General features: G+C 33.9%; 2 protein-coding genes and 2 long non-coding RNA genes across 5 annotated transcripts in view; 3 read left to right on the plus strand and 1 right to left on the minus strand.

The window, feature by feature from the left end:
* The first annotated feature begins 13,140 nt into the window (after window positions 1-13,140).
* LOC128291473 (uncharacterized) lies at window positions 13,141-33,486 on the plus strand. Its single transcript, XR_008281264.1, has 3 exons — window positions 13,141-13,300; window positions 14,217-14,258; window positions 33,196-33,486. It is a non-coding gene; the product is annotated as an uncharacterized LOC128291473 (long non-coding RNA).
* Window positions 24,214-26,492, plus strand: LOC128291472 (uncharacterized). Its single transcript, XR_008281263.1, has 3 exons — window positions 24,214-24,373; window positions 25,290-25,331; window positions 26,202-26,492. It is a non-coding gene; the product is annotated as an uncharacterized LOC128291472 (long non-coding RNA).
* Window positions 33,487-37,089: 3,603 nt separating the features above from the next.
* Window positions 37,090-39,545, minus strand: LOC108459688 (uncharacterized). Its single transcript, XM_017759089.2, has 6 exons — window positions 38,826-39,545; window positions 38,547-38,749; window positions 38,251-38,461; window positions 38,085-38,170; window positions 37,898-37,989; window positions 37,090-37,819 (listed from the first exon to the last, which is right to left on the minus strand). The coding sequence occupies exons 1-6, from the start codon at window positions 38,913-38,915 to the stop codon at window positions 37,578-37,580; spliced, it is 924 nt and encodes a 307-aa protein (XP_017614578.1). The 5' UTR covers window positions 38,916-39,545; the 3' UTR covers window positions 37,090-37,577.
* Window positions 39,546-70,554: 31,009 nt separating this feature from the next.
* LOC108460983 (probable protein phosphatase 2C 52) overlaps window positions 70,555-72,089 on the plus strand; it is a 3,345-nt gene continuing 1,810 nt past the window's right edge. The window contains exons 1-2 of one of the 2 annotated variants that reach the window (XM_017760715.2): window positions 70,555-70,712; window positions 71,624-72,089. The exon at window positions 71,624-72,089 is cut by the window's right edge and continues 29 nt beyond it. In XM_017760715.2, the coding sequence (XP_017616204.1) occupies window positions 71,858-72,089 (232 nt within the window). In that variant the 5' untranslated portion in view covers window positions 70,555-70,712; window positions 71,624-71,857. Of the gene's footprint in view, window positions 70,910-71,623 lie in introns of both variants that reach the window. The other variant, XM_017760716.2, reaches the window with a different exon arrangement.

The raw sequence follows: 72,089 nt of genomic DNA on the forward strand, positions 1-72,089 counted from the left end.
TAATAAGAATACAATGAATACACATACGAAGATAATTAAGAGTATATACGTAAAATATTTATATAAATAGTAGTAGTGTTAGAAATATACTATACGTATAATGTTTGAAGTACGTATAAGATAGTAAAAAAGTACATAACTAGCAACAATAAAATAAAATATATACATATATGTGTAAAAATACTATTACAAAAAGGGTATGTATACATATATATAAAAAAATAAATGTATTAACAATGAATATAATAGGGTAAGAAAACAAGTATATACACAATATATATGTAACGTGGTACTAAGGATATATATATATACATAAGAGTAAGAAATATGTACATGGAATAATATATATATATATATAAAATATGACTAATAATATTGAAAATATATATACATACATAATATATAACGATGAACATATATGATACATATTTAAAATGCTAATAACATAAATAATATTAATAAGACTACGCAAACATACGCATGGGACAATATCAAATACATACACGGAGATACATAAGAAATATATAACTGATAATATCAAAATATACACATAGTAATATATAAAAGTATATGTATATAATATAATATGAAAATATATAATATTAAAACATAATAATACGACATTAAAAATATATGATACACATAAAGTATAGTATATTAAGAACACATATATACGACATATGAAGAATATTCATAATACTAAAACATTTAGGTAATATATACATATAAAAAGGTAATAATACTTAGGCATATACAACTATATTAAGTATATATATACGTATTATAAATATATAATTGTATAATAAAACATAAACTAATACATAATAATAATAATAATAATAATAATAATAATAATAATAATAATAATAATAATAAGAAGAAGAAGAAGAAGAAGAACAATAGTAATAGTAATAGTACTAATATTATATAAATAATAAGAATATTTAGAAAATAAGAATAAACAACAAAAAAACACAAAAAAAGGACTAAAATTAAATAAAAACAGAGTTGTGGGCGAATTTTAAGCAAAAAGATAAATAAAAGGATCAATTTGAAAGCGCGTGTAACTGCAGAGGGTTAAATAAGCAATTTACCCGAACATTTGAAACGGCGTCGTTGAAAGGAAGACTAGATCGCAAAGCGTAATAGATTTCAGGGCTAATTTATAAACAAAATAACTTGATTGCAAAATATGAAAATGCGGAAGGGCTGATTGCAAATAGCCCTTTCGCTTTAAAAACACGCGATCTGTCGGATGGGTCGGGTCGACCGACCCATACTCAAACAGCATCGTCAGATAGGGGGACCAAAGCGGTGCGTTTTGGTCCCCTATAAAAGATAAAAAATTTAAAAAATTTCATTTGGGAAAGGGAGAAAGAAAAAAAAATGAGAGAAGAAGAGAGGGGAGAAAGGAGAGGTGGGAGCACCTGGCCACTTGACCGATCCTTGGGACGGCTACAGAGGCTCATGGGGTGCAGCCACGGCCACCGTGAGGAGGTAAAATTTTAGATTTTTTTTTTACTTAATAATATATTTATATTTATAATGTTTTTAAATATTTATGTGTAAAAAAAAACAAAACAGTAAAGAAAATGAAAATTTTACCTTAGGCCTTATCATTTTTTATTTTCTCAATCTCTGATTTGATGTTAGAGTCACTGATTGTATGTGTATTTTTGAATATTTCTTGTATTCAATCTACTAATATTGATGCAAAAATAAACTCCTTTTTATTCATCGCAAAATCCCCCCTACAATGTTGTGTTTTTGGCTCTTTATAGCCATTCGTGCACTGTCTTATTTCTCTACAACTTGATGTTTGCGTGTCCCCTTTGTTTTGCAGGTATGGCGGTGTTGGTGGTGGGAGTGTCGACGGTATGGGCAAAGTGCTGTGTCTCGGCAGAGGAGGAAGTGGTCCGGCACTCGCACAAAATGAGTGATCGCGCACATGGGGCAACGGCGAGTGGTTCAACTGATTAGGGTCTTGGGGTTTTGGGTTTTGGGTTTGTAAGAGGTTTGGGCTTTTGTGTATTGGGTTTTGTGGGTCAGTGGTTTAAATATTTGGGTTTATTGGGCTGTCGGTATTTTGTAGAAGGGCCCAAAATTGGCCTACAACAGCTGCCCCTCTTTACTCATGGTCGTGTAACGAGAATAGAGCAAAGACACAAAGAAAGGCCAATTTTGCCCAATACTGCCAAGTATTGACTTCTTTGGTGCTCTTCTTGTTCAGGTAGTCTCCTTTCAGTCTGCCGCATCTTGTAGCTTTGGTTCACTCCACTGCATCTTTTGATATACGCCTTGTAGCTTTAATCTACTCCAATGTGACTTCAAAGATATGTGATTTGTGGCTTTGATCTGCTCCCATGTAGCTTCATAAAGATAAGATCTATAGCTTCGATCTGCTCTTTTATCACCTCAGTGAGATGAGATTCGTGATCTTCTCTTCTGTAACTCTAGCGAGACAAGATTTGATATCCTCGATCAGTTCCACAGCGACCTCAGGGAGACAAGACTTGCAACTTTTGACCGGCTCCACTGCAGTTTCAGGGAGACCAAGTCTGGTGTCTTTTATCAGCTTCAATCTTTATTCTTACTCGGCATGTGATCCTGAGTTCAACTCATTTCTCGCAATAGAATTGACTCTTTAAAAACAGACATTAAAAACAGAAATTGAAAATAACTCAGCACGAGAGCCAAAGCTCAACTCATCTCTCACAACATGAGCTAATCTTTTGAAACTTAATTTGAAAAGCAGATTTTGAAAATACCTCGACATATGACCTAAGGCTCAACTCACTTCTCGCAATATGGGTTGATTTTTGAAAAACAAAAATTAAAAGGTACAACTCACCTCTCGCAATATGAGTTGCTTTTTGAAAAACAGAAATTAAAAGGCTCAACTCACCTCTCGCAATATGAGTTGATTTTTTGAAAAATATAAATTGAAAGGCTCAACTTACCTCTCGTAATATGAGTTGATTTTTGAAAAACAGGAATTGGAAAGTAGAAATTGAAAATACCTCAGCGTGCCCCGAGGCTCAACTCACCTCTCGCAATATGAGTTGATTTTTGAAACATTAATTGAAATTACCTCAACGTGTCTTGAGGCTCAACTTACCTCTCGCAATATGAGTTGATTTTGGAAAAGTAAAAATTAAAGACAGGATTTGAACAAGAGAATTTGAAAATACCTCGACGTGCCCCGAGACTCAACTCACTTCTCGCAATATGAGTTGATTTTTGAAAAACAGGAATTGGAAAGTAGAAATTGAAAAACCTCAGCGTGCCCCGAGGCTCAACTCACCTCTCGCAATATGAGTTGATTTTTGAAACATAAATTGAAATTACCTCAACGTGTCTTGAAGCTCAACTCACCTCTCACAATATGAGTTGATTTTGGAAAAGTAAAAATTAAAGACAGGATTTGAACAAGAGAATTTGAAAATACCTTGGCGTGCCCCGAGGCTCAACTCACTTCTCGCAATATGAGTTGATTTTTTTGAAGCATAAATTGAAATTACCTCAACGTGTCTTGAGGCTCAACTCACCTCTCGCAATATGAGTTGATTTTCTGAAAACATGAATTAAAAAAGCAAAAAATGAAAATACCTCGGCATGCGAGCCAAGGCTCAACTCACCTCTCGCAATATGAGTTGATTTCTGAAAGCAGAAGTAAAAACATCAAAATACCAAAACCTGTCATTTGGTAGAACTCAGGTGTCTTTTCCTTTGATTCAGTACAGCTATCATCACATCCTCTTGCTTTACTGGATTACCTGTATATGCCATGCATGATGTCATCATGATATGCACATGTTTGTCTTAAATGCCTTTATGCCTACATGATTATGCAGTGCTCCTTAAGCATATTGGTCGTATGTCCTTTTCACCATGATTGTTAAGGATCTGCGTTCATTGCTTTGATTCTCGACTTTCTCTTCAGGCCTCGTACCCGTCTTCGAGTAATCGACGTTTCTCAGATATCACTTTTCTGCCCCCGATTGAACTTTGTTCTTACTTTGAGACTCTTGTGCTTATCAAATTTTCATCCAGGTAATGCTTAACATTTCTTTTGTTTAGAGTATGTCATTTCACCATTTATCATGTAAATAAACACATAATGAGATGCATGAAAAAGGTCAGATAAGGAAAAAAAAATGATATTTCATATTCATCTATTTCAAATATGGCAAACAAAGCAAGTTAACCAATGAGAGTAAAAAAATGTCAAAAAGAAAGAAATGATCGTATTCAACGGATACAAATGCTCTAGATATTCAACACATGAACTCTTCCTCGTTCCTCAATCAAAAATCTTTTCGAGTGCGGCTTCTTGCGTAGAAGATTTCGAGCTTTCAGAAATGCTTCAAATACTGTAGCCTTACTGCTTGACCTATCGTTCGATCGCCAGGTTTGTTTCATTAGGACGCCCTCTCGGGTTTTCATCCTAATCCTTTTGTACTAATCAAGACGCCCTTTTCGGGTTTTCGCCTTGATCCCCTCTTTTTTTTTTTTTTAAGATGCCCTTTTCGGGTTTTCATTTTAAGCATAATATTTCTTCACAGCATCTGAGTTCACTGGATTCGACAACTCTTTCCCATCCATCTCGGTAAGGATCAAAGCTCCTCCTGAGAATGCCTTCTTTACGACATATGGTCCTTCCCAATTTGGTGCCCATTTTCCTCGCAAGTCTTTTTGTATTGGAAGAATTTTCCTCAGGACGAGTTCTCCTTCATGGAATTCTCTTGGCCGTACCTTCTTGTCATGGGTTGTGATCATTCTCTTCTGGTACATTTGTCCATAACAAATTACCCTGAGACGCTTTTCTTTAATGAGGTTCAGTTGATCATATCGAGCTTGTACCCATTCTGCTTCTTCTAACTTTGATTCCATTAAGACTCGCAAAGGGGATCTCAACCTCAATAGGTAGCACAGCTTCCATTCCATAAACCAGAGAGAAAGGAGTTGCTCCTGTAGATGTTCGCACAGATGTGCGATATGCATACAAAGCAAATGGTAGTTTCTCGTGCCAATCTTTATATATCTCAGTAATTTTCCCAATGATCTTCTTAATATTTTTGTTGGCTGCTTTCACAGCCCCGTTCATCTTTGGGCGATAGGGCGAGGAGTTATGATGCTTTATTTGGAATTGCTTGCACACTTCTTCCATCATCCTATTGTTCAGATTCATGGCATTATCTGAAATGATTTTTTCAGGCAAACCATATCGGCAAATGATTTCCTTTTTCAAAAACTTGCACACTGCAGTCTTCGTCACATTGGCAAACGAAGCGGCTTCAATCCATTTTGTGAAGTAATTGATAACCACAAAAATGAATCGATGTCCATTTGAAGCTTTTAGAGAAATTGACCCTATGACATCCATGCCCCACATAGAAAAAGGCCACGGAGAAGTCATGACATGAAGGGGTGAAGGGGCTACATGAATTTTATCGCCATAGATTTGACATTTGTGGCATCTTTTGGCAAAATTGATGCAGTCACTTTCCATTGTCAGCCAATAATAACCGAGTCTCATGATCTTTCTAGCCATATTGAAACCATTGGCATGCGTTCCGCAAATTCCCTCATGGACCTTTTCAAGTATTTTTCTGGCTTCAACATCATCCACACATCTCAAAAGCATCTGATCCTTTCCTCTTTTATACAGGATATCCCCATCAAGAACAAATCCCGCTGCCATTCTTCTAATTGTTCTTTTATCGTTCTCATTCGCTTGTTCGGGATACCTTTGATTCTTGATATATTCTAAGATATCATGGAACCAAGACCGTCCGTCTACTTCTTTCTCAATGCTACAACAGTGTGCAAGGACCTCGTATATGCTCATTTTGAGGGGCATTATTTCTGCTTCTCTACTTGCTTTGAACATTGAAGCCAAAGTGGCCAAGGCATCAGCCAGTTGGTTCTCTTCTCGTGGGAAGTAATGAAAAGTTATTTCTTTGAATTCCTTGATCAATCCAGCCACTAAATCGCTGTACTTAATCAATTTTGAGTCCCTCACTTCCCACTCTCCACGGATTTGGTAAATCACTAGGGCTGAGTCCCCGTACACCTCCAAGATCTCGATGTTTCGTTCGATAGCTGCACGAAACCCCATGATACAGGCCTCATATTCTGTGATATTATTGGTACAGAAAAACTTTAGTCTTGCAGTGAACGGATAATGATTCCCGTCTGGTGATACCAGGTTTGCTCCAATTCCATGCCCTAAAGCATTTGACGCACCATCAAAGCACATCTTCCATGAGTTCTCTTTTGATGACTCGGATTCTATTTTTGTGATGCACATTAAGTCTTCGTCTGGAAAATCGAATCTTAAAGGCTCATATTCCTCTGTCGTTCGAGTTGCAAAGAAATCAGCTATTGCGCTCCCTTTTATCGACTTCTGACTTACATAGGCAATGTCATATTCCGAAAGGAGGATCTGCCATCGTGCCATTCTTCCTGATAGTGCCGGCGATTCCATCATGTATTTTATTGGGTCCAGCTTTGAAATTAGCCATGTCGTGTGATACAACATATATTGTCTGAGTCTCCGAGCTACCCAAACCAGAGCGCAACAATATTTCTCAATGGACGAATATTTTGCCTCATATTCAGTAAACTTTTTACTGAGGTAGTAGATCGCTTTTTCTTTCTTTCCTGACTCGTCGTGTTGCCCCAGTACGCAACCCATTGAACTTTCGAACACAGTCAAATACAATATCAATGGCCTTCCAAGAGTTGGCGGTACTAGCACTGGAGGACTGGACAAATATTGTTTTATCTTATCAAAGGCCACCTGGCATTCCTCGTTCCATTCTCCCGGGTTATGTTTTCGAAGAAGCCGAAAGATTGGGTCGCATTGGTTGGTAAGTTGAGCGATAAACCGGGCGATGTAGTTTAATCTCCCTAAAAATCCTCTAACTTCCTTTTGCGTGCGCGGAGGTGGTAATTCTTGGTTGGCTTTTATTTTATCTGGATCAACTTCAATACCTCTTTCACTGACAATGAAGCCTAGCAACTTTCCCGAGGTAGCCCTAAATGTACATTTGGCTGGATTAAGCTTTAGCTGAAACTTTCTCGACTTTCGAACAACTTCTTGAGGTTCACTACATGCTCTTCTTCCCCTCGGGATTTAGCAATCATGTCGTCGACGTAGACCTCTATTTCTTTATGCATCATGTCATGGAATACGTTACCATAGCCCTCTGATATGTTGCCCCAGTATTCTTTAACCCGAATGGCATCACCTTGTAGCAGAATGTTTCACACATTGTTACGAAGGTAGTTTTCTCCATATCCTCAGGGGCCATCTTAATCTGATTATACCCCGAGAATCCATCCATGAAAGAAAACAATGAATGTTTTGCTGTGTTATCCACCAACGTATCAATGTGTGGTAAGGGAAAATTATCTTTAAGACTTGCTCGATTTAGGTCACGATAATCCATGCACATTCGTCCTTTACCGTCTTTCTTTGGTACCGGGACTATGTTAGCCACCCATTCTGGATATTTGGAGGCTTGTACGAAACCAGCATCAAATTGCTTCTTGACTTCCTCTTTTATCTTCAACAACATCTCAGGCCTCATCCGTCTTAGCTTTTGTTGAATGGGCTTGCATTCTGGCTTTAATGGAAGCTTATGGACCGCTACATCTTCATCCAATCTCGCATGTCCTCGATATGACCATGCGAATACATCTTTGTACTCATGAGCAAAGCAATCAAATTATGCCCGGTGCCCCGAAATAGAAGTCCCAATCTTCACTTCTTACTTCCTTTATTCGGGCCTCAGATTTATTGTTTCAACAGATTCTTGATGAGGCAAAATCTGCTTATCCTCTTGTTCCATCATTCTTAGCAAGTCGAGACGAGACATAGTCTTCAAGATTTTCTTGACGAATTCTCCTAAACAAACAGCCTTCTCAAAATCGATTTCAGGACTCGTAACGGGTTTGTTCATGCCATTGATATCTGAGCACCTGAAAGTTGAATGGAAAAGGAAACTATAGAGGGGCATCCAAGTATTGGAACCAACAAACGAAATGTTTTGGCATGGTATGAGGCAAATGTAGAGATAAGCTATGAAATGAGGAGATGATTATGAAATTAGTGATAATGCGAAAGATCGTGATAAAATGTATCTTCATTGATATTCATTTAAATGATAAAGAGTGAATGCAAGCTCTTACAAAAGAGTTTTATTATATCTAAGGACACAATAGAGGGTTAATGTTTGAGCATTACTCTGAAGACTTATAAACTACAAGAAGGTCCTCGGCGGTCAATTGTTCAACATGAAACCAGGAGGACAAGGCGTATCCTCGAGACGTCTTTACTCACATCAGCCCCTTTGTCAATAACATTTATACTGACATTTTGAAAACCCTTTTCAATTAACCATAGCATGTTTCGTGGACCATCTTGTCCAGGGTACATCATTCCCGCAGATGTAAATATTTTTGACAAAGGAGGGTACTCTATTGGTTCCCATTCTGGTTCTCGGCCCAAAGTTCTTGCAATCCTTCTTTCCTGATCCTTCTTCCACTGTCTTCTTCTTTGACGCATGTCAGGCTGAAACCCCAAACCGTATCAGGCCTTGTGGTGCGCTGGCTTTAAAGCCCTGACTATTCCTTGTAGATATCTACGTAAACCTCTTCTTGCTCGAGCTCCCCTTCCTACGGTCAATTTGACCCCCATTCTAGTATTTCTCGACAGTTTTGGCACCGGAATTTTGTTTCCCTCAACAACAAAAGTGGCATTGACAAATTTAAGGGATCGAAAGGAATATTCCAGTGCGTCTTTGTTCACTTCCAAGTACGGTGCATCGGCAGAGACAGATGCGACAATATCTTCTTCGCCCTCGACTGTGACCAAACAGCCGTCCATGATAAATTTCACCTTTTGATGGAGGGATGATGAGACTGCTCCAGCAGAATGGATCCAGGGTCTTCCCAAAAGGAAATTATAAGAGGGCGTAATGTCCATGACTTGGAACTCAACATCATAAATATAATGGCCCACCTCCAGAGGGATCTTAATCTTTCCCATAACTTCTCGCCTTGTCCCGTCAAATGCCCTTACTGTGGAATGATAGGGTCTTAAGTAGGACAAATCCATCGGTATTCTGGAAAGCGTAGCCAATGGCATAACATTTAACGCTGACCCATTATCGATGAGCACGTTTGGTATTATGTAGCCCTTGCAGCGAGTCGTGATATGCAGCGCTTTCACCGAGCCTCTACTATTTGGCGGTATCTCATCATCACTAAAAGAGATGAAATTGTCCGCATTCAGATTGTTAACCCACCTATCAAGCTTCTCAACGGATATGTTGTTAGCTACGTAAGCTTGATTTAACACCTTCAAGAAAGCGTTAGGTGTTGCTCTGAATTTAAGAGTAGAGATAAAACCGAGATTCGTCTGGCCGCTTGCTTAATTGTTCCACCACACTATACTCACTGTGCTTGATAAATTTCAAGAATTCTGAGCTTCTTCCTCGCTCACGTGCTTTTAGTTTCTTGCACGGGTGGAATTTCTTGCTCGACTTCGACTTCGTGCATCCCGCTTTCCTTTTGCTTCGAGTCACTACTTTTCTTTACCGGTTCAATTTCTTTAGAATAGCACCGTCCACTTCGTAAAATGACCTACCTCTCCCACATCTTCGATTATGGCTTTGGAATTTCCAACTTCCCAGTATGACAATATTAACATCGTATCTCCACAGTGATTGTTTTATTGTTCTTATAAGGAAAAGAGATGGTACTTCAATTATCATTTTGGCTTCACCGGCTCTTTCTTCGCGTCATAATAAATTATTAACGATTCGATTCGGCTTATATGGGAAACCCGATGATTGATTGTCGAAGCGCATATTTCTCCTCTATCGGCCTCCTCGCTTTTATAAAAGATCCCAATCTCCTTGTTATCCATCATACTTTGCAGTAATCCTCTGAACTCATCGCAGGACTGTATGTCGTGCCCTTCAACGCCATGGAACTCACAAAAACTGTGGCCTTTTGCATCTTTTTCTTCGAATACTCCGTCAAGACGATAGAACAACTCTTTTGCGTATACGGGGTAGGACGGATGTGGTGCTTGGTAGTAAGGTGTTTGAGGGGGATAATAGAAATTCGGGGGTGGATAATTTCGAGGTGGGGGTTGGTTAGGATACGAATTGGGAATGTAACGACTCCCGGTTCCCACCATGTGGGCTTCTGGCTCTTTCTTCCTTACGGGTGCTGCTTTTCTTGAGCCTTCTGATCCTTCCATTCTGCCGCTCTTGACGGCATTCTCTATGAGTTCACCGGATATTACAATATCTGCGAAATCCTTTGTGGCACTTCCCACTAATTTGTCATAAAACGGTGCCTTTAAAGTATTGATAAAGAGAACGGTTATCTCCGTTTTTTGTTAGTGGGGTTCCACTTGAGTGAGACGTCTCTCCATCTCTCACAAGATATCTTGTCTAAAAGTCTCGATGGCTTTTTCTCCATCATTTGCAAGGTCATACGGTCTGGCACCATATCCGATACATGCTTGTACTGCTCGCAAAATGCTGACGCCAAGTCCTTCCAAGATCGAATCTTTTCTCTACTGAGTTGGTTGTACCACCGAAGAGCTAACCCTGTTAGACTATCTTGAAAGCAATGTATAAGTAGCTTATCCTCGTTCACATAACCGGTCATTTTTTGACAGAACATGATGAGATGTGCTTTTGGGCACCTTGTCCCATCATATTTTTCAAAATCAGGTGCCTTGAATTTCGGAGGCAAGATTAGATCAGGTACCAAACTGAGTTCTTTGGCACCTAGTGCGAAGAAGACTTCAGTGCCTTCTATTGCTTTGAGTCTTTCCTCTAGACTTCTATATTTTGCATCATGATTATCCAATTTCAACTTGGCTACCTCTCTTTGGGTCGCCCGGATCTGGAACTAGTGGATCGCCAGGGCTTGCCCCTCGGTCCCACACTGAATATTACTTACCCCAGTTAGTGGGTGGAGCAGGTGGCATAGGTCGTTGTTCCAAGACTGTGGGTTCCCCTTGAGTATACCCTCTTTGTGTTGTATATGCGGGTGGTGGAGTGAATCCCGGGGGATAGAGTGGATCTTGATCGTGGTGAATTCTTGACTGAGGTTCCATAACATCGGGGTTCTGCAGGTCCTTTTCCTTTGACCAAAGTTGTCATCATCTCCATCATTTTGGCCATCCGATCTCTGCTTTCGAGTGATTCCTCTCGAGATCTCACCATTAGGTCTCTCGTTTCTTGTTGCGATATGGCCAGTTGCTCTTGTAATTCCTTTTGAGCCCTTTCCATCCTTTCAATTCTCTCATTGAATTCAGCCTCCATTACTCTAGCTTGTCGGCGCATTTTATACGGATGACGTGGTTCCAGTCTTGTGGTATTACAACTGCAAATTATATATTTTATCTTCAAACGACGAGTATGGGATATGCAATGTATGAATGAATGCATGAATGTCAAATGAATGTCGATCATGAATGAATATGCAAAAATTTGGTGTTAATTTCAAGATAGCCCCTATTTAGGCATTTCTTTAATCAAAGGAGTATTACACAATGTTTCGGTCACTCGTATAATTGACTCCTCCATTAGAAACCCGTTTTTGGCAACCAATCTCTAATCAACACCTTCCTAACAAGATGCCTTCGATGCATGATGAAAAATAAAAATACAGACAAACGACCTTGGTTAGCGCAACACATATAAACAGAGAAAAACTGTGGAAAATCTATCAAATTAAGCTACTTGGTCCAGTGGACTCGATTCCCTTGCTTAGAAAGCACCAATGTAAAAGAAATAGAAGGTAAGATGTGCTTTTCCCGTGTACTTATTTCGGTGACTACTAAACGAGCGGAGGTTCGGCATGGCTCTAGTTGGGTGGCTCGTATGGTTCACTATATGCGGTTTTGGTTCTAGACAGGTACTCGAATTACTCGTACTATCATCTGCTAAGATTAGCACGAAGCCTCGGTCATAACCCATCACAAAGCTCACGAGTTCAATTCGAGGATTACATTTACTTATGCCTATGCGGAGGACAAGTTAACTCACGAAAGCATAAGTCATATGTCACCCAAAGTATTCACTAGCTTGTCATGGAGGGACGAGTTAACTCACGAAGGCATAGCGTTTACTTTCACTTAAGCGGACGAGCCGGGTATAGAGCTCATGTTATGCAACAAAATGCACGTGCACGTGTGCGGGGAGAAACTTGCAAACCTTTACGTTTTATTTAAAAAAACTAAACCAAAACTAAAATCACAAAAATTTAAAGCTGAAAAACAACCGGATAAAACAAGTTAGAATATATACAACACGATGCAAATGCATGATTTTTTGAAAACAAAAAATTTGAAGATCACGACTAAATGTTAACTTGAACAAGGAACTTTGAAAATTTTGACAACGCGAGTTTAATGTGGTAGCCGATGCTCTAAGTCGTAGAGCTGTATCTGATCTGAGAGCAATGCTTGCTCGTCTGAGTCTGTATGATGATGGAAGTCTGTTGGTGAGTTGCAAGTGAGGCCAACTGGTGGATCGATTAAGGAAAAGCAGTTGAAAGATGAGTCTTTGGTCGCTCGTTTTCAACAAGTTAAGGAAGGGGAAACTTCTGAGTTTGGGAGCCAGAAGAGACGATGCAACAGCAATACCCTCATCTGTTTAGATTAAATTTCGAGGACGAAATTTCTTTAAGGAGGGTAGAGTTGTAACGCCCCAATTTTCGGGAATTCTGTGAATGTTGACAAAATTTCATGCTTTGATTTTGTCATTTGTGAGTGAAATTATGAAATAGGACTTATGTGAAAATGTTTGAAAATGCTATAGGCTAAATTGAAGTGGCCAAATAAATAGGAGTGCAAAATAGGAGGATTTGCATGACAAACCTCCCATTTTACATGAAGTGGCTAGCCATCATGTTGTTGTAGACAATATGAGTACTTGATATCCATAATTTATGGTACAAATTGATACAAATTGATAATGGGTTAGGTAAATGTTCCATGATAATGGATTAGGTAAATATTCCATGATAATGAGTTAGGTAAATGTTTCATGATAATGGGTTAGGTAAATGTTTCATGATAAGAATTTCATTTCTTTTGTATTAAAGAATTAAATGGATGAAATATGAAGTTTTATTAAAAGAAAAATGGGGTGAAAAGAACAAAGTTTTGTCCATCTTTGTTCATCATAGCTAAAAGTTAGAGAAGAGAAAGGAGAGGAGAAAGCTCTTGAGTATTTGGTCATTAGGAGGAGGAAAATTGAAGGTAAGTTCTTGCTACCTTGCTTCTATTTTGAGGTTCATGAGTTCTTCTTGATTCTACCTTAACTCTTGAAGTATATTTTGATTTTTAGTTGTGTTGTGAGCATTTAGTCATGAATTAAAATGAAGGAAATGGTTGTTGTTTCATGTTCTTTTGATGAAAAATGGATGATAGGTAAAGTTGAGCCAAACAAATGAGCATGCATGTGCCTTAGATGTTAAAGGGAAAAATCAGCTAACATGTTGTGCTTTAAAATGATGAAATGGAGATTATACTTAAGTAAAATCACAGATATGTGATGATTGATTGGTGATATACATGTTTAAATAACATGCATGCAAGGTATGTGTGAAAGAGTGATTTGGTAATAAATCTGCTTGGGACAGCAGCAGTAATGTAACTTTGGAAAATCACCATAAATTGTGGGAGATTAATTAGAAGCTGAATAAATTATGTAATTAAAGCTTAATGAGTCTAGTTTCAAATGAAATAAACTAGAACATATTTTGAATTTTGTACAATGAGAAATTTGATTCGTAATGAAGAGTGGTCAGATTAGTCAAACAGTGAAACATGGGAAACTTTGAGAAAAATCTGGTATTGATTGGCTAAACCAAAAATTCTGAAAATTTTATGGATAGAAGATATATGAGTCTATTTTCAAGAAAAATTAACGGCACTTGATTTGGAGTTTCGTAGCTCCAGTTATAAATGATTTAGTGACTATTGCTCAGAAAGACAGCTTGCAATGAAATTATGATTATGTAGTAAACATTGACAAAAAATTGTTAATGAGTTGCTTATTGATTTCTTATAAGCTTACTATGATCTGTAGGTGTGGTTGACCGAATATTGTAAGGGATTAATACGTAGTTCGTATTTGAATAGTTATATTAACGTGTTAGTAATCTAATTGTAGGCGGTTCGTGTGTGGATCTCGTCAACATATCGTCGCAAACAGGTGTGTAACTAACACCCTCTTTCTTAGTCTGGATCGGCAAAAGTCGAAAAGCCGAAATGCCGAAAACCGGTATTTTGTAGATTTACGAGTGTGCGAATGCTCGTGAGGTAAATCGATTAATGTTTTTGGTAAGCTGCAAAATTTGGACTGCAAAGTGTATGATTTCTGTGCCCTCGATATTTTTGGGCTTAATGGGCCAAAATTGGAATGATGGGCCAACGGACCCAATTCGGTAAGAACCCTCGGTACGTGATTCTGTAGTACGTGAAAGGTAGGAATATGCATGAAAAACCTTAAAATAGATAAATTACTGAAATACCTTTAAAAGTGGAAAATTTACAGTTTTACCCCTGGGAGATAAATTACCGAAATACCCCTAGGGTTAAATTAACCTAAATGCATATTTGACTGTTGTTATTTACTGCATGCCATGTTGTTATTATCTGATGTATGGGATTGGGATATTGACGGAGGAAGTACTGAAAGTGGCTTGTCCACGCATTGGAGGCTTTGCTTCAATTTCTTGTTAAGCTCAAGCAAAGAAGGTCAGAATCTGTGGAGTGTTAAATTTGGGTGGGTTGAGCTATTCCCACATGGAGTGTATGGCTGGTACGGGTGGAGTGTAGTGGTTGGTGGGTTGAGTAGTCTCCCAAATGGGCTTGCATATGTTTCTTGATGTTGCATGTATTTTGAAATGGGCCTATGGGCCATCTTGTTATCTGAATAAGGGCTAAGGCCCGGTTTATTATGTCTGAAAAGGGCTTTGGCCCAAGATCACTATTACCCAAATGGGCTTGCATATGTTATTGATGTTGCATGTATTTTGAAATGGGCCTATGGGCCATAATCATTATCTGAATAAGGGCTAAGGCCCGTTTATTATAATCTGAAAAGGGCTCGCCCAAGACCATTATTACTGAATGGGCTTAGGCCCAATAGGCTTGAGTGACTTGGACTTTGAATGGGTTTTCCTTACACACTGAGTTTCCCCAAACTCACCCTTTTATTTTCATCCACGCAGAAATCCCCAACCATAGTGGGCTTGGAGCCGTGAGGGAATTAGGAGTGGCCACCGCTCGAAAGTTTGATTTTCTTTCGTGAACTAGACATCTTTTAATTACGTTTGAGGTTTTGGGCTTTTAAATGTAATAAAGCCGCTTATTTATTTTTGATGGTTTTATTATGTATTACTAAGATAGGTAATACTTATTTTAACTGTTGAAATTAGATAGTTTTAGGGCGCGTTTTCAAAAACAACAGTTGATTTCAAAATAACACGACAATAAGCAAAGCTTCTGCAATGAAAGTATTTTCCAAAATTAATCATTTTTCTTAAAAATGACTTAATCGAATCGGTTTCCTAGAAATATCCATGACGTTAAGGTGTGGCAATGACGGTATGCATGTCTAGGATTGGATCCGAAGGGAGGTTGGTACTTAAGCTGTCCGATGGACTCACCACCTCTTTTCCGGTTTCCTACCTGGTGCACAGCTTCCATTCACTTTAACCCTTAATGAATTAATCTTTTGAACATCAAGTACGATTTTCTAGACTTAGAATGGAATTTTTTTTTACGTTTTTGATGTGGCATGCTGGATCCGGCCATAACTTCTGGGCCGGGTTTGGGGTGCTACATTTAGTGGTATTAGAGCCTAAATTACAACAACTCGGCTGTGGAATGGGTTTACAAAAACAAAGATTTTTGAAAGCAAAAATTTTATAGAGAATGCGAAAAACTTGATTTTCAAAATTTAGATCTTTAGAAGGTGGCATTCCGAATCTCCGGCTTAAGTCTGTAAGTATTCTGAATTTTTCTGAATATTTTCCTGAATTATCTGTTTGTACTAAAACCCTACTAGGACACTCTAGATAGGATGATACTGAAACCATAGGAAAATCTGATAAGAGATTGAAACTGTAGCTAGACTTCGATTCTGCGAAAACAAACTCTGAACTACTGTCTGATTCATAAAACATCTGTAATAAACACTGGAATATTAATTGATGCATAAAAATTTGTAATCAAGATAAATCGATATGAGTACGAGAGCTACTCGGGGAAGAGGCCGTGGTCGAGGCCGAGGTAGTACTTAAGCTGGAACTTCGTCTTCTAAACACATACCCACTGAAGTAGCACGACCACCACCGATGGATGAGAATGGGCCGTATGATAAGGCCGCCGAGGATGATGCCCTGTCACAGGCAATGCTTCGTGTTCTGGAAAGGGTTGCTAGAGTAAGTTCGGGCAACGAAATTCAGGGATCTATTTCTGAATGACTTCGGGACTAACGGAACGGAGATCTTTAAGGGCGTGTCTGGTATAGCCCCGAATGTGGCGGAATATTGGTTGGAGGCCACAGAACGGATTATGGACGACTTAGACTGCTCTGAGGAGATTGTAAGTGGGGTATCTGTACTAAGTCCCTTGGGTCACTCGGTTAGGGTAGACAAACTGTATAGGAATGTACCCTTAGAAACTCAAGGCAAGGTTTTTCCTGGAGATTTGATGGAGTTACCGTTCGGAGAGTTTGACCTCATTTTGGGAATAGATTGGCTTGTTAAGCATAAGGCGACTCTGAATTGTGCTGCTAAACGAATGGTGTTAAGAACTACAAAGGATGAGGAGGTTATGGTGATAGGTGAGAGAAGGGATTATTTTTCCAATGTGGTGTCGGCATTAAGAGCCGAAAAGTGGATTCGGAAATGTTGTGAGGCCTAATTAGTATTTGTAAGTCAGTCGGAAGAGGAGGGACTGACAGTGGATAAGGTTAGGACCGTAAAGGAGTTCCAAGATGTTTTTCCGGAGGAGCTTCCAAGATTGCCTCCGAATCGAGAAGTTGAGTTTGGAATAGACTTGTTGCCTGGAATGGCGCCTGTGTCTATCACACCATATAGGATGGCACCGAAGGATTTAGTAGAGTTAAATGCTCAAATTCAAGAGTTGTTGGATAGGGGCTTTATTAGGCCAAGCGTGTCTCCATGGGGAGCACCAGTGCTATTCGTGAAAAAGAAGGATGGTACGATGCGGATGTGCATTGATTATCGCCAGTTGAACAAACTAACGATTAAGAATAAGTATCCACTGCCAAGGATTGACGATCTATTCGACCAGCTTAGAGGAGCTTCTGTATTTTCCAAGATCGACCTTCGATCCGGATATCATCAATTAAGGGTCAAGGAGGCGATATCTAAAAGACGACATTCGTGACTCGGTATGGTCATTACGAGTTTCGGTTATGCCATTTGGACTAACGAACGCTCCTGTAGCGTTTATGGATCTGATGAATCGTGTGTTCCAACCATTTTTGGATCAGTTCATAGTCGTCTTTATTGACGATATCCTGGTATATTCTGAAACTGAAACGAAACATGATGAGTATCTCCGTATAGTGCTGTAAGTATTAAGGGAGAAGGAACTCTTTGCGAAGTTCAGCAAGTGTGAATTTTGGTTGAGGGAGGTAACCTTCTTAGGACATGTGGTCTCTGCTGAGGGGATTAAGGTGGACTCTCGGAAAATTGAAGCGATTTTGGAGTGGAAGCCGCCTAGGTCGAGTGTCGAAATACGGAGTTTCCTAGGGTGACAGGATACTCTGAAGGTTTGTGGAAGGTTTTTCGTGATAGCAGCACCTCTGACAAAACAGATAAGGAAAGGAGTACCGTTTGTATGGACTAAGAAACAGCAGGAAGCTTTTGAGAAGTTGAAGAAAGTTCGATGAAGCACTTGTGTTAATTTAGTGAGTCCGGGAATGATTTTTCTGTGTAAATGACGCATCACACGTGGGTTTGGGCTGCGTGTTAATGCAAGAGGGTAAGGTGGTTGCATATGCATCACGATAGCTTAAGCCTCATGAGGGAAACTATTTGACTCATGATTTAGAGTTGGCGCAGTGATATTTGCACTTAAGATTTGGAGACATTACTTGTACGGAGAAAGGTGTATTATATACACCGACCATAAGAGTCTTAAGTATTTGTTGACTCGAAGGAGTTGAACCTTAGGCAAAGGAGATGGATTAAGTTGCTTAAGGATTATTACTGCTCGATCGAGTATCACCCAAGCAAGGCTAATGTGGTAGCCGATGCTCTAAGTCGTAGAGTCAGATTCGATCCGAGAGCAATGTTTGCTCGTCTGAGTCAGTATGATGATGGAAGTCTGCTGGTGAGTTGCAAGTGAGGCCAACTGGTGGATCAGATTAAGGAAAACAGTTGAAAGATGAGTCTTTGGTCACTCGTTTTCAACAAGTTAAGGAAGGGGAAACTTCTGAGTTTGGGAGCCAGAAGAGACGATGCAACAGCAATACCCTCATCTGTTTGGATTAAATTTCGAGGACGAAATTTCTTTAAGGAGGGTAGAGTTGTAACGCCCCAATTTTCGGGAATTCTGTGAATGTTGACAAAATTTCATGCTTTGATTTTGTCATTTCTGAGTGAAATTATGAAATAGGACTTATGTGAAAATGTTTGAAAATGCTATAGGCTAAATTGAAGTGGCCAAATAAATAGGAGTGCAAAATAGGAGGATTTGCATGACAAACCTCCCATTTTACATGAAGTGGCTAGCCATCATGTTGTTGTAGACAATATGAGTACTTGATATCCATAATTTATGGTACAAATTGATACAAATTGATAATGGGTTAGGTAAATGTTCCATGATAATGGATTAGGTAAATATTCCATGATAATGGGTTAGGTAAATGTTTCATGATAATGGGTTAGGTAAATGTTTCATGATAAGAATTTCATGTCTTTTGTATTAAAGAATTAAATGGATGAAATATGAAGTTTTATTAAAAGAAAAATGGGGTGAAAAGAACAAAGTTTTGTCCATCTTTGTTCATCATAGCTAAAAGTTAGAGAAGAGAAAGGAGAGGAGAAAGCTATTGAGTATTTGGTCATTAGGAGGAGGAAAATTGAAGGTAAGTTCTTGCTACCTTGCTTCTATTTTGAGGTTCATGAGTTCTTCTTGATTCTACCTTAACTCTTGAAGCATATTTTGGTTTTTAGTTGTGTTGTGAGCATTTAGTCATGAATTAAAATGAAGGAAATGGTTGTTGTTTCATGTTCTTTTGATGAAAAATGGAAGATAGGTAAAGTTGAGCCAAACAAATGAGCATGCATGTGCCTTAGATGTTAAAGGGAAAAATCAGCTAACATGTTGTGCTTTAAAATGATGAAATGGAGATTATACTTAAGTAAAATCACAGATATGTGATGATTGATTGGTGATATACATGTTTAAATAACATGCATGCAAGGTATGGTGAAAGAGTGATTTGGTAATAAATCTGCTTGGGACAGCAGCAGTAACGTGACTTTGGAAAATCACCATAAATTGTGGGAGATGAATTAGAAGCTGAATAAATTATGTAATTAAAGCTTAATGAGTCTAGTTTCAAATGAAATAAACTAGAACATATTTTGAATTCTGTACAATGAGAAATTTGATTCGTAATGAAGAGTGGTCAGATTAGTCAAACAGTGAAACATGGGAAACTTTGAGAAAAATCTGGTATTGATTGGCTAAACCAAAAATTCTGAAAATTTTATGGATATAAGATATATGAGTCTATTTTCAAGTAAAATTAACGGCACTTGATTTGGAGTTTCGTAGCTCCAGTTATAAATGATTTAGTGACTGTTGCTCAGAAAGACAGCTTGCAATGAAATTATGATTATGTAGTAAACATTGACAAAAATTTGTTAATGAGTTGCTTATTGATTTCTTATAAGCTTACTATGATCTGTAGGTGTGGTTGACCGAATATTGTAAGGGATTAATACGTAGTTCGATTTGAATAGTTAGATTAACGTGTTAGTAATCCAATTGTAGGCGGTTCGTGTGTGGATCTCGTCACAGATATCGTCGCAAAATGTGTGTAACTAACACCCTCTTTCTAGTCCGGATCGGCAAAAGTCGAAAAGCGAAATGCCGAAAACCGATATTTTGTAGATTTACGAGTGTGCGAATGCTCGTGAGGTAAATCGATTAATGTTTTTGGTAAGCTGCAAAATTTGACCGCAAAGTGTATGATTTCGTGCCCTCGATATTTTTGGGCTTAATGGGCCAAAATTGGAATGATGGGCCAACGGACCCAATTCGGTAAGAACCCTCGATGCGTGATTCGTAGTACGTGAAAGGTAGGAATATGCATGAAAACCCTAAAATAGATAAATTACTGAAATACCTTTAAAAGTGAAAAATTTACGCTTTTACCCGGGAGATAAATTACCAAATACCCTAGGGTTAAATTGACCTAAATGCATGTTTGATCGTTGTTATTTATCGCATGCCATGTTGTTATTATCTGATGCATGGGATTGGGATATTGATGGAGGAAGTACGAAAGTGGCTTGTCCACGATGGAGGCTTTGCCTCAATTTATTGATAAGCGAGCGAAAGGTCAGAATGTGGAGTGTTGGGTTGGGTGGGTTGAGCTATTCCCACATGGAGTGTATGGCTGGTACGGGTGGAGTGTAGTGGTTGGTGGGTTGAGTAGTCTCCCAAATGGGCTTGCATATGTTTCTTGATGTTGCATGTATTTTGAAATGGGCCTATGGGCCATATCGTTATCTGAATAAGGGCTAAGGCCCGTTTATTATAATCAAAAGGGCTTTGGCCCAAGATCACCTATACCCAAATGGGCTTGCATATGTTATTGATGTTGCATGTATTTTGAAATGGGCCTATGGGCCATATCATTATCTGAATAAGAGGCTAAGGCCCGTTTATTGTAATCTGAAAAGGGCTCGCCCAAGACCATCATTACTGAATGGGCTTAGGCCCAATAGGCTTGAGTGACTTGGACTTTGAATGGGTTTTCCTTACACACCGAAGTTTCCCCAAACTCACCCCTTTTATTTTCATCCACGCAGAAATCCCCAACCATAGTGGGCTTGGAGCTGTGAGGGAATTCGGAGTGGCCACCCGTTCTGAAAGTTTGATTTTCTTCTCGTGAACTAGACATCTTTTTAATTACGTTTGAGGTTTTGGGCATTTAAATGTAATAAAGCCGCTTATTTATTTTTGATGGTTTTTATTATGTATTACTAAGATAGGTAATACTTATTTTAACTGTTGAAATTAGATAGCTTTAGGGCGCGTTTTCAAAAACAACAGTTGATTTCAAAATAACACGACAACAAGCAAAGCTTCCGCAATGAAAGTATTTTCCAAAATTAATCACTTTTCCTAAAAATGACTTAATCGAATCGGTTTCCTAGAAATATCCATGACGTTAAGGTGTGGCAATGGCGGTATGCATGTCTAGGATTGGATCCGAAGGAGGTTGGTACTTAGCAATCCGATGGACTCACCACCTCTTTTCAGGTTTCCTACCAGTGCATGACTTCCATTCACTTTAACCCTTAATGAATTAATCTTTTGAACATCAAGTAAGATTTTCTAGACTTAGAATGGAATTTTTTTTACGTTTTTGATGTGGCATCTTTGGATCCTACCATAACTTCGGGCCGGGTTTAAGGTGCTACAATATATGTACATGAAAACATTAAAACTAAGTACATAATAAAATATATACAATATGTACCTATGATAATAGTATTTATATAAAACTATACACATGCTACATAAACACGTATATATATATAAAAATAACAACAGTATTAAGAATATGTACATAAGGTAGTATAAAGAAATATATAACTAATGATATCAAAATGTATACACAATAACATGAACAATATAATATTTCTTTTCTTAGAAAAATGTATATAACTTATATAATATATATATATATACCTACATAATATAATATTTACATAATCTATATATATTGGAAATAATGATGTTAAAGAAAACTATTACAATATTGCATGAATATATATACCTATATATATATTAGAGATATATAATAAGACATATACTAAGGTTAATGATAATAACAAGGATAATATAAAATATATACACATATGACAAAAACATTCGCTATATTGACAATGATAATTATAATAGTAATAGTGTTAGAAATATACTACATATAGTATTTGAAATCTATACATAAAATAGTAAAAATATATACATAACTTGTATTATTAAAATATATACATAATGTGTACATATATATGTATAAAAATGAATAAAAATGTATGTACATGACATATATGAAAAATATATACATAATAATATAAAAAACAAGATAATAAGTGATAATAATGAAAATAATAGATATAATAATAAATATAATAAGGTACGAAAATAATACTATACAAAGAGTATATATATGTATACGTACAATAAGATAGATGTATTAACATTAATAATAAATATAATAGGAATATAAATAAATAAGATAATAATAGATACATAGTATGGTATTAAAATGCATAATAGTATTTAAGAATATATACATAAGATAATATAAAATATGGACATGGGATGGTATATAAGAAAAATATAACTAATAATATTGAAAACATATACGTAAAATAAGGTGTTTAAAATACATACTTAATATAATATTTAATATGTACATATAAGATAATACAATAACATAACTAATATGGTATTAAAATATATATATAACATAGTATTTAGGAACATATATATGATATATAAAAATTATATACTACATAAGTATATTTCATACGCATACATATATATAAGATTATACACTAAGACATATAATAAATACAATAAATATAATAAATATAAATATTATAATTAATAAATAACAGAAAATAAAAACAAGTAAATTGAAAATAAAGCAGTAAATTAACAAAAGGACTAAATTGAACATAAAATATAAAACATGGGATAGATTCTAAAATGAAAACAAAAGAGAAGGGCCTATTTGAACACGGGTAAAACTAAGGGGGATTAAAAGCGCAATATTTCAAACTTTCCAAAACGCTGCGCAGTGAGAGGGATAAAATTGAAAAGCGTTGAAAATTACGGGGCTAAATTAAACCGTAAAAACTTTAATTGCAAAACGTTTAAAAAGCGGAGGGGTTAAACGTGCAAATGGGGGGATCAAAACGGTGCCGTTTTTTGACTTAAATGGGGGGACCAAAACGGTGCGTTTTGGTCCCCTATAAAAGATGAGATTTTTTGAAAAAAAATTAGTTGTACCGGTGAAAGAAAAAAAAAGAAAAGAGAGAAGGGGAGAAGAGGGGAAAGGGGGAAATTCGGCCTGAGAAGGTAAAAAGTTTATTTTTTTGTTTATTTTTATGTTATATCTTTTATATATTTATAATACCCTTTTAACACTTATAAAAAGAAACAAAACAGTAGCTAAATTAGAAAAATCACCTTAAATTTTGGTTGTAATTCTTGCATTTTGGCTTCCTGATTTGGTGCTATTTTTGGTGTTTTTTATTTTCTCTGAGTTACTGATTGTATATGTTTAACTTATTTTGTATTGATCTCAAAAAAAAGAACCCTTACAATGGTCTATTCCTTTGGCTTTTATATCCCGTTTTTACACTGTTTGTTTCTCTTTTGATTGCTGTTGTGTGCTTCCTTTCATTTTGCAGGATATGGCCGGTGCTGGTGGTGTCAAAGGCTGGTATGGTGGTGGATGGGACAAGGGCAGGTGCAAGTGGCCGGTGTAACGCTCCAATTTTCGGGAATTCTGTAAATGTTGGCAAAATTTCATGCTTTGATTTTGTCATTTGTGAGTGAAATTATGAAATAGAACCTATGTGAAAATGTTTGAAAATGCTATAGGCTAAATTGAAGTGGCCAAATAAATAGGAGTGCAAAATAGGAGGATTTGCATGACAAACCTCCCATTTTACATGAAGTGGCTAGCCATCATGTTGTTGTAGACAATACTTGATATCCATAATTCATGGTACAAATTGATAATGGGTTAGGTAAATGTTCCATGATAATGGATTAGGCAAATATTCCATGATAATGGGTTAAGTAAATGTTCCATGATAATGGTTTAGGTAAATGTTCCATGATGGGCATTTCATGTCTTTTGTATTAAAGAATTAAATGGATGAAATATGAAGTTTTATTAAAAGAAAAAGGGGTGAAAAGAACAAAGTTTTGTCCATCTTTGTTCATCATAGCTGAAAGTTAGAGAAGAGAAATGAGAGGAGAAAGCTCTTGAGTATTTGGTCATTAGGAGGAGGAAAATTGAAGGTAAGTTCTTGGTACCTTGCTTCTATTTTGAGGTTCATGAGTTCTTCTTGATTCTACCTTAACTCTTGAAGTATATTTTGATTTTTAGTTGTGTTGTGAGCATTTAGTCATGAATTAAAATGAAGGAAATGGTTGTTGTTTCATGTTCTTTTGATGAAAAATGGAAGATAGGTGAAGTTGAGCCAAACAAATGAGCATGCATGTGCCTTAGATGCTAAAGGGAAAAATCGGCTAACATGTTGTGCTTTAAAATGATGAAATGGAGATTATACTTAAGTAAAATCATAGATATGTGATGATTGATTGGTGATATACATGTTTAAATAACATGCATGCAAGGTATATGTGAAAGAGTGATTTGGAAATAAATCTACTTGGGACAGCAGCAGTAACGTGACTTTGGAAAATCACCATAAATTGTGGGAGAAGAATTAGAAGCTGAATAAATTATGTAATTAAAGCTTATTGAGTCTAGTTTCTAATGAAATAAACGAGAACATATTTTGAATTCTGTACAATGAGAAATTTGATTCATAATGAGGAGTGGTCAGATTAGTCAAACAGTGAAACATGGGAAACTTTAAGAAAAATCTGGTATTGATTGGCCATACCAAAAATTCTGAAAATTTTATGGATAAAAGATATATGAGTCTATTTTCAGGGAAAATTAACGGCACATGATTTGGAGTTTCGTAGCTCCAGTTATAAATAATTTAGTGACTGTTGCTCAGGAAGACAACTTGCAGTGAAATTATGATTATGTGGTAAACATTGACAAAAATTTGTTAATGAGTTGCTTATTGATTTCTTATAAGCTTACTATGATCTGTAGGTGTGGTTGGCCGAATATTGTAAGGGGTTAATACGTAGTTTGTATTTGAATAGTTAGATTAACGTGCTAGTAATCCAATTGTAGGCGATTCGTGTGTGGATCTCGTCAGCATATCGTCGCAAACAGGTGTGTAACTGACACCCTCTCATAGACTAGATTGGCAAAAGCCGAAATGCCGAAAAGTCGATATTTTGGGAATTTGTGAGTGTGCGAATGCTCGTAAAATAGTTGGGTTTGTATATTTGGTAATCTAAAGTAATAAACTGCAGTACGCGCAATTTCGTACATTTTGATAATTTGGGCTTAATGGGCCAAAGATCGGGTTCATGGGCCAACGGGCCCAATTCGGTAAGTATGTGCGCTAAGTGTTCTGATAGTACGTAAATAGTTAGGATATGCATGAAAACCCTGAAAGTAGCTAAATTACTATAATACCCCTATGTATGGAAAATTATCATATACCCAGGTGCAAAATTACCGTTATACCCGTAGGGTTAATTTTGACTGAAAAGCATAGCGATCTGATTCTATATGATGGATGCCATGATTATATATTTGTTGCATGGGGACATGGGTTATATTATGGAGGAAGCGTTCTGGTGGCTATGCCACAAATATCTGATCTGGTGGCTCTGCCACATATATCTGATTCGGTGGCTCGCCACGATTATTCAGATCCGTGACTCTGTCACATTATCTGTTCTGGCAGCCATGCTGCAAATTCTGTGGTGTGTAGCGGTTGGGTGGGTCGAGTTGTCTCCCCACATGGTGTAAGGTTGGTACGGGGGTGTATACGGTTGGATATGGTTGGGTTTCTGCATAAACATGTAATATTTGTTCTGTTCTGCTATGGGCCTATGGGCTTTATTCTGAATTCTGTTCTGGGCTAAGGCCAACTTATTCTGTTTCTGTGGGTTGAGCTGATTTAGACTATGGTTGGGTTATTTTATACACTGAGTTTCCCCAAACTCATCCCTTTTATTTTCATCCACGCAGGTAATCCCCAACCATAGTGGGCTTGGAGCTGTGAGGGAATTCGGAGTGGCCACCCGTTCTGAAAGTTTAATTTTCTTCTGGTGAACTGGACATCCTTTTAATTACGTTTGAGGTTTTGGGCTTTTAAATGTAATAAGGCCCCTTATTTATTTTTGATGGTTTTTAATATGTATTACTAAGATAGGTAATACTTATTTTAACTGTTGAAATTGGATAGCTTTAGGGCGCATTTTCAAAAACAACAGTTGATTTCAAAATAACACGACAACAAGCAAAGCTTCCGCAATGAAAGTATTTTCCAAAATTAATCACTTTTCCTAAAAATGACTTAATCAAATCGGTTTCCTAGAAATATCCATGACGTTAAGGTGTGGCAATGGTAGTATGCATGTCTAGGATTGGATCCGAAGGGCGCTTGGTACTTAAACAGTCCGATGGACTCACCACATCTTTTCTGGTTTCCTACCTGGTACACAGCTTCCATTCACTTTAACCTATAATGAAATTAATCTTTTGAACATCAAGTACGATTTTCTGGACTTAGAATGGAATTTTTTTTTTTTACGTTTTTGATGTGCCATGCCGGATCCGGCCATAACTTCTGGGCTGGGTTTGGGGTGTTACATTTAGTGGTATCAGAGCCTAGGTTGCAACAACTCGGCTGTGGAATGTGTTTACAAAAACAAAGATTTTCAAAAGCGAAAATTTTATAAAGAATGCGAAAAACTCGATTTTCAAAATTTAGATCTTTAGAAGGTGGCATTCCGAATCTCCGGCTCAAGCCTGTAAGTATTACTCTAAACTCTTCTGAATATTTTTCTGAATTATCTGTCTGTACTGAAACCCTACTAGGATACTCTAGATAGGATGATTCTGAAACCATAGGAAAATCTGATAAGAGACTGAAACTATAGCTAGACTTCGATTCTGCAAAAACAAACTTTGAACTACTGTCTGATTCATAAAACATCTGTAATAAACACTGGAATATTAATTGATGCATAAAAATTCGTAATCAAGATAATACGATATGAGTACAAGAGGCCGTGGACGGAGCCGAGGAAGTGCTCGAGCGAGATTTTCGTCTTCGAGACATATGCCGGCGGTGGATACACCGGTACCACCGGCAATAAAGGTAGAGTCTCATGACTACGATGCCGAGGATGATACCCTATCACAGGCAATGCTTCGTGTTCTAGAAAGGGTTGCCGGAGCAAGTTCGGGCAACGAAATTTAGGGATCTATTTTTGAATGACTTCGGGACTAACGGAACGGAGATCTTTAAGGGCGTGTCTGGTATAGCCCCGAATGTGGCGAAATATTGGTTGGAGGCCAGAACGGATTATGGACGACTTGGACTGCTCTGAGGAGATTGTGAGTGGGGTATCTGTACTAAGTCCTTTGGGTCACTCGGTTAGGGTAGACAAACTGTATAGAGATGTACCCTTAGAAACTTAAGGTAAGATTTTCCCTGGAGATCTGATGGAGTTACCGTTCGGAGAGTTTGATCTCATTTTGGGAATGGACTGGCTTGTTAAGCATAAAGCGACTCTGGACTGTGCTACTAAACGAATGGTGTTAAGGACCACAAAGGATGAGGAGGTTATAGTGATAGGTGAGCAAAGGGATTATTTGTCCAATGTGGTGTCGGCATTAAGAACCGAGAAGTGGATTCGAAAAGGTTGTGAGGCCTATTTGGCATTTGTAAGTCAGTCGGAAGAGGAGAGACTGACAGTGGATAAGGTTAGGACCGTAAAGGAGTTCCAAGATGTTTTTCCGGAGGAGCTTCCAGGATTGCCTCCGAATCGAGAAGTTGAGTTTGGAATAGATTTGTTGCCTGCAACGGCGCCCGTGTCTATCGCACCGTATAGAATGGCACCGAAGGAGTTAGTGGAGTTAAAGGCTCAAATTCAAGAGTTGTTGGATAAGGACTTTATTAGGCCAAGCGTGTCTCCATGGGGAGCACCAGTGCTATTCGTGAAAAAGAAGGATGGTACGATGCGGATGTGCATTGATTATCACCAGTTGAACAAACTGACGATTAAGAATAAGTATCCATTGCCAAGGATTGACGATCTATTCGACCAGCTTAGAGGAGCTTCTGTATTTTCCAAGATCGACCTTCGATCTGGATATCATCAGTTAAGGGTCAAGGAGGCAAATATCCAAAAGATGACATTTAGGACTCAGTATGGTCATTATGAGTTTCTGGTTATGCCATTTGGACTAACGAATGCTCCTACAGCGTTTATGGATCTGATGAATCGTGTGTTCCAACCATTTTTGGATCAGTTCGTAGTCGTCTTTATTGACGATATCCTGGTATATTCTGAAACTGAAACGAAACATGATGAGTATCTCCGTATAGTGCTGTAAGTATTAAGGGAGAAGAAACTCTTTGCGAAGTTCAGCAAGTGTGAATTTTGGTTGAAGGAGGTAACCTTCTTAGGACATGTGGTCTCTGCCAGAAGGATTAAGGTGGACCTCGAAGATTGAAGCAATTTTGGAGTGGAAGCCACCTAGGACGGTGTCGGAAATACAAAGTTTCCTAGGACTGGCAGGATACTACAGAAGGTTTGTGGAAGGTTTTTCTGTGATCGCAGCACCTCTGACAAAACTCATAAGAAAAGGAGTACCGTTTGTATAGACTGAGAAGCAGCAGGAAGCTTTTGAGAAGTTGAAGAAAGTTCTGACTAAAGCACCTGTGTTGATTCAGCCGGAGTCTGGGAAGGATTTTAGTGTGTATAGTGACGCATCACACGTGGGTTTGGGCTACGTGTTAATGCAAGAGGGTAAGGTGGTTGCATATGCATCACGACAGTTTAAGCCTTATGAAGGAAACTATTTGACTCATGATTTAGAGTTGGCAGCAGTGATATTTGCACTTAAGATTTGGAGACATTACTTGTACGGAGAAAGGTGTATTATATACACTGACCATAAGAGTCTTAAGTATTTGTTGACTCAGAAGGAGCTGAACCTTAGGCAAAGAAGATGGATTGAGTTGCTTAAGGATTATGACTGTTTGATCGAGTATCACCCAAGCAAGGCTAATGTGGTAGCCGATGCTCTAAGTCGTAGAGCTGTATCTGATCTGAGAGCAATGTTTGCTCGTTTAAGTCTGTATGATGATGGAAGTCTGTTGGTTGAGTTGCAAGTGAGGCCAACCTGGGTGGATCAGATTAAGGAAAAGTAGTTGAACGATGAGTCTTTGGTCACTCGTTTCCAACAAGTTAAGAAAGGGGAAACTTTTGAGTTTGGGTTAGATGGCGAAGGAGTTCTGTGTTTCCGAAGAAGAATTTATGTTCCGAAGAACTCTGATTTGAGGCAGACAATATTGAAGGAAGCTCATGGAGGACTATATGCCATGCATCCTGGAGGGAATAAGTTGTATCACGACTTGCGAGAATTGTACTGGTGGCCTGGACTTAAACGAAGTGTGAGTTTGTAGGAAATGTCTGACATGCCAGCAAGTGAAAGCTGAGCATCAATTACCTTCTGGACTGTTACAACTAGTGAAGATACCACTTTGGAAGTGGGAGAGGCTAACCATGGACTTTGTGAGTGGGCTGCCCTTGACACCATCGAAGAAAGACTCGGTGTGGGTGATTATGGATAGGTTGACCAAATCAGCCCATTTCATACTTGTTCGTACTGACTTTTCATTTCAAAAGTTAGCCAAGCTGTATATGGCGGAGATTGTACGACTTCATGGAGTCCCAGTTTCAATTGTCTCTGACCGGGATCCCAGATTCACATCTCGATTTTGGCAAAAGTTACATGAGGCGTTGGGGACGCGATTGAACTTTAGTACGGCTTTCCATCCCTAAACTGATGGTCAGTTAGATAGGGTTATTTAGATTCTGGAGGACATGTTGAGGGGATACGTGATTGACTTTCGAGGTAGTTGGGAGGATTACTTGCCGTTGGCAGAATTTGCATACAATAACAATTACCAGGCGGGTATTCGAATGGCACCGTATGAAGTACTGTATGGATGAAGGTGTCGTACACCTAGTTATTGGACCGAACTAGGAGAGCGACAAGTTCTTGGACCAGAGTTGGTAGCTGATATTGAGGATAAGGTCAGAATAATTAGGGACCGGTTAAAAGAAGCATCTGATAGGCAAAAGTCATATGCAGATTTGAAGGGTAAGGAGATTGAGTACTCAGTAGATGATATGGTCTTCTTAAAGGTTTCTCCTTGGAAGAAGATATTAAGGTTCGGTAAGAAGGGCAAGTTGAGTCCACGGTTCATTGGGCCTTATCGGGTTTTGAAGCGAGTAGGCCCAGTGGCTTATCAGTTGGAATTGCCTCCAGAGTTAGACAGGATTCACGATGTTTTTCACGTCTCCATGTTAAGGTGTTGTCGTGCTGACCCTGCTCATGTCCTGCAAGTTACAGAAATTGAAGTTCAGACTGATTTGACCTTCGAGGAGGAGCCTGTGCAAATATTGGCTCGAGATGTTAAGGTTCTCAGAAGGAAATCATCCGTTAGTGAAAGTACTTTGGCGTAATCATGGAAGGAAAGAAGCTACTTGGGAATCGAAGAGACTATCGTCAACAATACCTCAACTAGTTGGATCGTAAATTTCGAGGACGAAATTTCTTTAAGGAGGGTAGAGTTGTAACGCTCTAATTTTCGGGAATTCTGTGAATGTTGGCAAAATTTCATGCTTTGATTTTGTCATTTGTGAGTGAAATTATGAAATAGAACCTATGTGAAAATGTTTGAAAATGCTATAGGCTAAATTGAAGTGGCCAAATAAATAGGAGTGCAAAATAGGAGGATTTGCATGACAAACCTCCCATTTTACATGAAGTGGCTAGCCATCATGTTGTTGTAGACAATACTTGATATCCATAATTCATGGTACAAATTGATAATGGGTTAGGTAAATGTTCCATGATAATGGATTAGGCAAATATTTCATGATAATGGGTTAGGTAAATGTTCCATGATAATGGTTTAGGTAAATGTTCCATGATGGGCATTTCATGTATTTTGTATTAAAGAATTAAATGGATGAAATATGAAGTTTTATTAAAAGAAAAAGGGGTGAAAAGAACAAAGTTTTGTCCATCTTTGTTCATCATAGCTGAAAGTTAGAGAAGAGAAATGAGAGGAGAAAGCTCTTGAGTATTTGGTCATTAGGAAGAGGAAAATTGAAGGTAAGTTCTTGGTACCTTGCTTCTATTTTGAGGTTCATGAGTTCTTCTTGATTCTACCTTAACTCTTGAAGTATATTTTGATTTTTAGTTGTGTTGTGAGCATTTAGTCATGAATTAAAATGAAGGAAATGGTTGTTGTTTCATGTTCTTTTGATGAAAAATGGAAGATAGGTGAAGTTGAGCCAAACAAATGAGCATGCATGTGCCTTAGATGCTAAAGGGAAAAATCGGCTAACATGTTGTGCTTTAAAATGATGAAATGGAGATTATACTTAAGTAAAATCATAGATATGTGATGATTGATTGGTGATATACATGTTTAAATAACATGCATGCAAGGTATGTGTGAAAGAGTGATTTGGTAATAAATCTGCTTGGGACAGCAGCAGTAACGTGACTTTGGAAAATCACCATAAATTGTGGGAGAAGAATTAGAAGCTGAATAAATTATGTAATTAAAGATTATTGAGTCTAGTTTCTAATGAAATAAACGAGAACATATTTTGAATTCTGTACAATGAGAAATTTGATTCGTAATGAGGAGTGGTCAGATTAGTCAAACAGTGAAACATGGGAAACTTTAAGAAAAATCTGGTATTGATTGGCCATACCAAAAATTCTGAAAATTTTATGGATAAAAGATATATGAGTCTATTTTCAGGGAAAATTAACGGCACATGATTTGGAGTTTTTTAGCTCCAGTTATAAATAATTTAGTGACCGTTGCTCAGGAAGACAACTTGCAGTGAAATTATGATTATGTGGTAAACATTGACAAAAATTTGTTAATGAGTTGCTTATTGATTTCTTATAAGCTTACTATGATTTGTAGGTGTGGTTGGCCGAATATTGTAAGGGGTTAATACGTAGTTTGTATTTGAATAGTTAGATTAACGTGCTAGTAATCCAATTGTAGGCGGTTCGTGTGTGGATCTCGTCAGCATATCGTCGCAAACAGGTGTGTAACTGACACCCTCTCATAAACTAGATTGGCAAAAGCCGAAATGCCGAAAAGTCGATATTTTGGGAATTTGTGAGTGTGCGAATGCTCGTAAAATAGTTGGGTTTGTATATTTGGTAATCTAAAGTAATAAACTCGCAGACGCGATTTCGTACATTTTAATAATTTGGGCTTAATGGGCCAAAGATCGGGTTCATGGGCCAACGAGCCCAATTCGTAAGTATCTTGTGTAAGTGTTCGATAGTACGTAAATAGTTAGGATATGCATGAAAACCCTGAAAGTAGCTAAATTACTATAATACCCCTATGTATGGAAAATTACTGTTATACCCCTGGGTGTAAAATTACCGTTATACCCGTAGGGTTAATTTTGACTGAAAAGCATAGCGATCTGATTCTATATGATGGATGCCATGATTATATATTTGTTGCATGGGGACATGGGTTGTATTATGGAGGAAGCGTTCTGGTGGCTATGCCACAAATATTTGATCTGGTGGCTCTGCCACATATATCTGTTCTGGTGGCTCTGCCACGATTATCTGTATCTGGTGACTCTATCACATTATCTGTTCTGGAAGCCATGCTGCAAATTCTGTGGTGTGTAGCAGTTGGGTGGGTCGAGTTGTCTCCCCACACGGTGTAAGGTTGGTACGGGGGTGTATACGGTTGGATATGGTTGGGTTTACGCATAAACATGTAATATCATTACGCTCGCTATGGGCCTATGGGCTTTATTCAATTCGCTCAGGCTAAGGCCAACTTATTCATTTACGTGGGTTGAGCTGATTTAGACTATGGTTGGGTTATTTTATACACTGAGTTTCCCCAAACTCATCCCTTTTATTTTCATCCACGCAGGTAATCCCCAACCATAGTGGCCTTGGAGCTGTGAGGGAATTCGGAGTGGCCACCCGTTCTGAAAGTTTGATTTTCTTCTGGTGAACTGGACATCCTTTTAATTACGTTTGAGATTTTGGGCTTTTAAATGTAACAAGGCCGCTTATTTATTTTTGATGGTTTTTAATATGTATTACTAAGATAGATAATACTTATTTTAACTGTTGAAATTGGATAGCTTTAGGGCGCGTTTTCAAAAACAACAGTTGATTTCAAAATAACATGACAACAAGCAAAGCTTCCGCAATGAAAGTATTTTCCAAAATTAATCACTTTTCCTAAAAATGACTTAATCAAATCGGTTTCCTAGAAATATCCATGACGTTAAGGTGTGACAATGGTAGTATGCATGTCTAGGATTGGATCCGAAGGGAGCTTGGTACTTAAGCAGTCCGATGGACTCACCACATCTTTTCTGGTTTCCTACCTGGTGCACAGCTTCCATTCACTTTAACCTATAATGAAATTAATCTTTTGAACATCAAGTACGATTTTCTGGACTTAGAATAGAAATTTTTTTTTTTATGTTTTTGATGTGCCATGCCGAATCCGGCCATAACTTCTGGGCTGGGTTTGGGGTGCTACAGCCGGATGGGACGGGGTTAGGTGGTGTTAGGGTTTGCTGATGTATGGGTTTGGGCCTCTCAGTTATTGGGTTTATTCTAGGTGGGCTCGGGTTGTAAATGGGTTTTAGGGATTGGGTTATTTGGGGTGGTGAGCTGATGGGTTTAGTGGTATATGGGTCTGGTCGGTTTAGGTTAATGGGTTAGTGGGTATTAGTCTGATGAATGTAAGTGGGCCAAATTGGCCTATAACAGTCACTTGAGCTAGCAAGTTAGTACTGTTAATGGTTCGATCAATTTTTCCATCCAAAATAAAATAATTTAACTAAAATTTAAAAATTGTAGACCAAAGCAATAAAAGAAAAAAAAATTAAGGCCAAAGTAAAAAAAAAAATACTAAACACTAAACTTACCATTAAGTCTTTAAATCTTTATAGTATATCCCTGTGCAGTTTTGATTTGTTTATAAAAATTGAAGAACCCTTAAACAGGAAGAAAAACACGTCTCAACGCTTTCAAACTCATGTTTTTCTGTATTGACAATAATTTCGATGCCAACCGAATTAAGCTTTACTCAAAACCATATATAACCGTTCAAAACATGTTTGGCCTAAAATATGAATCTTAAAATTTTTTCAAGTACACTCATATTAATAAAGGATTAATTCAAATATATTTCGACCAATCTCTATTTTTAAATTTTAAAAATATGTTAATTTTATTTAATATTTAGAAATTTTATTATTTTATTTATTAATTTTTTAAAGATTATTTTATTAAACTTTTAAACATAAAATTAATATATTTTAATATTAAAATATAGTATTATGTATTTAAATTTTATATGATATAAACTATATAATATATCAAAATAAAATAATAATATATTTTAAGATTGAGAAACTTTGAATATTAAAATTCAATTTTGCAAGTCTAATAATGTAGGTCCAACTTCATATCTCTAGTGATACCAATTAATGGCTCTCATTTTCTTTTCTCTCCTCTAGCAATTTCTTAAATTCAGTCTGGGGGTTGGTTGGGGATATAATTTTTTTAACATTAATTTTATTATAAATTTTTATTATATATGTTTTAAACTATTTATAATCTCTTTCCAATCCAATTGAGCTCTCAAACTCACGTCTTCTGAAATATAGATGTCAATTAAACTAAAACTTAATCAAATTTCATATTTATTTTATAATTTATAAATATTAATTTTTAGAAATTCGTAATCATCTTTCTCATATTTGTAGAGTTGTTAAATATTTACCTTATAAGTGCATGAGTGAATTGTTTGTCCAATACATGCAAAACACTTGGCGTTTCCTTCTAATATGCATTGTCTTTCATTTCTTTTTAAATCTAAAACCACACAAATAAGCGTGTAAAGTTAGATAATTGAGGCACTCGCCAAAAGGAAAAATATAAGTCCCAAAATACAACAGCTGTTAGGCAACTGAGCCGTGGGAGTGGCTGCCGAAGTTGATGACTGCTAACCAAAAATCCAAGTGGCAAACAACCCATATCAACCCACGCTCACATTGACTTAAAGGGACCAATTGCCCCCCATGTGATGTTGCCACTCTCCCAACTCCTAGTAATTTATAACACTTGGTTAGTGGTTGCATTTAGAAAAACAAAACAAAAAAAAAAAACGCTCGATCTTATGTTATGCATCCTGATAAAAATGTGGAATCGTGGGGCTTCCCATTTTTTATGTTCCCAAGTGGAAAATTTATTGATTGCACTCATTAACCGAAAGTAACTCTAAAAGTTTATTGGAATTTCGTGTTAATGTATGTGACATGCACTGTAGTTTTGTTATTTATTTAGTAATTCAGCTAGGAATACTAACTATAGGGATGTCTGAGTTTTGTTGCCAAACGTTTCCTATATGCTTGAGTTGATGAGAAATGTCAAATAATGATGAGGGCAAGTGAATGACGGTAAAGATGATGGTGAAGAAGAAGAAGAAGAGGGAGATATCTAGCTATCCAAGGGCTGCTCGGCATCTGTAGCTGCATCGAGATTGAATCTCTTTTGATCAGGGGAACAGTACAATGACCACTTTACAACTTATATTATGACAATAATTTGGAATAGGTGCACAAACTATTCTAAACATGTCGGTGGAACGAAGTTATTAGAAACAAGTAAAGAAGATACATTTTCATTGTCAAAGTCAGAGGAGATATGGCTATTTACAGCACTTTATCGCTAGCTTTAATGCTAGAAAACGCTATAGTCAATCCCATATTCAACATATCAACTGCTAAACCCTCGTCTTGTCGTCCCAATTTCTTTCCAATTAATTCTCTCTCAATCACCTATATACCTAAATTGCATATTCATTTAAAACTTTAGTAATATAATCCCCATAAATGAAAAAAAATTTATATTTTTAAATTTGAAATTAGAAATATGAACAAAACTTTTTGTAATTATTTTTTTTCTTTTTGTTTAAAGTAAATCATGAAAGTGACTAAATATTACCAATTAAGTTAGTTTATTACTGACTTATGTACTAAACGTAGCATCATTGATTTGCGAATTGACTCCAATATTATTGATAGACATGTAAAAAGCAAATTGGAATCTAAAAAATACTGACTAATAAAAACATGCTTAAAATAGTGAGGTTTTCATAATTAAATAAGTGGTCAAATAGATTAAACCACTAGTTTTCTGTCTATCCAGTTTGCCTAGTTTAATTGAATAAATTATTTAAAAAGTCAAAAAAATAAAAAAAAATATTAACAAATAATGAAAACTTGTTCAACCACCGACTTTACAAGTTTTTAACTCATTTCAATCGGTCCAACCCCTTATTTCGAACCGATTTACGGTTCAACCAACCGGTTCTATTCGACTTTGAAAACTAAGCAAAATTGGATGAGACGATTTGAATATAAAGTTGATCAATTACTCTAATTAATCAAGTCGATATCTAGGTGTTAAAGAAAAACTCGAGACATCAATACATGTTGGATTGAACAGTAAAGAATTTGATATTCCTTAAATAAGATCTCAAGTTTAAGTCTTGTGGACAAAGAAAACATAAATAAAAGAACTTACTTCATGATTAATAACTTGGATTCATATACGAGACAATTTGTTTGCAATATATTATAGTTTAACCCTATCAAAGTCAAGTAATCTAAAAATTGTAACCTAATTTAAATTTAACTTAAAAATATAATATAATCACCCATGATTGTGATATAAGTTGGTCACTGCATATGCATATGTTAGCATCACACAAAGGACTCCAAAGAGTATGAAATCAAGATTAAGAAATGAGTGATTGAGTATTTTTGCTATAGGGATAAAGAAAATATTGTCAAACTGTGGAGGCTATCATCAATTTTTTCCAAATCTCTCATTGGCTCTATAATGGTGAAAAAGAATCCAAAAACAGGTTCCCAAAGAGCCTCACTAACCCATTTGTTTACAACAATAAGCCCGAAAACAGGCTTAAAAACAGCTCCACTTGCTGTAATCTTGTAATGGTTGGCCTCAGGTTGGACCATTTCGAAAAGGGTTCTCGATATTAAGTGCCAACCACAAATGCTCATGAGGTTTAAAGGTCCCCCTATTACTTCACAAAGCACAAAACCAGAATAAAACCGTACTTAGGTTTCTCTCTCTTTTTTTTTTTTGGTTTTTTCTCTCTTTTTTTTGTTTTTGTATTTTTTTTTTTGGTAATTAGTGATCAGTCACTTTAATCCATGGGATTGGTTTCACGAAGAAAATTTACTTGTAAAGTAAATTTATGTTTTAGCCACGTCGAATTCCGGTGAAATAATTGAAGTCATGGTGTTCGACCCTAAGTTGCTTGAGCCATGAATCAGCCACACTCAAAAGCGACATTAGTCGCTCTAGGTCTTGGCCGCAACTGCCTGACACCCACACGTCGCCTTGCATCTTGTAAGTGGCTAAACCAAATGGCAAAAGTGATATATCGTCCCCTTCGTTTCGTTTCTTTTTAGGATTTTCAATGTTATCTTCAGGATTCATATCTACAGATACACGATAAACATCAGCAAAAAGAAAAGGGAAAAAAAGTTCTAAATTTAAACAAAAGCTGAAGGCATCACCTTGGAAAGAAGATGATAAAGTGTGGTAAGTAAGGAAGCATGTAGACAAGTCTTTTATGGTCCTTCCCATTGGAATATGATAAATTGGGTACCTGTAATTATTCACATCAAATAGTAATTCTTATTCGAATAATCATAAACACGAAGGTATTATCTTTTTCTAATGCTGTGAACAGATGTCACCTACCAGGCAACCGCCATCCAACTAGCTGGAGAAAGATCTACACTCCTCAATGAGATCAAACCAGGGTATCTTCTTGATAATCCATTAATCTGCAAAGGGACATGAAGCTATAAATTGTAGCCTAAAACCTAAAATCAATAGGTCACTTACTATAGTTCATGAATGATACCTTATCCATGAGTGGAACCCTTCCATAAGGTGTAGTTCTTTCGAAATATTGAAAATAAAGGTAACCCAATCTATTATTGACATGCCAAAGGCTGTCTTGATCGGAGCCACCTTCCTCCGATGAACAACCGTCCCATCTCCATAACTCGCTTTCATCACTATAAGAATCACTAATAGAATCCCTCTCGCCATCGCCTGATTCCGTTTCTTCTCTGTTTTAAAGCCCCCCAAAAAATGTTACCGAATGTGCCTTCCAGAAACTAATGAGTTTTTCAATTAAACAACAATTTCTATTACCTACTGCTGGTGAATATTTGGATTGCAGAGAGGTAAGGGACATAGTATTGAACCAAGGTTTCGTTGCTGTTCAAACCGACGGGAACCCCGGCACCGTACGCACTCCACTCGTCGTAACAATTCCAAAGATCACCCAACGTGAAATATTCAACTTTTTCTCTTTCCCAAGGGTGCCATAAACGATTAAGGTTCCTAATCTCGCTCTGCAAGAACATTTTGAAAAAACATTAAAAAATGGAACCGAAACAGAGAGAAACAAAGAGAGGGGGATTTGCAGACCTTGCAGAGGAAATGAGATTTGATAGTAGGCGTGGTGCAATGGAGGAAACAATCGAGGTTCGATTGCGTTGACCCAGAGTCGAAAATCATGATTTCGGAGAGAGAGAGATTAAGGGGTTTCTCTCTAACTCAAAAAAACAAGGGAAAACAGAAGGCAAGTTGAAGAAGACAAAAGAAAAGAACAATGGGGGATAGAGGAAGAGAGAGATTATCGCGATTTCGTTAAATAAATGAAAAAAAATGCTTGAATAAGCTAAATTTAAGGAAACAGAAAATGGAGAGAAAGAAAACTAAATTAAAAAAAAATTGAAATAAATACAAATCTGGATTCAACCTAGTCTTTGTTGGTAGTTGGAAAATTTTTTGTTGAATATTGAAGCTTTCTCTAGTTTTGATAATAAAAAAAAATAAGGAAATGGTTTTGTTTTTTCTTTTTGGAAAACGCTACGACCATTCAACGTTTAATTCTTCAAGTTAAATCCAAAAACCAGTTACGCAAAACCTACCAAAACAAGTTTCTTTTCTTTTAACAAACCCAAATTTCACGCCAACTGAAGAAGAAAAACAAAGTGAAGTCCGAGAAAACGAGAAAAAATAAGGGAAAAGTTTCCCTTTTATTCTTGTTTCGATGACAAAAGCCGAAAAATTCTCAAATTTTATTGGTTTCTATACCTATTGGAACAGAACTTTTAAAAGACAAAGAAAGATTAGATAAGGCAGACGATAATAGTTGAAGCATTTGATTTCATATTTATAGCTCAGCTCTTGAAAGATACGTGTATGCAGAACTTCTTTATTAGTAATCTTTTTTATTATTTTAATTATGCAATTTTTGTTAACCTCTTATCTTTTTAATTATTACTTTAAACAGATCTTAGATTTGCATTAACAAAAGGGTTTTTTTTTTTTTGAATTTGAGAAAAGAAACAACTGTACTTGTTTGCAATTAACCAAAATTTGAGATTTAATACTGTTTACATCCCTCTTAAATAACTTGTGTTTATTTTGCTTACACTATGAGGTGTTTGGTAACCAGCGTTTTAAACCTTTTTAGTTGATTTGGCCATAAATGAGTAGTCAAACCTCTAAACAGAAAATGTAAGGATAAACAACTTTTTTCAGAGCTGATTAGAAATGAGATATATGGAATGACATATCTGACTATGCTTGTTAAAAAATTATTCTTTTTGTTATATGTTCTCAAGTCTGATAGGGGTGCAAAGATATCAGTAGCCTCCATTCTTCCATTTTCACTTTCACCCCCAAGTCCAAAGTAAATCTCAAAAAAAAAAAAACTCCACCGTGAATCTACAAAAATCAACTATGGAGATTCATTTGCAAGATGATTTCATCCATTAAGGTTAGTTCTTTCTATGCTTTTTAATTATTGTACACTTTTTAACCTTTATTTGTCAATTTTTTTTGCCCCTGTAAATTGATTTTTTCCTCCTTGTTAGTCGTTTTTTTTCATCTATTTTTTCTTTTTTCCCTATAATTTGAAATTTCGGTCCCTATAATTCTAATTTTTTTTTTGTCTCAGTAGTTCGTTTTTTTCCCTCCCTGTAAGTCAAATTCTTTAGTTCATGTTGTTCTTTTTTCTCTTTGTAAGTTGAATTTTTCAACTTATAATTCAATCTTTTTTTGTACTTGTAATTCGACTTTTTTTGTCCCTGAAATAGTGTTTTATTTCAATAATTTCATCCAATAAAGACTAAAATATTATAAACAAAAAAATACTTGACAATAAAATCTGACCCACTTTTATTTGTTATTTTACACATATTAACTTTCAACTATTAACTAAGTTTTACCAAACACTTTTAAATAAACAGTCACCTCAGAATGGTGTATACATCACACATCCTGGATCAAGTAAAAGCTCTGGGTTTCCAAGGCCTTTTCACATATATAATATAAAAAAATTAAAAATTTCGAAAATGGAATATCAGCTGGATTAATTACAAAAATGATATTGTTGGGGTGGTGGAGGGTGGTGCAGAGGCGGCATCACCTCTACAGTTCTGACACAAACAACATTCATTGTAAAAAAAATATTATATTGATTTTATTTAAAAATATAGGTTTAGTATAAGGGTTGTAGGTCAAAATTCTGATAGATATACAAAAAGGGTCAGAATGGTAAAGCCTATTTGATAGGCGGCACCACTGTCACACTGCCATGGCTAGCAACATCTCAAAAAAGGGGAAATAGAACTTAACATATATAACAGAAATTTGAGGGTTGGGGGACATGGAACTTAACATATCTAAAAAAAAAATGTGTTGGGGGACCTTATAACCATGGTCCCCTGTCGGGAAGAAGAGAAAAAATTGAGTGAAAAAAAAAAAGAAAGAAAAGAAAGTAGAATAGAGAAGAGAAGAAGGAAGGTAAAAAGAAAGAAAAAGAGATGAGAGTAGAAAGAGAAGGGAAAGCAGAAGGAAAAAAAACCACTGTTTGAAAAAGAAATAATGAACTCCATGTGATGGCTTGATGGTCAAAGGTGTTCATCGCCTTAGGTGTGGCCTATGTTCAAGTCGCGCTAGTCACGTTTGTTGTTCGACCTTTGCCTTATTACTGTAATTCACCAAAAAAAATAATAATAATAGGAAATGAAATGTTGTTAGGGTTTTGGGTGGTAAAATAAAAAAAGAAAAAAAGAGGGTTTTGTTTGTTAGTTTTTTTAAGAAATAAAGGGGATTAAGGAAGAGATTTTTGTTTTAGGGTTTTCAAGACAGCATTCAAATAATTTATTTTAAAGGTATTTTCTTAGTAATATTTATAAATTATTTGTTTAGTTTACTATTTATTATGATTTATTGAGATTTTGATTAATTTTCTCTAATCTATTTTTGTAAGGTATTTTGTTAAGAAATAAAAGTTTTTCTGAAATAAACTCAGCAGGGATGTTTCTATTTTCATATTTTATTCGTTTATTTGTTTTTTTTTTAATGTTTTTGCAAGCCAAATGCATGAATTGAAGAATTAAAAAAAGACAAACTAATTATGGTTACAAATTAAAAGATAAATTTAATAAGAGGTGGATTCATCATGTTGTTGACGAAGAAGAGGCTTGAAAATGAAGCTTTAATTTATACAACTCATACAAATAATCCAACGCCAATCATCTAAAATAGTATTAATTTAGGGATCTGAATCACTCGAAATTTCTTTTTCATGAATATTACGCACGTGTAGTAATGAAAATTTTATAATTAAATTTAAATATAAATTAATTTTAAAGCATGTGGAATAATTAAATTTAAAGTTAATGAATTTTTGGACAAAATTGTAATGTTCAAATTTCGTTGTCGGTAAACAAAAACTCATGTATGAGTGATCTTTTAAATTGATTCTGAGTTTTAGTCCATCATATGTGAACTTTGTTTATATCTATTTTAATCTAAAATCGTATGTATTAGAACTCTCATGATTGACCATATTAATCAAAATGAATGTTCATACTGGCCAGACTATTAAATGAGTTGGATTTTATCATCAAGATTTGCATGACACGTTAGTCAGGTGGTTATAACAAATGAACTATTTGTACAATTTGTTATGGTAATTATCCTCTCTCATGTTCTTTAAATAGAATCTTTTTTCTCTTTATTGTAGTCCGACCTTTATGAAATATCAAAATAATTATTTTACATTTTTATTAGTTTTTGATTCTTCGTAACTCTTCAATAGAGCTTGGTTTATAGGTTAAAGATTGTTCACTCATAGAATTTATCTATCTTGGTTCGAAACTTTGAGTAGCAAATGATAAATTTTTATTTGGACAATTCTCTTTAGATGTTTTGCGTATGTGATGTGAGTGTGCCTTAGAGACAATATTGTTGAAAAAAACAACTATGAATCTGAACGAAATTTGAACATAAACAATAAAATTTACATGAAAATAAAAGAATATATAGAAATTAAATTGAAAAAATATACAGAAAAAAAAAGGAGTTTTGTTAGAGCATGTTTCCATGTATCTTATTCAACCTATGAAGTGGTCCTAAACAGTGGATCTTAGTGTAACTACCTTTTATTTGTTCTTTCTGTAACTGTTTCTAACTACTTTTGTCTTAATATTTTAATTTTTGATGTGATTATTAATTATTCTAAATCTAAGTTCTAACTGCCTGGGGATAAAAGCTTGTAACCCCCTTCACCTTGTCGTATAAAATTTAAATATTTAGAACAAAAATAATTATTGTTAAAGGTGTTCATTTTCAAAGGTGAGGGATATTGTAGAATGATGTTGTTATACCGGAATTAAAAGTATATATTTATGTGAATTAAAAAATTTAATCAAGCAGATTGAATTTTTGTTCAATTTATATGGGTATTGTTATTAATGCAGAAGGACGTAGGTTCGAATCTGTTAAAACTCATTATCCTCTTATTTATAAGTTAAGAAGGGACTATGGGTAATTCTAAATATTATATAAAAATAATGATATGATCAAAATGTATTATGAGATTATTAAAAAAATTTAACCAATTTAATGTTCATGTGAATTATTAATTATAATATTTTTATTTTTATTTTTATTTTTTAAAATTTGTATATTTTCACAAATAATATAAAATAATATAGCTTGATACTATATAAAATATTGTATATTGTATAACTCATCAATTGGTTGAATTAATGAAATCTTGCTAATAAATCTTCTTCATGTTTTAGTTCGTTTCAAGCTCTTCAATATTTTTCATTAATTTTAAGCTGCTCATTCTATAGTGTTATGTATATTTTAGCTTTATCCTGTTATTTGATCATTCTCTTATCAAATTCATTCTAGTAGATAATTCTCTTCCATAATTTATTGTAAAAATTAGAGAATAAATAAAGTTATAATAAATTTTGTAAAATAAATTTTAAAATATATAAATTAAAAAAGGAATTTTTAAAATAGAGCAATAAGGTTAAAAACCCTAAACCGACAATTGATTTGATTTATAATTTTGTTGTCGTGTTTCATCATCTCTTCAAGGATACTATTTATAGGCATTCATACATGCATAAAATGGATTTTGAATACTAATTTATTAGATATAAATTATTTCTTAACTGTTGTAATTTTATTAATTTCCTTTTATATTGACATTTAAAAGCAAATATATTTTATTTAATGTGTTATTGTTGTATATGATATTAATTTATTTTAAAAATAAAAATTCTACTGTTTTCAAAGACAAAAGTACATGGCAAATAAGTTTTAATATAAAATAAATTGTTGAAATTATAAGCAGTAAATATATTCACTTTTACTATTATACTAATTAATTGGTTTAGTTATAAATTGTGTTAGTAGTATAAATTACAACTCAACATAAAGTAATAAACAGAATTTTTTAAAAATATTTAATAATTTTGAAATTTATAATTAATGTAATAACAAATCATTAATGAGAATAAATTTAATTTTAAATAAATATTTTGAAATTCAAAGAATAAATATTTTAATTTATAATTAATCTATAACTCAGGATGCTTCTGTTATATATATAATATGATTTACAACAATGGTTTAGATTTGTGGTGTGTTTATATTATTAAAGGAAATTGTTTTCACTAGAAATAATAAACCCTAGTAATTATATTACCTAAACATGGTTTTTTTTTTTTTTGCTAAGCCTAAACATGGTTATATATATGGTAGGATGGATAATTAGAGATTTGGGATATTGTAATTTGAATTAGATTTATTCATTAATTGCAACAATCTAAATTAAGATAATTTTCTTGTACGGGTCTTTTTTTAGGCTTTAAAAAATTATTTTATTAACGTGTATGCTTTTATAGTCTAATTTACCGATAAATATTTACAAGATTAGGCCGATTGAATGAAAAATGATGGGAATTGGTCAATTTTTGAAAAAACACTTTCAGTTGTAATCTTTTTCAGGTAATATGCAGAACAGTGCTTTTAGCTGGAAGCTCTTTTCCTCCAACAGTCACCTACTTTCAACGGCTATTTAATTAGCCGTTCCCTCCCCCCAACGGTAAAAGAAATATCCTATAAACCCTCCCATTTCATTTTTTTTCCAATTCAATCTCAACTCTCTTTCATATTATCAATTCTCTCCAAATTCCTCTCAGAACCCAATTTTTTTTTTTTGCTGTCTCAATTTTATATATTTAAATTATCTTAACATTTTACTAAAATATTTTTCTAATACAAAGTATTCATTTTTTTTAAATTATCAATGACAAATTCTGTAATCCGTCATGAGAAGAACCACATTTCTGTTAATACTAAGAAGGCGAAAAAAATTAATAACTAATATTTTATTCCTGCAAAGTAGATAGAGTTTCGATTATGAATCCAATTCAATTTTTCGGGATTCGAATATGCGATTGGTGTAAAAATACAATATTTTTTAATTTTAAATTAAATTATTATTTAACATCTCAAAAAATTATTACAAAATAATTAATTAAAAATCTCAAAAAAAACTCTAAACCCTACTTTAAACAAGCAAAACCCTAAATCCTAATTTAAATAAATAAAACCCTAACCCCTTAAAAACGACGCTGGAAAAATCAAGGGAAAAGAGTTTCCTGCTGGAAGCGCTTTTGCTGAAATATGGCAGAAAGAGCTTTTAGCTGGAAGTATTTTTCTGTGTATCACCTGAAAATGCTTCTAATTGGAAGCGTTTTTCAAAAATTGGCCTATTCCCATCCTTTTTCATTTAATCGGCCTAGTTCCGTAAATATTTTGTTTTTTTTAACATTTAATGGTAAGTTAGTCGCTTTTATAATTAAATTTAAATTGAAAATGTTTATTATTATTATTAATTAATAACTCAAGTTGAGCTAACCCTAATTGATAAATTTTTTGTCCATAGTCCAAAGTTTGGAGTAAAAAGTTACCAAAATTATGTATAGATTATATGAAAAAATTACTGAAATATTATTAAATAATTAGAAAGAGACCATAGATCATGTGGTGAGAAAAGTCCATAAAATAATTTCTCAACAATGATATGAAAAGTCCGACGAATATTGAATATTTATATAACACAATTATTAATAAATCAGAAATTAAATAATTAAAATATTTTTTATAAGATGGAAAAGCTATGGTACCGTGTTAACTCATATTTGACATTTCATTCTTGGTAAAACAGTGGATCCATATAGGGATAGCTGTATTAAAGCCTCTTTGATGGCAATGGCTTGAGAAGATTATCCATATAAAGAGTAAAGTCAAATTTAAGAAAAAGATAAAATCAAACCTGTATTTGCCAACTTGGCTGCTCTATTGTAACAAAATTGAGTTTGGAACTTAGCTATACAAGTGTTTATGGATTAAGTAGTCCCTTCGATTTGTTTTAAATCAAATTTAGATTTATAGATTTCAACTTTGATATGTTTTTATAATTTTTTTAAAATTATTTTCTTTTAAAGAATAAAATGAATCATTTGAACAAATAAAATCAAGTTCAGATTTAAGACTAAAATTCGTCTCGACCCATAAACCAGAGGAAAATCAAATTTCGCTATGATTCATGCATTAATTCATGGTAAGAAGTCTCATAGATTCAACATCTTGCTTTGCTATTTGCTATCCCTTTCTTGAACTTAGCCAAAAAAAAAAAAAACATGAAAGTAGTGCTTATCTATTTGAAATTTTCTTAACCCAAACTTTACTTGATTTAAACCAAAATAGTCTAAAATGTTTTACCTAAAATGGCTGTTGTTTATGTTTAAGATTGCAAATACTTTGTTATTTAAATTTAATATTTGTTATACATAAGGATTTTAACTGAGGTATTTTGTCAAATCAACCACTTTGATTAAAAAGAAGTTTGTTTGAAAAATGATTTTTCCAATAGAAAACTATTAAGATTATATCAAGATCCATTTTGAGATCTCTTATCATATTTAAGTCTATATACAATAAATAACTCATAACTTCACTACCAACACTCCATGTTGTAACCAAATTACATCCTATCCATTCTTAATAAAAAGCCTCCATGATTCTACTACCAATCCCATGTACTAGAACACTTGTCCAAAAAGGTCCGCATCAAGCTCCTCCTTATGTAAACTCCCTCCATCACTAAGAAGTCTAAGCTCACACTACGTTATTGATGCTCGAGCTCAAATCTTGCTTCAAACTTTCTAAATACTCTCGAATCTCGTTAACTAAGTTTGATATATCATGTAAATCATCTCCAACTTTTAATATCACATATTGTATAAACATATTAAAAGAAAAATGGTAGTTCATTTAAAATTTAAGTTATCATTATTTAATTATAATCTAAAATAGGAAATTTAGCTTATAACTCGAGGTACTCGTCATTTGGTACAAACAAAACAATGTATTACTGTATTTCATTAAACTTTGAAGATCAAGTTGGGCTTGCTGTACATAAGACTGGAGCTTACTTTCCTCTTAAATCTTTTCAACTTTAAAGCTGCCTTCTTGAATGATGCTTTAATGGGCCTAAAATATGGCCTTCTACAGGTTTACACGCATTCTCACTGCAGCTGACAGTGTCCAATTAATAGCAATACTCAATTTAATCAATCTAATTCAGTTAATTAAATTCGATTTTAATAATTCTATTGATTTTCAAATCATTAATTTGCAACTTTTATATTCCAACCGGCGAAAGCCTCGGAGCATGGCGGACTAAGCAACGGTAGCTAACTGCAGGCAGCTAAGGCTTTTTTTTTTTTTTTTAAAAAAAGAGAAAGAATAATTGTTTTTGAAGATAGGGAGGAAATGAATTAAAAAAGTAAAGCCTTCTCTTTCAAGCCTTGACCTAGGTCAAAGGACTCGGTTTGAACCCGAACCGGATTGAGCTACCCAACAGGCCACTCCGTCATCTCAACTTGGCCAAGCAAGGTTTTAGCCCAAAAATTGGGCTTGGTATAATTCCTTAGTTTTAAGTTTATTTTACTAGCCAATTTTTATTTTTTAATTGTTGTATTTATGTCATATTAGCTATAGTTATGTGAAATTAATTTTATATATTCCAAATGTTATATTCTTATGTATATATATTATATTTAATCATTGTTTCAATGATATTATTTGCTATATTTATAACGTATAATGGCATGTGAATTAAAGTGATTTAAAAAACATTTTCTTAATATTGCATGAATATTTATATGTATTGGGTGTAATTTTATTGATTTTATATTTATCATAATGCAAACTATCATAATTTTAAAAATAAACATTTATATTATTTTAAAATTTTTCAACCATGCTTTTTATCTTTTTGTTTTTGTCTAGCTACAGCCACCTTTTTCTTTTGCCCACCAACCTTTTTTTCTTCTTCTTCTTCTTCTTCTCATTTACTCCACGCTTCTTTTCTCTAAAACAATTTACAAATCTATTTTGTAGATATTTTTATTATCTTTACAAGTTGTAATGGACAGACGACGGTACCTATCATTGTTGAAATACCACCAACCACTAATAGTTTTTTTTAGACAGTGAGTAGCTTTTCGTTGACTTTTTAATCTATTTCTATTTTGAGAATATTTCAGAATAATAAATAATTTCATGAGTCAGTTTAAACTCCTGTTGTCTTAACTTTTAAAAGTTCTTCTTTCTACTCTTGTAATTCGTTTTTTAGGTTTTGCTTATGCATGTAGTTTTGCTTTTGTAAGTGATTTTAGCGTTGGTTTTGTCGTCGTCCTCTCTATTTTGGTGGATGCTTAATTCTTTTGCCGATTTATGCCTGCCGTTTTGGACCACCCGGGGTTGATTTTCTTATTGTATTAAGTGCTTACAATCACTTTTGATATGTTGTGCTTGAGTTGTGATAGAACCAATTGTTAACATGCCATAATGTTCTATTGATGCTAAAGCTGAAACTTTGTTGTGTTGATGGAATTTGTTCTCTAGCGCGTACAACGGGTGTTTGTTATTTTTCCCCATTGAATTGTATGGTCTCATTCATTGAATGAATTAATGAATTTTCCTATCAATTTTTTCAATCATAGTATTATTAAAATGTTACAAATATTATAATAATATTATAATAAATAAATATAAAATACTAAAATTAATACATGCAATCTAATCCATGCATCGTACAAGATAAAAAAATTAGTAAATTTCTTTTCTTTCTTTTTTTCAAACTTTCTTTATGAAAGATGCAATTTACCAGTTTCAAATCCCACATATTCTACAAATAAGTAATATGAAAGCCCCATATTCTTCTCAATATTTGCTGCAAAACTTTCAATTACAAATGGAGGAAACCAGGTAGAGGTAAACAACATTTTCCTTAATCAAACAAATAATTACTTAAAATCTAACATCTACCATGAAATAAAATAATAATGTAAAAAAAAAAAAAGAAAAAAAAGATTGAGTTTAGAATCCATCTTGATATGTATGAAGATAGTCCCCCACCCCACCACCTTTTGTGGTGATGGAGGCTTTACTTGTTCAAGAAGATAAAGGTAAGGTTAAAGTTTGTGAGAATGCCTTTTTTTAATCATTTTAATTTGTAGTGGTTGATTAGTAAATAGATAAAATGTAGTCTTCTTTCTGACCCACAAATGCAGTCAATTGTCAATGTTATTCTGCTATTTTTCTCCATCACTATAATGGAATATCGTTAACTACCTTTGAAGCTTTTTTATTTTTACCATGGGATCTCAAATATGTAAAATGATCTGTGTAATTATAAAATTATTTTTAAAAATTGGAAATATTGCATTAAATAAAAAAAATATCCAGAAGAGATGAATAAAACAAGTTTTGCTTTAGGGTTTAAATTTCATGAACTAATCTGATATCAATTTAAATAAAATATTATTAGAATAATTTTCAAATATATTTATATTTAATCTTTTGAGTGGGTTGACAACACAAGTAAATTTAAAAATCAATTCGGTTAGAAAAATATTAATATAACCTTTTATATATAAAGATATTTTGTATATATATATTTTATAAAATTAATAAAAATTAATCATAATGAAATTTAAACTCACGAGACTATTTCAACCAATGATTATTTTTAACATAAAGTTATGATAAATATGTTTATTACATTACAGATACAATCATAAGTATAATTACACATAATATAACATTAGAATCATTATAATTAAAATAACAAAACATATTGAGTAGATTAAAAACAAAAACCCATTCATGTGTGAGAATTAAGTAATGTTAATATAAATATATATAATTTATGTGAAGACACAAATATAAGAAGTTAAATATTAAGCTTGTGAATAAACCAAAACTTCATTATTGTAATCAATAAAAAATTAAAAAAGCAAAAAGCAAAAAGGGACCTACATTTTAGACTAGTTGTAAAGATGGAAATGCATTACTTCTGCGTGGAAAAATATTACATCCCAATCACCTTTTTAAACAAGAAAAAGGAAAAAGAGAGAAAAAAAAAAAGTGGTCATTGATTGGCGTAGTTGATTTTTTCCTTTTCTATATATATAATAGAAAATTAGGGAAGGAAAGCTCAAAGTCATGGCAGAACAAAAGAAAAAGAGGCAAAAGAGTTGGCGGATAATCCGTGGGTGTTTGCCCCATTTACCCGATTTGGAAATTGTTATACCTCTTCATTTGGTGAAAATATTATGAAAATTTCTGTATTAGACCTCTGACTGTATCTTATTTTGTCTATTAAAAAATAGGTAATTTGGATTTTATACATTATATTGAAGAGTAATAGTCTCTTCGGTTAAAGTTTAACAGAAAAATCAATTTGCACTTTAATCTAACGTATAGAGACTAATTTTCTCATTTTTTGAGTAGAGTGGGTAAAATACTATCTGACTCTTAATATAAGGGCCTCCATGATACTTTTATCCTCTTCATTCAAAAATGAAATTAAGTCATCATTCCTCAAATGTAAATCTAATGTGGATATAACCACAATGTGTGGCATGGTAATAGCTCACTTCGTTCTTTAATCATGTGGGCAAGGATTCGATCCTTACTCATTAGAATAGAGCATATTTTGTGGTCAACCATTTACTTTTTCAATAAGCATTACTACGACGAGATTTCCACCCTTATAAAATCTTAAGGGAAGAAAATGATTTCAAAACCATATCTACAAATTTAATTCCAAGTCTTAATTGAAAGCTATATAGGATCACATGGGCACCCAATTGCAACTTGCATGTTCATTGGTGGATATACAAAAGTTCTATTAGTTGGCCAGGTCTCTACTTTCAACTACATCCACAGTTGTAATCCAAAAGATCAAACGGATTGCTTGTGACAAGTTTTTTTTTTTTTTTTTTTTGTAGTAGCATGCAGCAAGCACAGTCCCAAGTTGGGTATCTAAAAATGGCACTAATCTGCCACCCTAGTTGAGTGTCAAACGATGCCAATTATGATGAATCTTCATATACCATGATTTCTGTTGAGGGGGGCCTTGGGTTTGTGGTGAAAAGTGGTCTAATATTTTGTTGTCATGTGTGAAGCTATAGATGTAGAAATATGGCTGAAATATATATCAGGGATTATAGATGAATGGTTATCATATGCGATAAACATTAAGCATTTAAGACAGCATCCTCCCCCACCAAATCAACTCCCGTAGTTCGGTGCGAAATAAATGCATATAACTCCCATTCAATAACCAGTATTGTTGCCTACCATTTTTGTTGCATGTCACGTTAATGCAGCCAAGTAAAAATAATGTATAATGTCAACTTTAATCTTTAACATTTATATCTTTTGTCAATTTAGTCTTTTTTTTTTAAAACTAAATTTACCTTCAACATTTTAAAAAGAGTCAAATTTGACTATCAACTTTTTGAAAGAGTCAAAATGATATTTTTTGAGTAAAATACTAACTAAAATGTTAAATTTTTAAACACAACAACCTACATGACAATCCATGTGTACTTCATGATATATTTTTTAATTTTCATGAACTTTTTATTTTTTAATTTTAATTTTGATTTAATTTTTAAATTTTATAAATTTTGAATTATTTGTTGGCATGACATATAAAACAAATGATGTTATGTTAGTATGATGTACATATGGACCATCATGCGAGTTGTCACACCAACAACATTAAAAATTAAAGTTTTAATCGTCATTTCCGCTAAAAAAAAGCGACTTGACTCTTTTTAAAGGTTAAGGGTCAAATTTAACTAAAAAAGAATAAGAACAAAATTGACAAAATGTAAATGTTGAGGGCTAAATTTATCATTATGCCTAAAAATAATAAAAGAATCCATTATGCTTTTAGTGTTATGAGTAAGTTGTGAAATTAGTTCTTTTATTTTAATATGATAATTTTTTTATACAATGTTAAGATAGGGGATGGGGTCACACGGTACTAATCTATGTTAAATGGGTGTCTGATAAGAGTATTAACCATTGTTCCATACAAGTCAAGACTAATATGGCTATTTTTGGTTCCTATACTTTTTGAATTTTGAAATTTCAGTCGTGATCTAATCGTAGCCATTGAATTCATTAAAATATATTATTTCTAAAATTTTATACGGTAAACATATCATCACGTTTTTAATATTATGTTAGCTTGTTATTTTCACATAATACTCGTAAAAAAGTTACTGAATGGATTTAATGATTGTCATTTGAGTCAAAACTGAAACTTAAAAAACAAAGAAAAAATAATTAGGACTAAAATTGACCAAATTAGAATAGTAAAACGAAATTACAACTTTTGCATGGTATAAAGACTAATATTAAAATTTGAGAAAATTATTAACAAAATTTTTTTGAAATTTTTTTTAGGATAATACTTTTCCCCCCTTGTTATGGTGTAAATGGGCTCTTTGAAACATTATTTGAAAATATAATACTACTGACAAAGTAAGAAGATTTCGATGAAATTTGAAGTTTTTTTTGCATAAATAATAAGCATAATAATAAATGTAACTTTTAACGTTTACATCTTTTGTCAATTTAGCTCCTATTCTTTTTTTAAGCTAAATTTGACCATCAATATTTCAGAAAGAGTTATATTTGACCATTAATTTTTTAACGATGTTGGTATGGCAATCCATATGATATTTCATATTGATATAACACTATTAGTCTTATATGTCATGTTAAAAAATAATTTAAAAATTATAATAATATTCAAAAGTTTTAAAATAAATTAAAAAAATAGTATGAAACGTTGGCCTTTTACAGCACAAGAGTTGTCTTAAGTGGCTTTAGTGGTCCATAGTATGAGGACCATTTGAAAAAAGGGTCAACTAACCACTTCCCCCGTTCTTTTTTACATACTCATAACCTCCAATTATCACCATGAAATTAGGAGAAAATGGTTATGATAGTTCTTGATGGTAGAACTATTATAGATATAAGTAAAAGTCAACCAACGTCTCTAAGCACAAAAACGATTTCATGTTAGTAAACAATATCATCTAGTGAGGTGTGTTTAAGTGCTTAGAAGACTTTACAAAATTCGACATTTTTTTGGTGTTGGTACTCTTCCCCATTTTAAGTGTTTTATTTCGACAATGGTTGAAGGTAATTGACTATCGTTTTTCTACTATTTTATTTTTGAATTACTTGGCTTTGTTAATATTTGGTATTAGAGCATAATTTTTTGCCTTTGACTTGTTCATTAAGTGTATAAAAAAGATTAAAAACTGTGTGAAGTTTTTTATGCAAATTTTGTCAAGAAACGTTGAGAATTTTTTTGTGTTTTAAAACCATAATTTTATATCAAAATATATTATAGAAATTTCTTATTGAGTCTTTTTTATTTTTTTTTGGGAAAATCTTATAAATGCATAAAATTTTAATTTATTGTAAAAAAATTTTAGAAATGAAATTTAGATTTGATGTCTAGTTATTAGAATATACCCATTCCTTGCCCATACCTTACCCATACCTTTCCCATACCTACCTATACCTTGGAAAGGTCAAAGTTATGGGCACCAAATATTTATTTAGTGTTGGGCATGGAATAATAGCAATTTTTGGTCCCTAAGTGAATAGGGACTTTGCAAGGTGGCCCTCGAACCTCAACTATAAATAGGCCAACCATTGCTCATTCTAATCATCCCACATTTGCCATTCTCTACTTAAGGCATTGTTCTCTCTCCTTATTTGTAAAGTTTCACTTGTGTTTTGGAGTGAAATATATTTGGTAGTGCCCGAGGACGTAAGCAAGATTTGCTGAACCTCGTTAAAATTCTTATGTTCTTTACTATTTATTGTTCATATTTTGTGAATGTGATTGTAGTGATTTATTGTGCTATTAAATTACGATAGAGGGATATTTTGGCTAGGAAAGACTTGGTACTTAAGTGATCCTCGTGATCCACCTCTCTTTCCTGGGAATTGAACTTAGTGTGATTTTTTAGTACAATAATTTTACTCTTTCACACGCTTCCGCGTAATAATTGGTATCAGAGCTAGATTCGTACTTGGGGAATACGACCGTTTACGGTACTATTCACGTATACGGAACTATTCACGATATCTGATCTGTTCACGATACTGATGAGTTGGGATTGAGGAGAAAATGGCGAAAGATCGTCATCGCAAGGACTCTCGTGACAAATGCAAAATTTGAAGTAGAGAAATTTGACGGTACCAATAATTTTGGTATGTGGCAATGTGAGATCTTGGATGTCTTATGTCGCAAGAGCTAGATATAGCCCTTGAAGAAAAACCGACAAGATGGATGACAAGGTGGGCCAAGATCAATAGACAAGTGTGGTACAATCCGCCTATGTTTGGCCAAAGAGCGAAGTACTCTGTCATGAGGGAGACATCAGCGAAGAAGCTATGGGATACACTGGAAGAAAAGTTTCTAATTAAAAGTCTTGAAAATAGGCTTTATATGAAAAAGAAACTTTATCGATTCACGTATACACCCGGTATGTCGATGAATGACCATGTAAACTCATTCAATAAAATTTTAGCAGACTTGCTAAATTTGGATGAGAAATTTGAAGATGAAGACAAGGCATTATTGTTGTTGAATTCTCTTCCTGATGAATATGATCATCTTACCATCATATTGCTTCATGGGAAGGACACGATCACATTTGATGCAGTCTGTAGTGCGTTGTATAGATCTGAGACTCAAAAGAAAGATAAAGAGATCACAGAGATGTAACTGCGAAGTCTTAATGAAGAAGAGGTCGTCACACAATGACAAATCTGGTAGAAGGGAAAGTCTAAGGAGACCCGCCAAAGATGAATGTGTCTTTGCCGTGAAAAGGGCATTGGAAAAAGAATTGTCCTAAGCTACAAAAGGGCAAGGCTATTTCTAATGCATGTGTAGTGAGTATGATGAGGAGTCGACTTTAGCTTGGTTGGCATGGCAATGGCATGTCAAGCGGATGAGTGGATTTTGGATTCAGGATGTACTTACCATATGTGTCCTAATAAGGACTGGTTTTCTAGTCTTAAAGAGCTAGAAGGTGGAATTGTTCTTATGGGCAATGATAGTGCACGTAAGACAATGGGAGTGGGTACAGATCCAATTGAAGAATCACGACGGCTCAATCCAAGTCTTGACAGATGTTCGCTACATTACCTAGCTCGAAGAAAATCTCATCTCATTAGGGGCCCTAGAATCTAAAGGGCTCACAATCACTTTGAGAGATGGATTACTAAAAGTAGTAGCTGGGCAATTGACGGTGATGAAATGCACAAGAAGAAATAACTTGTACTTTTTAAATGGAAGTTCAGTTATTGGATCAACATCAACAGTTTCTACAAAAGATGTAGATTCAAAGGCTACCAGATTATGGCATATGCGATTGGGACATACTGGTGAAAAAGCTTTGCAGACATTGGCGAAGCAAGGCTTGTTGAAAGGTGCAAATTCTTGCAAAATGGAATTCTGTGAACATTGTGTTCTGGGCAAGCAGAAGAGGGTAAAATTTGGTCAGCAATTCACAATACGAAAAGAATTCTGGACTACGTTCACAGTGATGTGTGGGGACCTACCAAAGTGGCTTCTTTGGGAGGTATGCACTATTTTGTTACTTTTGTTGATGATTATTCAAGAAAAGTATGGGTGTATCTAATGAAAAGAAAAAGTGAAATTTTGGATGCATTTCTGAAATGGAAGAAGATGGTGGAGACTCAGACTGGTCGAAAGGTCAAACGACTTCGATTAGATAATGGTACTGAGTACAAAAACGATCCATTTCTACAAGTATGCCAAGATGAGGGCATTGTGCGACACTTCACTGTTCGTGATACACCACAGCAGAATGGGGTGGCAGAAGGCATGAATCGAACTATACTGGAGAAAGTTCGATGTATGTTGTCCAATGCTGGATTGGGTAAGGAATTTTGGGCTGAGGCAGTTATATATACGTGCCATCTAATTAACCATTTGCCATCAGATGCAATAAATGGAAAAACTCCTATGGAGATGTGGACTGGTAAATCTGCTACTGATTATGATTCTTTACATGTATTTGGTTCCACTGCATATTATCATGTAAAAGAATCTAAGTTAGACCCAAAAACAAAGAAAGCATTATTCTTGGGTATAACTGATGGAGTAAAAGGATACCGTCTCTGGTGTCCTGATACAAGGAAGATTGTTTTTAGTAGAGATGTGACTTTTGATGAATCAACCATGTTAAAGTACAATGATTCACAAAAGGATGACAAAACCAGTAGTACTTTGCAACAGGTGGAGCTTGAAAAGGTTAACGATGATCTAGCTAATATTGGAGGGATAAATGATGAAGAGGTTCCTACCCAATAACCTCTACAACAACAAGATTCAATTACATATAGGAGGCCAAGAAGAGAGATTCGTAAGCCTGCTCGCTTTGATGATATAGTGGCCTATGTACTTCCAATTGCAGATGATGATGTTCCTTCTACTTACACAGAAGCAATAAGTAACCCTGATGGTGTAAAGTGGAAGCAAGCAATGAATGAAGAAATGCAGTCTCTTCATAAAAATAGGACTTGGGAGTTGGTGACACTGCCCAAGGGAAAGAAGGCAATTGGATGCAAATGGGTATATGCAAAGAAGGAAGGATTTCCTGGTAAAATTAAAATTTGATACAAGGCTAGATTGGTAGTAAAGGGTTACGCTCAGAAAGAAGGAATAGACTACAATGAAGTGTTTTCTCTAGTTGTGAAGCATTCGTCTATTCGAATTTTGCTAGCCTTGGTTGCGCAATATGATCTTGAACTAGTTCAGCTTGATGTGAAGACCGCGTTTTTACACAGTGATTTGGAAGAGGAAATCTATATGACCCAGCCAGATGGATTCAAGGTTGCTGGAAAAGAAAATTGGGTTTACAAACTGACAAAGTCGCTTTATGGATTGAAGCAATCTCCGAGGCAGTGGTACAAGCGATTTGATCAGTTCATGAAAGGGCAGATGTACGCAAGAAGCAAATTTGATCATTGTGTGTATTTTCAGAAGCTACAAGATGGAACTTTCATATACTTGCTCTTATATGTTGATGATATGCTAATAGCATCTAAGAGCAGAGTTGATATTGAAAGATTGAAGACTCAACTCAATCTCGAGTTTGAGATGAAAGATCTAGGAGAAGCTAAAAAGATTCTCGGCATAGAAATATGGAGAGATAGAGCTCATGATAGAGTTAGCTTGTCTCGAAGCGATTTGAAGAAGGTACTACTGTTAGGTTTGGCATGAATGAGCAGACAAAACCTGTAAGTACCCCGTTGGCTTCTCATTTCAGGCTTTCTGCACAACTATCTCCTTCGACGAATACAGAACGAGAATACATGTTACAAGTTTCGTATTCTAATGCAGTGGGTAGCTTGATGTATGCAATGGTGTGTACAAGACCCGACATTTCACAGGCAGTTAATATAGTGAGCAGGTATATGCATAATCCTGGAAAAGGACATTGGCAAGCTGTGAAATGGACTCTACGGTATATTCAGAAGACCGTAGATGTTGGATTACTGTTCAAGCAGGATAATACACTTGGTAAATGTGTTATTGGGTACGTTGATTCTGACTATGCCGGTGATTTGGACAAGCGAAGATCAACCACCGGTTATGTGTTTACACTTGCTGGAGGACCAATAAGTTGGAAGTCTACATTACGATCTGATTGCGTTGTCAACCACGTAAGTGAGTACATGGCTGTAACAGAGGTCGTAAATGAGGCTATTTGGTTACAAGGTATGGCTAAAACCTTGGGGTTGGTTCAGAGCATATTAACGTGTATTGTGATAGTCAAAGTGCTATTCATTTAGCAAAGAATCAAGTCTATCATGCACGTCTGAAGCATATCGACGTCTGATTCCATTTTGTGCGGGAAATTATTGAAGAGGGAAAATTTGTCTTCGAAGATCAAGACTGCAGATAATCCCGAGATATGATGACCAAGGTGGTAACAAAGAACCAAGTTCGAACATTGTTTGAACTTGATCAATATCTGCAAGTTTAACAGTTGAAGAAGGCACTATCAAGTATTGTTGTCAAAGGCAGAAAGAATTGTGTGAAGATAAGATTATCCTAATCAAATCTTCAAGGTGGAGATTATTAGAATATACCCATTCCTTGCCCATACCTTGCCCATACCTTGCCCATACCTTTCCCATACCTACCTATACCTTGGAAAGGTCAAAGTTATGGGCACCAAATATTTATTTAGTGTTGGGCATGGAATAATAGCAATTTTTGGTCCCTAAGTGAATAGGGACTTTGCAATGTGGCCCTTGAACCTCAACTATAAATAGGCCAACCATTGCTCATTCTAATCATCCCACATTTGCCATTCTCTACTTAAGGCATTGTTCTCTCTCCCTATTTGTAAAGTTTCACTTGTGTTTTGGAGTGAAATATATTTGGTAGTGCCCGAGGACGTAAGCAAGATTTGCTGAACCTCGTTAAAATTCTTGTGTTCTTTACTATTTATTGTTCATATTTTGTGAATGTGATTGTAGTGATTTATTGTGCTATTAAATTACGATAGAGGGATATTCTGGCTAGGAAAGACTTGGTACTTAAGTGATCCTCGTGATCCACCTCTCTTTCCTGAGAATTGAACTTAGTGTGATTTTTTAGTACAATAATTTTACTCTTTCACACGCTTCCGCGCAACACTAGTATTCACATAATTTTATTTAATTAGGGAATTAGGCACAATCACCTTAGTTAAATAAAATAAAATAAAAATATTGTCCTTAAGATCACATAAGGATTATAGACATTTGATATTTTGCATAATGAACTTAGCAATGAACATGAATTAGATTAATATCTAGCTAGTGGTTTATATAATTTTATTTAATTAAGGACTAGCCACAACATATTTAGTTAAATAAAACTACTGAGGTTAAAAATCACATAAAAAACATAAATATTAATATTAAGATAAAATTATTATATGCCTTTTATAATTACCCACAAGAGTTATGGAAATGAATTTAATAATTTTATCAAGTGAATATAATTTTATCGCAGAAACAAAACAATAATTCTATCATAAAGTGGATTAAATTGAATTAAAAATTTAGCCCACAAGGCAATTTTTATGTTACTAGATTTATTAATTACATAATTTATATTGGTAAATCATAATTTATGTATGCCTTAAATTTATTTTAAACATGTAGGTTCATTTATTTTATAGCTTTATGACATGTGAATATGTCTGATAATAGAGTAGATATCCCTAAATTAATTAGTGAGAATTTTAAGTTATGGAAGGAAAGTATTCTCCTCCATTTAGGGGGCTTGAATATTGACTATGCCATAAGGAAAGATGAGTGCCACATAACTGAAACCAACATTCAAGCTAATTTTGCTCTGTATGAAAAATGGGAGTGGTCTAATTGCTTAAATATCATTTTCATAAAGAGAAAGAGTTTTGTTGATGTTCGTGACTCAATTGAGCAACATGAGAATGTCTAAGAATTACTAGTGGCTATTGAAAAATAGTTCAATATTTCTCAGAAGTCATTAGCCAACACCCTAATCATGAAATTCACTTCAATAAAGCTCACTAGTGTGAAAGGCGTGTGTGACAATATCAACAAGCTAAAGGGTTTAGCGACTCGATTGAAAGCACTTAAGGTCGAAATGTCTGAATCTTTCTTAGTGCACTTCATATTGAACATTTTTTCACTTCATATTAGGATAAATGGTCTATCGATGATCTTTAGACCATGTGTGATCAAGAAGAGGCTCAATTGATACTGGAAATGGGAAAGAGTATATTAAAGGTTACGCAAGGAAAGAAAATGACCCAAGTCAATCAAAAGGGGAAGGCTAAAATGCATCCTCAATTTGACATAAGGAAAGAGTTTTAAGTGTTTCTTTTGTAAAAAGAAGGTACATTTAAAGAAAGATTGTATCAATGATAAGAAATGGCTTGAAAAGAAAGGTAAATCAATCTCACTTGTTTATTTTGAGTCAAATGTGGTTGATGTAAGTTATAACACATAGTAGATCAGTTCTAGTTCTACAATCCATGTCTCAAATTCCTTACAAGGATTAAGAAACCTGAGCAAGCTGAGTGATACATCTATCTGGGTAATAAGAGGTAGTTGCATGTAGAAGCAATTGGAACCTACAAATTAGTGCTTAGAAGTGGCTTTGTTTTGATTTTAGAAAAAAGACTTTTTATATTCATAATTTTCCTAGAAATGTAATTTCTATTTCAATATTTGTACCTTTAGGATTTTTTTTAGTTTTTCAAAAATTGTTTCAATTTGTTTCATAAATCTGAATTTGTTAGAAATGGTGGTTTATGCAATGGTTTTTACTCACTTAATTTACAAAATAATGTCACTTATAATATTATCCATGTTCGTTGTGGTACCAAACGTTGTGCTATAAATAAAGATCTTCTATTTTATGACATCGAATATTAAGATGCACCTCCACTAAACGGATTAAGAGATTAGTAAATAACAAGGTATTGAGAACTTTAGATTTTACTGATTTTGGTACTTGTATAGACAACATCAAGGGCAAGCAATCTAACAAGTCAAATAAAATATGCCAAGAGAACTTCAACCATATTGGATATCATCCATTCTGATATTTGTTGCCCATATATGAATGCTCGAAGTAAAAAATACTTAATCACATTTATAGATGATTACTCATGATACATGCATCTCTATATGATTCATCACAGAAACGAAGCATTAAAAGCCTTTAAGGTTTTCAAGGATAGAGAAACAATATAGTAAGCAAATTAAGATTGTGAGAACTGATAGAAGTGGTAAGTATTATGGTAGATATGTTAAGGATGGACAAACACCTAGTCTATTCACAAAGTTTTTTCAAGATAACGGTATAGTTGCCCAATGCACAATGTCAGGTTTTCCTAATCAAAATGGTGTTGCAGAAAGAAGAAACCAAACTTTAATGGACATGGTGCCTAAGTTCTTATGGGTTGAAGCTCTAAAAATGATTGTGTATATATTGAACCAAGTTCCAATAAATGCTATCCGAAAGACATCTTTTCAGTTATTTGAAGGTTGGAAACTGAGTTTGTGACATATATATATATATATGTTTGTCTGAAGTAAGAATTTATAACCCACAAGAAAGAAACTAGACCTAAGGACCATCAATAAGTATTTCATTAGATATATTGAAAGGTTCTAATGATACAAATTATATTTTCCATCTCATTGCATTAAAATTCTGAAATCAAGAAATACAAAGCTTCTTGAAAATGACTCAATCAATGGGAGCATTCTATCTTAAGATACGATTCTTGTGAGAAATCAACCTTACACTTCAGGTGATAGATTAGTTATCATACACAACATCCCTCAAGCACAACCAGGTGTTGGACAATCAATCAATGAAAATCTACAAGGTGTAATGACGCTTTAGTAAATCAAGTTGTTCAAGACAATCAAAAAATTATTAACTAACCTGTTGAATAACACGATCTTCAAGAAAATGTTAGTTCAACATTGAGGAGATTTATTAGAGAAAGGAAATCAACAATTTCTATTAACTATATTGTATATCTACAAGAGTCTGACTATAACATTAGAGCTAAAAATGATCTTGAAACCTTTTCACAAGCTATGAGTTGCAAAAAGTCAAAATTATGGTGCAATACTATGGAGAAAGTGACAAACTCCATGAAAAGTAATGATGTTTGGGATCTTGTACCATTGCCTGAAGGTGTAAAAACTATTGAATGTAAATGGGTTTTCAAAACAAAAAGAGACTCAATGGACAACATAGAAAGATATAAAGCTAGACTCGTTAGAAAAGTTTCACTCAGCGGGAAGGAATTGATTATACAAAGACTTTTAGTCCTATATCTAAGAAAGACCCTTACGCATCATGTTGGCCTTAGTAGCTCATTTTGACCTGGAGTTACAAAAAAAGAATGTGAAAACCACCTTTCTCAATAATGACCTAGATGAAGAGTTATACATGAAACAATATGAAGGATTCTTCTTTAGTGATGGTGAAGGCTTGGCATGCAAGCTGATAAACCATAATATATACATTTTTTACCCCATGCTTGGCATATTTATGGATATTTTTTCCTTGACTTTATTGAATTCGATACTCCTAATCCTTTAAATTCATGTGTTATACTCAGGCAAGCTTAGGATAACAAAAAGAGTGAGAAACAGCCAAAAACGGACAAATTAGGCCTAAATCAATGTTTCACACGGCCTAGGTAGTTCCACACGGATAATCCATACGCCCGTGTGTCACACACGGGTAGACTACACGTCCGTGTGTCATGGCCGTTTGACATTAATCCAAGTCAGAATTGCACACGGCCTGAGCATCTTCACACTGGCGTGGCACACGACCGTGTTCCTGTCAAGCCCAAGTCTAGTTTTGCTCAGAAAAGGCTTATTTTGGGCTAATTTGGGCATTCAAAAGTCTATATAAAGACCCTAGAAGAGGATGAGAGGGACATACAGAGTTGGAGGCAGAAAATACTCGCGACTAGCCATCGGAATCACCTCGGAGCCAGGATCTACATCAAGACTGAAGATTTCCATCCAATTTCCTAGAAGTTCTTGGGTTTCTTTATGTTTTGTTGTTCTCTAAACTTTGAGATGTTTTCCATTATTATGATGAACTAAACTCCCTAAATATCTAAGGGAGATGAACCCTATGACGAATCTTATTATGCTTTGATTTATATGATAAATACTTGTTCTTATTCTTAATTATGAATTTTAATTCTTGCTTTAGTATTTCAAGGTTTTTGATGTACTTATTCAATGGAGAAAAAGTCACTGTTTAAGAGTAAATCAATCATAATTAAGCGGAGTTGAATGCAATCCTAGAGATAAGATGACATAAATCTGTCAGAGTAGAGTAATATCTAATAAGGAAATCTATAGATCGAGTTAATGTGACAATAGGGATTTTAATTAGAAAGAGATTTCAATTAATCAACCTAGAGTCAGTTGTTCTTAGTTTCGAGAGAGATATTAACATAAATTAGGGATTTCTACAGAATAAGTCAAGTGAATAAATCGTCTAAGTCAAAGGTAATTAGTGAAGTCTAGGTGGATTCTTTCTTCGGTATTGTCTTCTCAATTGGTTTTCCTAAAGTATTTTCCAACTTTTGCTTCTATCGTGATCTTAGATAAATTAGAAATTTTTGTTTAGTTTAAAAACACCCTTAAATTCTTAGGCTAGATAATAAAAAGAGAGTAACTACTAGTACTTTTAGTCCTCGTGGATACGATATTCCAGTCTCACCATAACTATATTACTGTTCGACAGATGCGCTTGCCTTAAGTCGAATTATTAGTTAGTTTCACGACCATCACAAGCTAAAAAAGACCATATAGGATTGAAACAAGCCTCTCGTCGGTGGTATTTAATATTCCATGATGCAATATCTTCTTTTAGTTTTGGTGAGAATATCATGGATCAATGTATAGACTAGAAGATCAATATGAGTAAAACTTGTTTCCTTATTCTATAAATGGATGATGTCTTACTTGCAGCCAATGACAAAAGTATGCTACATGGGGTGAAAAAATTTCTTTCTAAAAATTTTGTTATGAAGGATATAGGTGGTGTGTCTTATGTCATTGGCATTAACATTGATTGTGATAGACATTGACATATCTTAGGTTTATCTCAAGAAACCTATATCAATAACATTTTAGAAAAATTTCGAATAAAAGATTGTTCACCAAGTTTAGCTCTTATCGTGAAGGATGATAATTCAATTTGAATCAGTGCCTAAAGAACAACATTGAGAGGGAGCAAATAAAAAACTCTTCATAAGCTTTTATTGTTGGAAGCCTGATGTATGCACAAGTTTGTACAAAACATGACACTGCATTTGCAATTGGAATGTTAAGAAGATATCAAAGTAAGTCATGTATTAACTATTGGAGAGCTGCAAAGAAAGTATTAAAATATCTTTAAGGGACGAAAGACTACATGCTTACATACAAGTGATTAGACAATTCGATGATTGGCTACTCCGATTCAGACTTCGCTAGCTGCGTCAATTCAAGTAAATCAACATCAGGATACATATTTATGTTTGCTGGTGGAGCCATATCTTGGAGGAGTGCCAAGCAAACCTTAACTATTACCTCCATTATGAAGGATGAGTTCGGTTCATGTTTTAAGGCTACCTAACATGAAGTATGGTTGAAGAGTTTCATTTATAGGCTTAGACTTGTCGGTTCAATTTCTACGCCATTGAAGATATATTGTGACAATTCAACTGTTGTCTTTATGGCTAAGAGCAAAAAAAGTAGAAGTTGAAGCAAACACATCGACATTAAATATCTGGCCATAAAGGAACATTTTAAGGAAAAGAAAGTGGTTATTGAGCATATTAACACTAAGCAGATGTTAGCTGATCATTTAACTAAAGCCATACCACCACACAAATTTAAGGATCATGTAGTCACTATGGGACTTGATCTCATTTTTTGAATTTTCATTCTAAGAACGATAATAAATAAACTCCTTTTGTTTGATGTTTCTCGTATTTTGTTTGTGTACACATTCATTTAGTTATTTCAAGAAATTTCATTGAACTATGGCCCTAGAATAAACACTAGGTTTACTCATTAAGAAATTTGAGGTAAAACATGAAAGCATGATATATGGTGATGCATGGAAAATACTATTCAAAGTTTGAGGAAATATTGTCATGATTTATGCACTATGTTTTCACTTTACAACAAGTATTTGTGGGTAATATGGACCAAGTGGGAGAATGTTGGTTTTTTACAACATGAGAGTTGCTTTAAGTGGCTTTAATGGTCCATTATGTGAAGACCATTTGAAAAAAAGGTCAACTAACTGCTTCCCACATTCTTGTTTACATACTCATAACCTCTAATTAAGGCTATGGAATTAGGAGAAGATAGTTATGCTAGTTCTTGATGGTAGAACTAGTATAAATATGAGTAAAAGTCAACCAAGGTCTCTAAGCACAAAAACAATTTCATGTTAGTAAACAATAACATCTAGTGAGGTGTGTTTAAGTGCTTAGAAGACTTTGGCAGTTTTATTCTGTATTGCAAAATTTGACATGCTCTTCGATGTTGTTACTCTTCCCCATTTTAAGTGTTTTACTTCGACAATGGCTGGAGGTAATTAACTATCATTTTTCCGCTTGTTATATTCAAATTGTTGGACTTTGCTAACATGAAATACACACGAATTGTCACATGAGCTATCATGTTTAAAAATTTAACATTTTAATCAGTATTACTCTTTTTGGTTGGTGGTCAAATTTGACTTTTTTTAAAATGTTAAAGGTCAAATTTAATTCAAAAAATAATAAGGGCTAAATTGACAAAAATTATAACATTGAGGGTTTAATTTATCGTTATGCTTTAATAATATATAAAAAAAATTAAAAACTCAAATTATTATTTTTCAACCAATTTACCACCATTCACGACGATTTAGGATTTCATTGTGGTAAAGATTCTTTATTCTATCATACTAACATATCAAACAAATATCTTATTTATCACTTTGAAATCCCAAATCGTCATGAATGGTGACAATTTAGTGTTAGATTTATCAAGATGCTATTCAAAATAAGACATTTTAATAAATATTTTTTAAAGTAATATTTTAGTAATTAATTTTTATTTATGCATTATTTACATAAAAAACCCCAGAAAATATAGAAATGATGGAGAAATGTTCGACAAAATGCCTATACGAAGATCACCTTGTGGCAGGAGTTTAATTGTTCGGATAATAGGTGACCTTATGCATGGTGGGGTTGTTGCCTAATTGAGTTGGAGTACTTTAGGTCAATACCATTGGTGGTTTGACTTATATCCTTATGGCTAAGCAAAGCAAGGTCATCTTTTATGGATTGGTTTTCATCTATACATACCCGGGTGGCCCCGGTCAGGACCAGATTTTAGATAATAAATATAAATGGAAGTAGAAAATAGAATGACAATATTGTTCGATTATTTTGGAAAATTGTGGTGTTTAATTTTATTTCTATGAGGTTAAAATATGTATATCTATAGTCCCTCTATTTTTTTGAAAAATTTAAAATTTAGTCCTTATATTTATTTTTTAGAAATTTAAATTTTTATTTTTCGATTTTAAAGTTCAGATCTAATTGTTAATACGGTTAATTTTTTATCGATTTAAAAGAAATAACATTATTAACAATTATTATTTGATGCACTATCAGTAAAATGAAAAAATACCATAATCAATGATTAAATCATAACAAATAATTAAATTATATTTAAAATCTAAAAAATAAATAAATAGAGACATTTTACTGAATCATTAATAGAATGATAAAAATTGACTGTTAATATCAATTTTATTTGATTTTGGACAATTTTTATTAATTTTTTTCCATAAAAAAAAGTTAAAATAAGATTGATGGGTGGACAAGCCATATGATTGGAAGGAATAAAAGAAATGAGATATGAGAATGTGCATAGAATTGACAATGGCATTAATCATTGTGGGCAATACTGGCTTGTTTTATTGTGTTTGGGACAAGGCAATAGGTTATTTTCATTTTAGGCCCACACTTTTTCCTCCAAATTAAATATTATATATTATTGTCGATTGAATTTTAGTTTTATTTAAATGGGTTTTATTGTCAATGTAAGAGTACATGACCTCAGGTGTGCTGAAGCGCATTATCCTCTTATTTATGGGTTGGAGAGAAGTTATGAGTAGGTTTAGGCATTATATAAAAAAACAGATATAATAAAAACCTATAATGAGATTAATATTAAAAATATTTTAAATATTTTAGTAGTTTTAAGATTTTAAATATTTATTGATTAAGTTTCATTTCGATCGGCATGAGAATTGTTGTTAATGCAGAGGACGTGGGTTCGAGTGTGCTAAAGCGTATTATCCTCCTATTTATGGGTTGAGGAGGGACTACGGATAGTTTTAGATATTGTGTTAAAAATAATAGATTGATCAAAACCTATAATGAGATTATTCAAAAAATATATCTTATATTATTTATATTTATGATGTTATCTTAAATTAAAATATTAGGTTTAATTATGCTCTTAATTTCTATATTTACTTTGTTTTTAGTTTCAAGTATTTAGTTCCTTATTTGAAAAAATGAAGTCCAGTTTATAATACTAATAACGAATTTCGATTAAATTTAAATATGTGATATTTTAACATTTGATGCTTGACTTAAATGTTAAAGTTTAACTGATAATATGTATTTGAAATTAACAGAAAATAATAAAAATATTATTAGTTAGACTTTAGTTTTTAAATCAAACAAGTAGAGGAACTAGATTTATGAAATTAAAAATAACAAGACTAGAATTTAAAAGTATAAAGAGTATAGGGACTAAGGGTAGAATTTGACAATGATATTACTATAGCTTATGAAATCGGTAAAGGAGTACTAAATCTGAGTGCCACGTCAGGCAGGTCCCTAATTCCCGCATGTCAGTTTGGCTTCCTTTTTTTTCGAGTTTCACGTTGGCTCATTTTCTCACCTTCGCCAACAGTGCGTGTGTTTGCTTGCTTTTTTTGAAAGCAAAATATCTATACCACATATAGTATATTAGGTTAAATATGTCATAGGTCCATATTCTTTACAAAATTGAATTTTAGTCCCTATACTTTTATTTTCAAGAATTTAGTTCATCTAATTTCTAGATTTTAAAATTCAAGTTCAAATCTTAATAATATTAATCTTTTGTTAAATTTGTTAGTGTGATATTATGAAATAAAGAAAATACTCGATACCAATGTAACTAAAAATTGACGTTGTAATGAACCCGAATTTAATAAAATAATCTTAACAAGATCAACAGTTGAACTTAAATTTTAAAATCTGAAAAGTAAAGTGAATAAATCTCAAAAATGAAAGTATAGAGATGAAATTCCAAATTAACGAGAAGTGTAAGGACTTATGGCATATTTTAGTTAATTTTAATAATTTTATAATATTCTGAACCATTTTAAAATGAACTTAGACAAATAATTGCTCTATACAAATAAACCTATATGACCATTTGTCTAGTTTCATTATGGACTTGTATTTTTAGTAATTATTTTTATTATTTCTTAAATTTTATACATTCTTGTAAATTTTTTGTAATTTTTACTTTTTAAAAATTTGTATAATATTTTAAACTACATCAAGAATGAATCTAGACAAATAATTATCCAAATTCAAAATGAACTTGTACGTCCATTTGTTTAGTTTCATCTTAATTGTCAACATCAATTAATACCACTTGATGACCATGTTGTCAATTAATGAGAAAATGAAAAGCAAAAAACGTGATGTGTTCTCACTGGTTGAGTGTACCACTTAATTTTTTTTATACCGTTTAACTCTTTGGATAAAAAAGAATAGTTTGAGTACTAAAATGGGATGTAAAAAAGTTTAGAAATCAAAATGAAAGAAATAGTATAATTCAATATTTAAATAGTAACACAAGCCTTACACTAATTAATAGGGGTTAGCAAATGGTTAAATTAGCCAATCCAATTGTTTTCAACTTAATCAACTTAACTAATTATCAGATATAATAAACGACCTAACCAACTTGTATGATATAAATTGATCTAATTAAATCGATTTAACATCAACTTATTTAGTTGGTTAAATTAATTAACCAACTTATTTAAAAATATTTTAAATAATGAAAATTTAAATAAATTTAACTAATTTAACTCACCAAACCAAATTAACTTATTTATTATAAAATACAAATATATTTAAATAATTAAAATATTAAATCGATTGATTTAGTTATAAAATTTAAAATAGATAATGAGCGGATATAAATATAAGTAAATAAATTAATTCTCGGCTCTCCCCTTTGTGAATAATGTTTGGTATACACGCGAGAAGACTAGAGCGTGGGGGAAATATGGGAAGAGATAGATTTGGGCCATGGGCGGGAGATATGCCCGAATCCGAATTCAAATCAAACCCGAATTTTCCCAATCCCGAACCACATGACGTCATAACTCAAATCTCCACTTCTATTCCGTTTTCAATTTCCCTTGGTACTCTTCCTTTGACATTTCAAGCCAGCCCAATCCCACTATTTGTTCTCTTTTTTTGTTCTTTTATAATTTTCAAAACGCAATTTTTTCTCCCATATTTTCCACGTTCTTGGTGTTAATTAAAATAGGATGTAAAATAATTATGTAATAAATTTACTAAAATAATATAAACTTCTATTATATATATATTTTAAATTTATCAAAATATAAAAAGATAAAAATTCTTTAAAATAACATTTTGTATATATATATTTATAAAAATTTTATATTTATAGGAAAACTATGTAAAATAATATAAGTATAGATTTAAATTTATTCGAAATTGAATACGAGTAGAATATCAGTTGAATCCAGAACACCAGTCAGCCACCATAAAACAAAAGATGCTGGTTGGTGCATCGTACCCTCTAATGACGAACTTGTCCATCTTGAAAAGTTAATACGTTAAAACCATTCAATCAGATGTAATAAAAAAACAAATCAATTTAGACTCGAGAAACCAAATCATAAAGAACTCCAGCGAATTGAGTCACAAGGGATTTGAGAAAAAATCTATAGTCAACAAAATATTTTTCTTTACATTAAAAATAAAAAACTAAAACTTATAATTACTATAAAATTCTTGATTGAGTTGGTATCATGAATTAATTATTTATTGACTTACTTAGAAAAACTTATTTACCCTTTTTTCTTTTAAAATAAAATAAATTTTAATTTCTTTTTACCTAAAATGTTTTTTCACCTCGTACAATATGAGATAACCTGGTAAAAAAAGTAAATTACAATTAAGGATATTAAATTATTAATAAATTTATGTTTTGGTCACTTAATTTTAAAAATTATAAAATAGTCATTGAATTATTCAAAAAAATTTATTTAAGTTCTGAATTATTTAAAATTTTTATTTAAATCATTTGATTATTATAAAAAGTCTAATTAATAAACTCCAAGCAATGATTACCCATCAAAGATAGAAAAATATACTTTATATTCAAATTGATTTGACGATCAATTTGGGTTTTAGTTCACAAATTTGTGACGTTTAAAATTGTTTCATGAAAAAAATTAAACAATAGAAGAGAATGAAATGAAAACTTTTGATTGATGCAGATGATATGAACAAAAAAACCATATAATAATGATTTTTAACAGTCTAATAATTTAAATAAAATTTTTTGAATAATACAATAATTATTTTATAAAATTTTGAAATTAAATAATTAAAATGTAAATTTCTTAATAATTTAATATATTTAAATTATCTTTAAAAAAAAAAAAACAAAAAAACTCTGGTTAGTGACTACAATTACGAAGGCACCCCATATTGCAATTAATGAACGCACCCATCTCTCTTGTAATAATCATTATAATTATTATTATCACCTCTCTCTGTCCCTCAACTCTGCTGCCTTTGCTACTGCTTCTTCCACAAAAGCTGAAATTTTCTGCATACAGACCACTCTCAGTCACAGGTACTTTTCATTCTCCATATTCCCTCTCTCACCTATAAACTTCACCACTAACCATCTCTTGTAACCTTCTCACATCCTCTTCTCCAAACTTTAAGCAAAACCCACAAAGCAAACAGAAAAAGAAATGAAGAATTTTTCTTCTTTTAATTTTCTTTTTGATTTAACAACATAGTGAATTTGGTTTTCTTCCTGCTTATGTATGTTTTTTTTACTTTGATCTCTTTTGATATGTTCTCTTGATTCTGTTTTTGACAAAATCATTCTTTTCTGCTTTCCCATCTGTTTTGCTTTATCCCCTTTGCTTTGCTTTATCTAAAAAATCTTATGCTCTCTTTGGTTTGAGAAAACTAAAAATCACAACTTCTTCTCTTTGTTGTTTTCCTCTGTTTGACATTCTTTATTTCAAACTTCATCAGCCTTAGTTTCCTTTTTTTCTTTTTGGTCCCATTCAAGTAAATTTTCCAATAATGTAATCTCTGGATCTTGATGTGGTAATTCCGTTTTGTTTTGATCTCTCTTTTGAGTTTTTGTTTCTTAGCATAGGAGGTAAAGCTTCAAGCTTGATCTTCAAATTTCAATGCTTTTCTCTTTTGGCCTTGTTTTCTGTTTGAAACTATAAATGGGTTTTTATTTTAATTGAAAAATGTTTTAAATGTTTCAAAAACAAGACATGGTTCTAGTTTTCTGGTTTATCTGCTCCTTGTTTTGCTGATTTTTTTGTCTGCACTGCTACTTTTTTTTTTTAGTTAGTGGATTAATTTACATAAGATCTCACCATCTGAATTGTATCAATGGGTATCTTTATCAGTACAAATTATCAGGACAGACTTTTAAGTATATTCTATTCCAATGTCACATGGAACTATGGAATATACAAATGAATTGACTAAATATATTGTTGTTTTTTTCAGCTGGTTTTGTCATCCATCTATGGAACCCTGCAATGGATTACATATGACTGTGTCTTAAAGATTCCCAGTTTAATACATTGAGGTGTAAAGTGGCTTATGGTCTGATGTGTGGGGAATCTTTGGTCTGATATTGTATTTGGCTTTGCCTGACATTTCCAGCAACTACATATAGTTTTTTTTTCTCTTTCACGTGAGATCTGTTCTGGTTCTGGTCCTTCTAACTTTATCGACGAAATGGGGGGTTGTGTCTCCACTAGTAGCCGGAGGACTTCTGGCAGTATGGGCCGTAGGGAGGAGGTTTCTCCGACGTGTTGCGATATCGGGTTTTGTGGGCAGAAGAGGACTAAGAGAACATTTTCGGATCATGTTATTGCATTGCACCATTTGCCTTCAGTCCCCAACAGGGTTTTCACTAATGGAAAGAGCAGAAGCTCTTGTATATTCACTCAGCAGGGTCGCAAGGGAA

Source organism: Gossypium arboreum, chromosome 4, assembly GCF_025698485.1.
Source record: "Gossypium arboreum isolate Shixiya-1 chromosome 4, ASM2569848v2, whole genome shotgun sequence".
NCBI lineage: Eukaryota > Viridiplantae > Streptophyta > Magnoliopsida > Malvales > Malvaceae > Gossypium > Gossypium arboreum.

What these genes read in the sequence shown, in the direction of transcription:
- LOC108459688 (XM_017759089.2), bottom strand. Translation starts at nt 38,915, where the DNA reads ATGATTTTCGACTCTGGGTCAACGCAATCGAACCTCGATTGTTTCCTC. An exon ending in AATCTCATTTCCTCTGCAAG is followed by an intron (nt 38,750 to 38,825) that starts GTCTGCAAATCC and finishes ATGTTCTTGCAG; the next exon opens with AGCGAGATTAGGAACCTTAA. An exon ending in GGGTTCCACTCATGGATAAG is followed by an intron (nt 38,171 to 38,250) that starts GTATCATTCATG and finishes GTCCCTTTGCAG; the next exon opens with ATTAATGGATTATCAAGAAG.